The sequence below is a fragment of the Coregonus lavaretus genome (assembly GCF_964263955.1).
Source record: "Coregonus lavaretus genome assembly, chromosome: 24".
NCBI lineage: Eukaryota > Metazoa > Chordata > Actinopteri > Salmoniformes > Salmonidae > Coregonus > Coregonus lavaretus.
The window spans coordinates 11,385,340-11,457,428 of record NC_140011.1 but is presented as its reverse complement, the minus strand read 5'-3'; the positions used below and the strand labels follow the sequence as shown (position 1 = coordinate 11,457,428).

At 42.0% G+C, this 72,089-nt stretch overlaps 1 protein-coding gene across 1 annotated transcript; it reads right to left on the bottom strand.

The window, feature by feature from the left end:
* Window positions 1-42,096: 42,096 nt before the first annotated feature.
* On the bottom strand, window positions 42,097-70,893 carry LOC311099784 (protein CutA homolog). Its single transcript, XM_084140531.1, has 7 exons — window positions 70,839-70,893; window positions 70,518-70,688; window positions 68,300-68,448; window positions 47,620-47,679; window positions 43,955-44,000; window positions 43,797-43,846; window positions 42,097-43,625 (listed from the first exon to the last, which is right to left on the bottom strand). The coding sequence occupies exons 2-7, from the start codon at window positions 70,620-70,622 to the stop codon at window positions 43,523-43,525; spliced, it is 513 nt and encodes a 170-aa protein (XP_083996657.1). The 5' UTR covers window positions 70,623-70,688; window positions 70,839-70,893; the 3' UTR covers window positions 42,097-43,522.
* Window positions 70,894-72,089: the final 1,196 nt, after the last annotated feature.

Here is a 72,089-nt window from a genome sequence, read left to right as displayed (position 1 = left end):
AGAGATGATAGGATGGAAGAGGAGAGAGTAGCGAGAGAGAGAGAGCAAAGGTTGCGATGGCACATTACCATCTGAGTAGGGGCAGAGTGAGTAGTGTTGGAGGAGAGCGAGAGAGAAAAGGATACAAAGTAGTGGTCGGAGACTTGGAGGGGAGTTGCAGTGAGATTAGTAGAAGAACAGCATCTAGTAAAGATGAGGTCAAGTGTATTGCCTGCCTTGTGAGTAGGGGGGACGGTGAGAGGGTGAGGTCAAAAGAGGAAAGGAGTGGAAAGAAGGAGGCAGAGAGAAATGAGTCAAAGGCAGACGTAGGGAGGTTAATGTCACCCAGAACTGTGAGGGGTGAGCCAGCCTCAGGAAAGGAACTTATCAAGGCGTCAAGCTCATTGATGAACTCTCCAAGGGAACCTGGAGGGCGATAAATGACAAGGATGTTAAGCTTGAATGGGCTAGTGACTGTGACAGCATGGAATTCAAATGAGGAGATCAGGGTCAGGGTCAGGGGAAAAAGAGAGAATGTCCACTTGGGAGAGATGAGGATTCCTGTGCCACCGCCGCGCTGACCAGATGCTCTCGGGGTATGCGAGAACACATGGTTAGACGAGGAAAGAGCAGTAGGAGTAGCAGTGTTTTCTGTGGTTATCCATGTTTCCGTCAGCGCCAAGAAGTCGAGGGCCTGGAGGGTAGCATAGGCTGAGATGAACTCTGCCTTGTTGGCCGCAGAACGGCAGTTCCAGAGGCTGCCAGAGACCTGGAACTCCACGTGGGTTGTGCGCGCAGGGACCACCAGATTAGAGTGGCAACAGCCACGTGGTGTGAAGCGTTTGTATGGCCTGTGCAGAGAGGAGAAAACAGGGATAGACAGACACATAGTTGACAGCTATCTAGCTAGTTAAATCAAACAACAAGCAACATCACTATTTATCTAAGAAGTCAGCTGTCAGCTTTAACAATGATTGATGACTAACTAGAAAACGGGAAGACTGTGTGCATATGCATGCACCGCTTCTCGCATGTGCACTCGCTCACACACCCTCAAAGATTAAAAGTAGTGATTGGTGTAACTTTATTGGTAGACAATTCATCTACACCTATCCAATACTTTTACCTCTTTGAGGGGAGGCAGGTGGCCACTGGCCAGGGCTAGCAACAAGAAATGGGATGCAGCTCAAAATGACATAGATACACAAATTGCTGTAAATTTATATCAAAACTTTAACAGTTAGCTACTGGAATTCTATATTAGAGTACAGTACTGTAAAGAGCAATGCATTACTGTAATTTTACAGCAGTGTAGCGGAATGGCATTGAGCCCCCATAATTGAGCCCCCAATAAAAATTGCATTGAGCCCCCAATAACATTTTACAGTAAAGTACTGTATTACCTGTTTTGCTGTATATTTACAGCAGCATACACTGAATGATGGTGTATTGGGGGAAAATGTTGTGGGCGGCTAAATAATCACTGGCTCATTAACATATTTTTAGGTGTGCCTTGTAAGATAATATATTTGTTGCACCCATTAGTGAGATTTTTTTATATTTTTCCTTTATTTAACTAGGCAAGTCAGTTAAGAACAAATTCTTATTTACAATGACGGCCTACACCTGCCAAACCCGGACGACGCTGGGCCAATTGCGCACCGCCCTATGGGACTCCCAATCACAGCCAGTTGTGATACAGCCTGGATTCGAACCAGGGGGTCTGTAGTGACGCCTCAAGCACTGAGATGCAGTGCCTTAGACCACTGCGCCACTCGGGAGAATGCTGTACCCCACAGAATACAGTACCATACCGTATTTATTTTTGAAATCTGTAAATCTACCTTAAATTACTGGCTAATGTGCTGCCAGTAATTTAATATAATTCTGTACCACCCCAGAGAATACAGTACCATACTGCATTTTTGGAATCTAAAAACCTTTTCCTGTAAATCTACAGTAATTTACTGGCTACTGTGCTCCCAGTACTTTACAGTAACTCAGTACCACCCCCACAGAATACAGTACCATACTGTAATTTTGGAGCGCATGGTATTGTTGAAGACATCCCACACCCTGTACCTAGTGATGTTCCGTTTGATACCAAAGGTCCGAGTCATGCGTCGAAATCACTAAGCAGTGTACTTCGAAGTAGTGTGCCGATGCCTGAATCACTTTATCAGAAGCACATGATGAGCTTCAGGAAGCTTAGTTTCCCTATCACTAGTAGTCACTGCCCGTTTAAAGCCTTTGTTTAGGCCTCTACAAGTGCAAGTGATATAAAATACAGAGTATTCATTGGTATGCTGTAATATATAATTAAATATTCACTGTTAGCAAGGGCTGTTATTTTATTGCAATACAAGTTACTGTGAATATTACAGTAATGTACTTTGAAACTAAGCAGAGATGGGCAAATGTATCTTGTTACAAATACAGGATATTTTCAACACCAATGTATCTTTAACTACAACACATTCCCAGTAACGGTGACATATACTTTTTACTTGCTATGACTGTGATGTGTGGTTTTTATCAATCTTAGATGAATGGACAAGAGCGTCTGCTAAATGACCAAAACGTAAATACCAGAAATGTACATTTGCCAAGCACACTGCTGGGTATTATTCTAATGACTTCATAAAGACAGTCCATCATTACTTTAAGACATGAAGGTCAGTCAATCCGGAACATTTCCAGAACTTTGAAAGTTTCTTCAAGTGCGGTCGCAAAAACCATCAAGCGCTATAATGAAACTGGCTCTCATGAGGACCGCCACTGGAAAGGAAGACCCAGAGTTACCTGTGCTGCAGAGGATGAGTTCATTAGAGTTACCAGTCTCAGAAATTGCAGCCCAAATAAATGCTTCACAGAGTTCAAGTCACAGACACATCTCAACATTAACTGTTCAGAAGAGACTGTGTGAATCAGGCATTCATGGTCGAATTACTGCAAGGAAACCACTACTAAAGGACACCAATGAGAAGAAGAGATGAGCAATGGACATTAGACTGGTGGAAATCCGTCCGTGGTCTGATGAGTCCAAATTTGAAATTTTTGGGACACAGAGTCGGTGAATGGATAATCTCTGCATGTGTGGTTCCCACCGTGAAGCATGGAGGAGGAGGTGTGATGGTGTGGGGGTGCTTTGCTGGTGACACTGTCTGTGATTTATTTAGCATTCAAGGCACACTTAACCAGCATGGCTACCACAACATTCTGCAGCGATACTCAATCCCATCTGGTTTGCGTTTAGTGGGACTATAATTTGTTTTTCAACAGGACAATGACCAAACACACCTCCAGGCTGTGTAAGGGCTATTTGAACAAGAAGGAGAGTGATGGAGTGCTGCATCAGATTAGCTGGCCTCCACAATCACCCGACCTCAACCCAATTGAGATGGTTTGGGATGAGTTGGACCGCAGAGTGAAGGAAAAGCAGTCAACAAGTGCTCAGCATATGTAGGAACTCCTTCAAGACTCTTGGAAAAGCATTCCAGGTGAAGCTGGTTGAGAGAATGCCAAGAGTGTGCAAAGCTGTCATCAAGGCAAAGGGTGGCTACTTTGAAGAATCTAAAATGTATTTTGATTTGTTTAACACTTTTTTGTTACTACATGATTTTTATATCTTCACTATTTTTTAAAAACCTTTATTTAACTAGGCAAGTCAGTTAAGAACAAATTCTTATTTACAATGACGGCCTACACTGGCCAAACCCGGGCCAATTGCGCGCCGCCCAATCACGGCCGGTTGTGATAGAGCCTGGAATCGAACCAGTGGTCTGTAGTGACGCCTCAAGTACTGAGATGCAGTGCCTTAGACCGCTGCGCCACTCGGGAGCCCATCATTATTCTACAATTTAGGAAATAGTAATAAATAAAGAAAAACCCTTGAATGAGTAGGTGTGTCCAAACTTTTTACTGGCACTGTATACCAAATACATGTAACAGAAATACTGGCTGTTATTGGCACTAGCTACCTGCAAAGTAAATTTGCAACAGTTTCCTAACCACTATGCTTGCAATAATGCACTGTAAATTCTAGAAAAACAGCATGTTACTGTAGTCAGGTGTTCCAGTAATATGCTGTAAATTTGTGTTACAGCAAAGGTCCTGTAAATGTACAGTAATTTACTGGCTTCTGTGCTGCCATTAATTTACTGTACATTTACAGTAATCTACTGGCTACTGTGCTGCCAGTAATTTACTATAAAAATTACAGGAAATGTTTTACAGTGTAACAAATGTTTAGGATAGGCTATTGATAGCTACCTACAATCTAAATAATTCTAAAATTCTGAAATTACTGCAATACTATTAATATATTTTGATCCCTTTTCATGTCATTTTGGCCAGCTAATAGGCCTACCACCGATCAAGCAACATCGGAAGAAAGTGTGAACCTCTTATGAACGTTACTCGTTAGCTCCGGCATACGACTACTTGTAGACAAAATGAAAATCCAACCCACTTGTATACATAACTACACTGTTGATTGTAAATGACAACTTTATACTACTACATTATGATGATGCTACAAGCTTCGTACACCTGTATTTGGGGAGTTTCTCCCATTCTTCTCTGCAGATCCTCTCAAGCTCTGTCAGGTTGGATGGGGAGTGTCGCTGCACAGCTATTTTCAGGTCTCTCCAGAAATGTTTAATCGGGTTCATGTCCGGGCTATGGCTGGGCCATTCACGGTTATTCAGAAACTTGTCCCGAAGCCACTCTTGCGTTGTCTTGGCTGTGTGCTTAGGGTCGTTGTCCTGTTGGAAGGTGAACCTTCGCCCCAGTCTGAGGTCGGGAGCACTCTGGAGCAGGTTTTCATCAAGGATCTCTCTGTACTTTGCTCTGTTAATCTTTCCCTCAATCCTGACTAGTCTCCCAGTCCCTGCCGCTGAAAAACATCCCCACAGCATGATGCTGCCACCACCATGCTTCACCGTAGGGATGGTGCCAGGTTTCCTCCAGGTGTGACACTTGGCGTTCAGGCCAAAGAGTTCAATCTTGGTTTCATCAGACCAGAACATCTTGTTTCTCACGGTCTGAGAGTCTTAAGGTGCCTTTTGGCAAACTCCAAGATCAGTGCTTTCTGTGGTGTTGGGGCAGCCAGTGGAAAATACGGAGCGTAGGGGTTGGTAATGTTCTCTAGTTGCGCCGTGATTGTCTCAGTGTTCTGTCAATCATGGGGACACTACGTCACCGCAAAATCTAAGGGGAGAGCTCGAAAATTCAAGCCCATTGGGTGCTGCCATAGAGTTACATTAGAAGTGCCCATCCACGAAGGCTCAAGGTCATTGGCCACAGATAAAATGAAGTCAAATCACATTATATCTACCGTAGCTTTGATTGGACTGATCATGTTAACGTCATATTTTCAAAATCTTAGCTAGCAAGCTAGCAAGTCATCATCATGAATCACGTCGACAATCTACTGGCAAATCCTTTTCAATCCTTGTCATATGAAGAGAAATTATAGATAAAACGTATCGGTGCTCATCAGCCATTGGACATAAACATTACACAACAAGTTGGAAATCGCAAATTCAACAATGAGTGGTTTGGAAGGAATCAGTGGCTAACTGCAAGCATTGCAAAGCAATCACCAGCCTGTTATTCAGTGGAGTGGGTGTGTGGTCCAAGTCTGGGTTTCAGGGTCTCTTTTAAACATTCAACATCATGGCCCAGAAAAGGTTGAATACATTGGCCACGCTGTCAATCCAGCATGACTTCTGCCTAGTTCAAAACAACTGGAAACGCGGAACTGGGAAATCTCAGACTTCAGTGAGTTCAAAACAACTGGGAACTCGGAAAAAAACTAGCTCCAACTGGGAAAAAACATTTTGAACAGTCATCCATCTCGGAATTCCAAGTCGGGAAGTCGGGCCTCTTTCTAGAGCTCCGACCTGAAAATCACTGACGTCATGATTCTAGCTCGTTTTTTTTTTCAGAATTCCCAGTTGTCTTGAAAGCACCATAAATCTAGAGAATGCCAGACTTTGATGTCAAAGTTTGATGAAAACACGGGAACCGTCTCTCAGCAGGGTACAGATTTCACCGTTCATCCAGGGTTTTTGGTTGGGGTATGTCCGGATTGTTTTTCTGGGTACATCATCAACACATTTCATAATGAAGCCTGTGACTGACAATGTATATTCCTCAATGTTGATGGATGAGTCCTGGGTGGATGAATCTTTGAACATATTCCAATCAGTATTCTCAAAACAGTTCTTCAGCATTGAGTCTGCCTCAACTGTCCAGTGCTCTATGTTCGCTACATACTTCAGTCTGACTACCATCTTTGAAGTCGTTTTGGGGTGGCTTCAAAATGAGGAGTGTTGTACAAAACAAAGTAATCAGTGATTGGATCATCTCTAACCAATCAGAGTATCAAAGAACTATGACGAATTTTCAAAACGGCACTTTACCCATGTGTGTTCTGGTATGAGTTTCTGGTACCATTCAGAACGGTTAGAATGTATTTGAATTCTAGAAATCGTTGGGAAGGTACTCAGATCCAGACTCATTGCTGAGAAGAAACTAAAGTCCGTGGGCGTGGCATAGCGTTTGGCCGGAGCAAGGAGTTTGAGTAGCCAGGCAACAGAGAGAGCAATGGTTTCCACAGCAACACTGACTCTGGAGTTGAAAGACGGCCTTACTAGCCCATTAAGGCTGATAATCACATGGTCCATATGTACGCTGCTGTACGGTCCCTGGGATGGCAGCCTATAGCTGGCTGAGCCTCACTGATGTGTTTGTCTCATCTTCAATGTAAATACTGAGATTATTCTGGCTGGTATTCAGGTGTTTTATCTGTAGAGTGCAGGACTGGTTATAGACTATGGTGTGAATGTGTGTGTCTGTCTGTGTGTGTATGTTTGATGGATGAGAGAATGATGGGAGATTGATGGGAGCTCTGGAGTTCTGCCACTCATTACAGAGAGAGAGATAGAGAGAGAGAGAGACCATGTTAACATACGTTTCCCATGCCAATAAAGCCCTTAAATTGAAATTGAATTGAATTTAATTTAATTTAATTGAGAGAGAGAGAGAGAGAGAGAGAGAGAGAGAGAGAGAGAGAGAGAGAGAGAGAGAGAGAGAGAGAGAGAGAGAGCATGGGCTCCTGAGTTCTTCTGCAAAAAAATTGAATTAGATTTGGATACATGTAGATAGACTTGGATTTTTGTACAAGGACTTATACATGATGGCAAATACATTCAAGAGAATACACTTTTTCCCAAACACAAAGTGTCTAAACTCTGATGCCCAAACACTAGGCATGCCCTGGAGCTGTTGTCAGTGGACAGACTAGGGTCCCCCAGCTACATCAATAATTCCCTCGGGCACAAACAACCTGAGGGCCCAGCAGGAAAGGGTGGCCACAGCACTCAAGGGAGTGATTGAAAAAGCTTCTTCCACTTTCCCCAACGTACAAGTGGTTATCTCCACCCTGCTACCACGAAAAGACATTCACCTTGCCACCATACAGCGGGTGAATTTCCCAGGACCTCAAAACCTAATGTCTACATAGTCCACCACTCCACCCTGGACTTGAATAGCCTTTACGACCAGGTCCACCTCTACAAGGCAGCAATCCCAACTTTTGCCAGGACCCTTAAGGACGTCACCCTCAATTGCAGCCCCAGCACCTCACACAGGAGCAACAGAGCAACGGACGCCCCGCCCCGATCAGCGAGACACCCTCCCAGAGCTGCGAGACCCCCTCCCAAAGGACCTGCACCGAGAGAACCCATGCCAAGAGGACCTACACCCAGACCACAGCTTCACCAGTCACACCCCAACCAGCTGAGACCACCACAAAAAAAACCTGCCCACACCCTATATAGGCCCCCACAGATCAGAGCTATGATCCATCTGCTATGGAAAAAAAACCTGCCCACACCCTATATAGGCCCCCACAGATCAGAGCTATGCTCTGTGTGTAATTGGTGTGTGTAATTGACAAGACAAGACAAATGGAATGATGAGATATGGAGCGGCAGTGGCTAGTAGGCCGGTGACGACGAACGCCGAAGCCTGCCCAAACAAGGAGGGGATGCAGCTTCGGAGGAAGTCGTGACACCCAATCCACAAAAGTGGAGAAAATCTGACCCCAATAACTACCGTGGGATATGCGTCAACAGCAACCTTGGGAATATTCTCTGCATTATCATTAACAGCAGACTCGTACATTTCCTCAGTGAAAACAACGTACTGAGCAAATGTCAAATTGGCTTTTTACCAAATTATCGTACGACAGACCACGTATTCACCCTGCACACCCTAATTGACAAATAAACAAACCAAAACAAAGGCAAAGTCTTCTCATGCTTTGTTGACTTAAAAAAAGCTTTTGACTCAATTTGGCATGAGGGTCTGCTATACAAATTGATGGAAAGTGGTGTTGGGGAAAAACATACGACATTATAAAATCCATGTAGACAAACAACAAGTGTGCGGTTAAAATTGGCAAAAAACACACACATTTCTTTCCACAGGGCTGTGGGGTGAGACAGGGATGCAGCTTAAGCCCCATTCTCTTCAACATATATATCAACGAATTGGCGAGGGCACTAGAACAGACTGCAGCACCCGGCCTCACCCTACTAGAATCTGAAGTCAAATGTCTACTGTTTGCTGATGATCTGGTGCTTCTGTCCCCAACCAAGGAGGGCTACAGCAGCACCTAGATCTTCTGCACAGATTCTGTCAGACCTGGGCCCTGACAGTAAATCTCAGTAAGACAAAAATAATGGTTTTCCAAAAAAGGTCCAGTTGCCAGGACCACAAATACAAATTCCATCTAGACACCGTTGCTCTAGAGCACACACAAAAAACTATACATCCTCGGCCTAAACATCAGCGCCACAGGTAACTTTCACAAAGCTGTGAACGATCTGAGAGACAAGGCAAGAAGGGCCTTCTATGCCATCAAAAGGAACATAAAATTCGACATAACAATTAGGATCTGGCTAAAAGTACTTGAATCAGTTATAGAACCCATTGCCCTTTATGGTTGTGAGGTATTGGGTCTGCTCACCAACCAAGAATTAACGAAATGGGACAAACACCCAATTGAGACTCTGCATGCAGAATGCTGCAAAAATCTCCTCTGTGTACAATGTAAAACACCAAATAATGCATGCAGAGCAGAATTAGGCCGATACCCTCTAATAATCAAAATCCAGAAAAGAGCCGTTCAATTCTACAACCACTTAAAATAACAAAGCCATCACCTACAAAGATATGAACCTGGAGAAGAGTCCCCTAAACAATCTGGTCCTGGGGCTCTGTTCACAAACACAAACAGACCCCACAGAGCCCCAGGACAGCAACACAATTAGACACAACCAAATCATGAGAAAACAAAAATATAATTACTTGACATATTGGAAAGAATTAACCAAAAAAAACAGAGCCAACTAGAATGCTATTTGGCCCTAAACAGAGAGTACACAGTGGCAGAATACCTGACCACTGTGACTGACCCAAAATTAAGGAAAGCTTTGACTATGTACAGACTCAGTGAACATAGTCTTGCTATTGATAAACTACCATATCTAAATACCACAGTGTGCAATCACTGCAGCAATATTTGCGACCTGTTGCCACAAGAAAAGGGCAACCAGTGAAGATCAAACACCATTGTAAATACAACCCATATTTATGTTTATTTATTTTCCCTTTTTTACTTTAAGTATTTGCACATTGTTACAACAATGTATATATACATAATATGACATTTGAAATGTCTTAATTATTTTGGAACTTTTGTGAGCGTAATGTTTACTGTTCATTTTTTATTGTTTATTTCACTTTTGTTTATTATCTATTTCACTTGCTTTGGCAATGTAAACATGTTTCCCATGCCCCTTGAATTGAATTGAGAGAGAGAGAGAGAGAGAAAGGGGGGGGGGGGGGGGGTTTGCTACAGTTCTCTTTCACACCTGTTGTGAAGTGGAGCAGCAGACTGACTTATGATGCAACGTGAAACAACTGTCAATAATGAATGGATTAAGGCTCACTATGGAATGTGGAACATGTTATTAAGTTTTTGTTTGTGTATGAGGACGTGTGTATGTGTTAGCCTGTAAATGTACAGTATGTGCAGAGTGAGAGAGAGAGCGAGTGAGAGGGAGGGAGGGAGGGGAAAAAAAGAGAAGAGGCGGAGCGTGTTTGTGTGTGTGTGTGTGCGCACGTGCATTATGTGTGCGGGTGTGTGTGTCAGTGACATGTGCCCTGGTCACGTGTACAGTCGAGACAGTCAGTTGACAGTGGGGCTGACAGCTCTCCCATAGGCCCTGATTAAACACCACCTCTGTCATCCTCCCATCCCTCCCTCCTTCTGTGCGTCTCTTTCCCACCCTCCCTCGCTCCCTCCATCCCTCCCTGCCTCCCTCCTTTCCTCCATCCACCCACCTATCCTCCCTCCCTCACTCCCTCCTCTGTCATCCTTCTTCCCTCGCTCCTCGTCTGTCACCTGAGCCAGATCAAGGCTGGAGATCATTACAAACAGAACAGAACACACCTCTGGTGACCTCACTACTGTATGAGTCCACAGAAGCAGTGAGACTAATATGGTTTCAGTCTTTCTAGGGCTGGGGTACACACAGAAGTGTGTGTGTGTGTATGTATGTGTGTGCGAGTGTGCATGTGCGCATGCGTGCGTGCATCAGTGGAGGCTCCTCAGAGGAGGAAGGGGAGGAGCATCCTCAATGAAGTTCATAAATAAATATATTTTTAAACAATTAAAAAGTTATCCTTTTTAGATAAAACTATACTGAATATAATCACGTCACCAAATAATTGAATAAAACACATTATTTTGCAAATAAGGTCTACAGTAGCCTCAACAGCACTCTGTAGGGTAGCGCCATAGTGTAGCCGAAGGACAGCTAGCTTCAACCCTCATCTGGTTACATTGACTTCAGTACAAAACCTAGGAGGCTCATGGTTCTCACCCCCTTCCATAGACTTACACAGTAATGATGACAACTTCCGGAGGACGTCCTCCAACCTATCAGAGCTCTTGCAGCATGAACTGACATGTTGTCCACCCAATCAAAGGATCAGAGAATTAATCTAGTACTGAAAGCATACACTACAGCTAGTTAGCACTGCAGTGCATAACATGTGGTGAGTAGTTGACACAAGAGAGAGAAAGACAATAGTTGAACAGTTTTGAACAAATTGATTTCTTCCAAAATGAAGGAGAAGCAAGCGAGAAACAGAGAAAGAGAGATTGTCATTTTTTTCCACTTTCAGTTTCACTTACTTAGCTAGCAAATGCAGCTAGCTAGTTTAGCCTACTGAAACACCCTTCTCAAACAGAGGGATGCTATGTTAGCTAGCAGTCTATCACTATCCAACACAACACTGGAACTCTTCAAAGTCAAGGTAAGCTTTTGGTTTTACTAATTTATTGCCACAGGGGCCCGTAAGTGCTTACTGACTGTAAACTGTAACGTTACTGCATTATTGTAGTGGGTTTACTAACGTGTTAGTTCTATTAGCTATGCTCACTATGACGATACTTTAGCTAATATGGTGACAACGATGTAGGCTGTGTGTAGCGGTTTGGCTTGGAAAGTTTTTTTCGCCAGGCACATACAGTTGATGTGTTGTGCATTAAAGTCCACAAGTGAAGGGAAGAGGTGAGAGGAGGAGAGCGCACAGATGCGAGAAGGAATACAACGTGGCTGCTATGAAAGTGAACTGTGTTATACGTGATCAGGGGTGTATTAATTCCGCCTATTCTGTTGAAAACGTTTCTTAAACGGAAGCAAACGGAACAAAACGGGGATAAACATACCTGAATTTGTCCAATAGAAACTATTGTTTGTAACTGTTGGACTAATGATTACACCCTATATCAGCTAGATGAAGGCAAGAGTGTGCAAGGCGGTATTGAATGTCACTGTCTGTCCATGTGTCACTATCTGTCACCTCAAAGTTGTCTCTCGACCTGTGTACACCTTTTGTGTGTGTCAAGGCTAGGTTGTAGCATAGGCTAGGTTGTAGCAACCTCATGATGGGTATAGGGAAAATGTGAGTATCATGTAGCCTAAACCTATCACTGTTACATTGACTGGGTGAATGAATATGAATGACAGTCATCCAATATGCTGTATTAGAAATAAGGCCATGCTCATGAAAGAAAACATGTCCCTCATCTTAAACGGCAGTGACCGCCACTTGCGTGTATGGGTGTAATCTGCCTAGTGTCAAGGCTCAGACCATAGGGGGTACATTTCTCTGAGTTTGCCGTTTGAAGCAATTTTGCTGCTGGGTCATCCCATTTGATTTCAACACTTTTTGACCAGACCCCTTTTAATTTGAAAGAAACTTTCTATACATATTTGCCCATGGGAGAAGTGGTCAGAAATATACTTTTGGGACCTAAATACCCCAAAAGTTAATACCTTGTATTCATGAGCATGCTGTGTCTCAACCAATGGTGGGTACAACACAAACACTTCAGATAATTTTTTTTAAAATACGGTCTAAGCTACAACATATATGAATTTGAAAAAAATATGAGTTTATGCGTTTTTAGATCATTTACGTTAAAGGTTAAAAAATGACTTAGTTTTTATTAAAAAACATGTTTTTCAAGAACTTATAAAATAGTTTGACAACCCTTTTTGTAAGCTTTTAAAATACTGCCTATCAAAATCAACCATTTCATATCTTCCAGTGAGGAAGACATGGATGTCTCATGGTGTGGTGGGGTATGTCAAATGGGTCAACTTTCGGCACCTCTATCTCGTGATTGTTTTGACACACTTTCTGACCACACCTTTTCCCCCTCAGGAGACTGAAAAGATTTGGCATGGGTCCCCCAGATCCTCAAAACGTTATACAGCTGCACAATCGAGAGCATCCTGACCGGTTGCATCATCGTCTGGTATGGCAACTGCTCTGCATCCAACCATAAGACGCTACAGAGGGTACTGGGGCCAAGCTTCCTGCCATCCAGGACCTCTATACCAGGCGGTGTCAGAGGAAGGTATAAAACATTTCCAAAGACTCCAGTCACCCAAGTCATAGACTGTTTTCTCTGTTACCGCACGGCAAGCAGTACCGGAGCACCGAAGTCCAAAAGGTTCCTTAACAGATTTTGTTATTTTAATTTTTTATATATAATTTATTTTTTTATGGGGTAGATCAGCTTTAATATTTCAGATAGATTGTAACTTCCATCAAAGTAATTGTCTGCTTCACTTCCAATCCCCCATATGTTTTTTTTCTTGCAAGTATATATACATACATACACATATACAGTGGGGAGAACAAGTATTTGATACACTGCCGATTTTGCAGGTTTTCCTACTTACAAAGCATGTAGAGGTCTGTAACTTTTATCATAGGTACACTTCAACTGTGAGAGATCCAGAAAATCACATTGTATGATTTTTAAGTAATTAATTTGCATTTTATTGCATGACATAAGTATTTGATCACCTACCAACCATTAAGAATTCCGGCTCTCACAGACCTGTTAGTTTTTCTTTAAGAAGCCCTCCTGTTCTCCACTCATTACCTGTATTAACTGCACCTGTTTGAACTCGTTACCTGTATAAAAGACACCTGTCCACACACTCAACCAAACAGACTCCAACCTCTCCACAATGGCCAATACCAGAGAGTTGTGTAAGGACATCAGGGATACAATTGTAGACCTGCACAAGGCTGGGATGGGCTACAGTACAATAGGCAAGCAGCTTGGTGAGAAGGCAACAACTGTTGGCGCAATTATTAGAAAATGGAAGAAGTTCAAGATGACGGTCAATCACCCTCGGTCTGGGGCTCCATACAAGATCTCACCTTGTGGGGCATCAATGATCATGAGAAGGTGAGGGATCAGCCCAGAACTACACGGCAGGACCTGGTCAATGACCTGAAGAGAGCTGTGACCACAGTCTCAATGAAAACCATTAGTAACACGCTACTCCGTCATGGATTAAAATCCTGCAGCGCACGCAAGGTCCCCCTGCTCAAGCCAGCACATGTCCAGGCCCGTCTGAAGTTTGCCAATGACCACCTGGATGATCCAGAGGAGGAATGGGAGAAGGTCATGTGTTCTGATGAGACAAAACTAGAGCTTTTTGGTCTAAACTCCACTCGCCGTGTTTGGAGGAAGAAGAAGGATGAGTACAACCACAAGAACACCATCCCAACCGTGAAGCATGGAGGTGGAAACATCATTCTTTGGGGATGCTTTTCTGCAAAGGGGACAGGACGACTGCACTGTATTGAGGGGAGGATGGATGGGGCCATGTATCGCGAGATCTTGGCCAACAACCTCCTTCCCTCAGTAAGAGCATTGAAGATGGGTCGTGGCTGGGTCTTCCAGCATGACAACGACCCGAAACACACAGCCAGGGCAACTAAGGAGTGGCTCCGTAAGAAGCATCTCAAGGTCCTGGAGTGGCCTAGCCAGTCTCCAGACCTGAACCCAATAGAAAATCTTTGGAGGGAGCTGAAAGTCCGTATTGCCCAGCGACAGCCCCGAAACCTGAAGAATCTGGAGAAGGTCTGTATGGAGGAGTGGGCCAAAATCCCTGCTCCAGTGTGTGCAAAACTGGTCAAGACCTACAGGAAACGTATGATCTCTGTAATTGCAAACAAAGGTTTCTGTACCAAATATTAAGTTCTGCTTTTCTGATGTATCAAATACTTATGTCATGCAACAAAATGCACATTAATTACTTAAAAATCATACAATGTGATTTTCTGGATTTTTACCCATGATAAAAAATTGGCAGTGTATCAAATACTTGTTCTCCCCACTGTACATATCCTTTTATAAAATATATTTCCCTTCATTACTTTCCAACCCCACCACCCCTTCCCCAATTGAAGTAAACTAGTGAACAATAACGCTTAGGCCTCTACTTCCAGCCCATACATACTATATACATTTTATGGATACAGTCAAATTCTACAATAATTATATTTTGTTTGTTTTTTTCTCCTGAACTTCCTCCGATCATTTTCATGATGTCCATCTGGTTTGCTTCTATATGCCATATTTTTCTAACTGTGCTCTTTCACAAAAGCTCTCAACCTATAACCTATATACTTATTATGACACAGTATGCTTTACATTAGTTATCTTGTTGTTCTTAGTTGTTGTTATTAGTCCCATCCTTCAGCTCCATTCAACACCTCCCATCTATCTCTTAACACCATCCATATTGGATTTCTATTTGCCATATATTTTTCAACTGTACTGTGATGTTTTACAAAAGTTCTGAACCTTTCTATTCTCATTGTTTCTACAGATCGTAAATTGAAAATAAACATTTTTGCTAAAAGTATTACCATATTATTGATCAATTGACTATGACTTTTCAGATCACCCAGTTGTGCTATCTGCAGCGTTAGCTCCAGGTAAATATTGCAATCCTTTAGCCATTCCTGGACCTGTGTCCAAAAACAAGCCACAAATGGACAGTACCAAAACAAATGATCTAATGATTCTGTCTCTTCGCAGCAAAATCTGCAGAGCTGGGAAGATTGTATCCCCCATATAAATAACATTCTATTGGTAGCAAGAACTTTATATAATAATTTAAATTGAAAAATTCTAAGTTTTGAATCCGGCGTCGTTTTTAGTCATAGGTCTAATGCTTTAATATTTAATAATTTCTGTCCTCCGAATTCATATTCATTATATAAATAGGCCTGTTTAATTTTGTCTTGCTTGCCGTTCCAAATAAAATGGAATACTTTTTCTCATATCATTTAAAAAACCCTTCGCTAGGCGTAGGCAAGACCATAAGCAAATAGGTAAACTGGGATAATACTAAAGAGTTAATCAGGGTGATTTTCCCACAAATGTACAGGTATTTACCTTTCCATGGTAGCAAGATCTTATTTATTTTTGCTAACTTTCTATTAAAATGTATTGGAGTGAGATCATTTATTTCATTTGGGATATGTATTCCGAGTATGTCCACATCACCATTAGACCATTTTATTGGGAAACTACATGGTAAAGTAAAAATTGAATTTCTTAGTGATCCAATATGTAATATAGTACATTTATCAAAATTTGGTTGTAATCCAGAGAGGTTAGAAAATGTATCTAGATCCTCTATGAGGCTGTGGAGAGATTCAAGGTGTGGATTTAAAAGAAAACATTAATCATCAGCGTACAATGACACCTTTGTTTTTAAGCCCTGGATTTCTAATCCCTTGATATTATTGTTGGATCTGATTTTAATAGCTAACATCTCAATGGCCATAATAAATAGATATGCCGATAGTGGACAATCTTGTTTCACTCCTCTTGACAGTTTAAAACTTTCGGAGAAATAGCCATTATTTACTATTTTACACCTAGGGTTACTATACATGATTTTAACCCATTTTATAAGAGATTCTCCAAAATTGAAATGCTCCAGGCATTTATATATAAACCCCAGTCGTACTTTATCAAATGCCTTTTCGAAGTCTGCTATGAATAGCAGGCCTGGTTTCCCAGATTTTTCATAGTGTTCTATTGTTTCCAGTACTTGCCTTATATTATCTCCAATGTATCTTCCATGTAAAAAAACCTGAACAGATTCTACCCCCAAGCCATAAAACTGTTGAACAATTAATCAAATGGCCACCCGTACTATTTGCATTGACCCCCCCCCCCCCCCCCCCTTTGTTTTTTCACTGCTGCTACTCATTGTTTATTATCTTTGCATAGTCACTTTACCTCAACCTACATGTACAAATTACCTCGACTAACCTGTACCCCCCGCACACTTACTCGGTACCCCTTGTATATAGCCTCGTTATTGTTATGTTATTGTGTTATTTATTTAAATGTTTTTACTTTCGTTTATTTAGTAATTATTTTCTTAACTCTATTTTCTTAAAAATGCATTGTTGGTTAAGGGCTTGTAAGTAAGCATTTCACGGTATTCGGCACATGTGACAAATAATATTTGATTAGATTTTTGATTTGACTTCTACCATGGGCAAATATAAAGGGGTGAGATCAAAAAGTGATTGAAATCCAATGGAACGACCCTGCTGAGAAGGTGGGAGAGAAGGTAGGAGACCATCTGATACACACTATCAGATGAAAAAAATCTGAGAAAAAATTATGGTTCCTCAAGGGTTCTTTGGAAAGGGTGATGGTTCTATGTGGAACCATAATGACTCAAATAACCTTTTGAGCTCTTCAGTGGCTCTTTACAGTTCACAAAAGGGTTATTTTCTCTTTTGGTAATAATTCAAATGTAGGGGAGGTGTGGGACAAAAATAATGTATTTACCTGATTTGTTTAATATTAATAGTTAAAAAATAATATGCTTAACAAAAGTGAAGACATTTATTTAGTGCCAAAGGATGGTTCATCTCTTCCACTCTCTCTCCCCAGCTGGTCTAGGCCTGTGGTCAAGGACATGGGATAGAGATAAACTTGAGGAACAGATAGACCTGTATTGTTTCAATTTCTCTTTGCTTCTGAGTAACCTGGTCACACGGCATAAGACAAAGAGCCTCTGAGAAGTGACCACAGTTCTTCAGCCCATCCTGTTCTTTTACTATCTTCCAAGGGCACAGCTGTGGGGAGATAGAAGAGAACGGAGGCTAGCTTGGTAGAGAGCGGAGTAATGGAACTGCCGTTATCACTTGTTTGTGTGCTATTACATCACACACCCAATACACCTGGCCACAAGAAGAAAACAAGACTGCTTATGATGCCCTGATCTGCCATGTAGGGGTGGAACCAACCATGACTAAGCAGTTTTGTGTTTCTATATAAACCCCTTGAGTTTCTGCATAATTTGGCCTCTCACTCCATTCACTGTGTGTTGTGTGACCAGCTCCCTTATTGCAATACGTTTTTTATAAAAGTAATACCTTCATTGATTATTGACTTTGCCTCTAGTCATTATTGATTAAAGGTAGAATTTCCACCACAGAGGCGGCTCATTCAAATATTTTTGTCCAACTGTGAGTGAGAGTGTCATTCCAGTTCATCTAATGTTATAGACTCATAGCCTTATGTCAATTGAGAATGGTTGACTAAATCACTCAGTGGTTCTCAATTCTCTCCTCAGGGACCCTCAGCTGTTCCAGAGGTAGTTCACGTGATTCAACTTGACAATGAACACAATAATAACACCTGAGGATTTTTCACAATCTAATATGGGTGACCAGAATAAAAAACCCTGTGCTTCTTAAAAGCATCTACAGATTGAGAAAGGTTCTTTATAAAACCATTCTCCATACAGGTGCTATAAAGAACCATAAAACATTATTCTATATAGCCCCCAAAAGGGTTGTAACCATAGCGGAACCCTTTTTGGGTGCTTTTTAGAACCTTTATTGAACCTTCAAAAATGGGTTCTATATAGCACCAAAAAGGGTTCCGCTATGGTTACAAGCCAAAGAACCCCTATCTGGTACTATTTACAAAACAAAACGTGTGTGTGTGTGTGTGCGTACAGCGCAGCAAAACCAGGGTGATGTTAGCACTTTCAGTGGGCGTTAGGTAACCATGATTGTCATGTGTCCTATTATAACTCTTCAACTCATCAGTATGGTCTCCTGTGACACTTTATATGTATGTGTATGTGTATCTTCTCTATGCTCCTCTGTGACTACAACCTTACAAAATAACATGTGAACCCGGGTTCTAATCCTGCACACGTGAAACTTAGAATATCACATGTGAAATGTTGGGAAGCCACGTGTGTTTGAGTAATGTGAAATACTCGTGAAAAATCCATGCAAAACTTCATGATTTGTTCACGTGAAAAATCCATTTGAAACTTCACACGTGTCTGAAAATCATGTCTGACTCATATTTTTTTTTTCATAATAATGTCCGAAAACCACTTAAAAAAAATATGAAAGCTGAAATGTATTGAGTCAATAAGTATTCAACCCATTTTTTATGGCAAGCCTAAATAAGCTCAGGAGTAAAACTGTGCTTAACAAGTCACATAAGTTGCATGGACGCACGCAGTGTGCATAATAGTATTTAACATAATTTTTGAATGACTACTTCATCTATGTACCCAACACATTCAATTATCTGTAAGGCCCCTCGATCGAGCAGTGAATTTCAAACACAGATTCAACCACAAAGGCCAAGGAGGTTTTCCAATGCTTCACAAAGAAGGACACCTATTGGTAGATTGAATATCCTTTTGAGCATAGTGAAGTTATTAAATACACTTTGGATGGTTTATCAAAGCACCCAGTGACTACAAAATACACACTGGAGTTGCTTACCATGATGACATTGAATGTTCCTGAGTGGCCTAGTTACAGCTTTGACTTAAATCGGCTTGAAAAAGGCAAGACTGGATATCTAGCAGTGGCGGTCACTGCCGTTTAAGATGAGAGAGGACCATTTTTTTTTTCATCAGCATGGCCTTATTTTTATTACAGAATATTGGATGACTATCATTCAAATTCCATTCACCCAGTTCAACGTAACAGCGATAGGTTTAGGCTATTACATGATACTCACATTTTCCCTATACCCATCATGAGGTTGCTACAACCGAGCCTATGAATGAAAGTTTACAATGTAGGTGCACACAGGACGAGAGTCAAATTTTAGGTGACAGACAGTGACACATGGACAGACAGTGACATTCAATATCGCCTTGCACACTATTTCCTGCATCTAGCTGATATAGGGTGTAATCATTAGTCCAACAGTTGCAAACAAGAGTTTCTATTGGACAGATTTAACTGACATCAACTGACACTTGGTCCCATCACACTGGTAGAGACCTGAAGATGCGCTTTAGCTCCCTGAGAAAAATACCATTGAATTTTGGATGGGAAACTGTATTGCACTCATCCAAAGTTGACTACTCAGATCTTTTTAAAGAAAACTAAAGTACAAGAAACCCCCTGTAAGAGATACCCAATTTCATACTTATTTCCCCAACTAGACAGTGAGTATTTGGAGACACAGAGAGTGTGTGTGTGTGTGTCTATTAGCGTGTGTGTGTCAGTGGAGGCTGGTGGGAGGAGCTATAGCAGGATTGGCTCATTGGAATGGTTGGAATGGAATAAATGGAACGGAGTCGAACATGTGGTTTCCATATGTTTGATGTGTTTGATACCATTCCATTAATTCCATTCCAGCCATTACAATGAGCCCGTCCTCCTATAGCTTCTCCCACCAGCCTCCACTGGTGTGTGTGTGCATGTGTGGTGTGTGTGTCCTAGAAGGTGGTCCTGGCTGCATGGCAGTACTTAGAGTGTAATAGAGATATGAGATAATAGCTAAGGCTATTACACACACACACACACACACACATACATAAGAGTCAATCTCAAAACCTCCACTTGGGCCTGACACCTCTTTGCTGGAGGAGAGCCTGGATCAATACACAGCCGTGATAGAGTAGTACTATGGACAGCTCAATGTCCCTGATTGTGTGTGTGTGTGTGTGTGTGTTTGTCAGAGAGAGAGGGGGAGGTTTCTGTAACTTTATCGTTATTTCTGCCCACTTATTTTTACAATTGACCTCACTTGTCCTTACTGTAAATAAGACATTAGTATTTAATTTTATCATATTCCTCTGTACAGGAGAGAAAGACAGACAGATATAGGGGGTGGTGTGGGGCACGGAGGAATGCAGATATGATCATGTGAATTCAAGCTAATCACCTGACAACACGCCTGATCCCTAAATTGACAGTCAACATACTGAGGGGGACATTTTGGACAGAGAGAGACAACAGTCGTAAACTACCTGATGTGATGTCATCAGCCAAATATAACCAACCAGAGAGCACCAGATCAAACACAGCAGCTGACTCGACTTCATTAGAAAATGTACTGCGTATGTAAGGAAGGCAAGGCGCTAATTCCTGAATACCGCAACACAGTGAAACAATCACATTTGTGACTCGTTTCAGGAAACTAGGCGTATGTCGCGCCTCACTACTTCACAGGAGAGCCATTTGAACGTAAGCGTTTTATTTTTACCAAAATAATTTTTCTTGGCAGAAATGCCTTCTGGAACATGTAAACTTTCATGTGCCTTAATAACAAAATTTGAAGCAGGATTCTAGGTGTAATTTAGATGTTGTCCACAAGATGGAATGAGTGTATGTGCAAAGTTTCAGACTGATCCAGTGAAGAACTACATCACTACACAATATTTTGTATCAAGTCTGCCAGTAGTTTTCCCAAATGTTCCGAATTGGTAAATGTATACATTTTCATGTACATAACTATAGAGAACATACAAAAATGCTATGGTAATAAAAAAATTAGGTTTACACACTCACAGGAATGTCATACATGATGGATCATTAACTTCGCTACAGAAAATACACTAACCTTCACACCGCTAGATGGGTGGGTGTGGAGCCAGAGACAGCTGTGGGGTCAAACTGTAGAACCCAGTTCGTACATTTGAATATAAAAGGGATTTTTCAAACAAAACGACACTACATTTGATCTCTGGGATGCTCTGGATGACAAATCAGAGCAAGAGTACTGAATGTAAGTAACCACTTGCCATGATATAAGTGTTTTGTTGTTGTGCACTATCCTCAAACAATAGCATGGTATTTATTTGCTGTAATAGCTACTGTAAATTAGACACTGCAGTTAGATTAACAAGAATTTAAACTTTCTGCCCATATAAAACATGTGTATGTCCCGGAAAGTTGGCTGTTGTTTACAATGCCATTCTTGTCACATGTCACATATTGAGCATGTAGGGACACCAATCCCGTAGAGGTTAATGACAAATAATACTTTAAAGTACTACTTAAGTCATTTTTTGGGGTATCTGTACTTTACTTTACTATTAATTTTTTTGACTACTTTTACTTTTACTTCACTACATTCCTAAAGACAATAATGTAATTTTCACTCCATTCATTTTCCCTGACACCCAAATGTACTCATTACCTTTTGAATGCTTAGCAGGACAGGAAAATTGTTCAATTCACACACATCAAGAGAACATCCCTGGTCATCCCTACTGCCTCTGATCTGGCGGACTCACTAAACACAAATGCTTCGTTTGTAAATTATGTCTGAGTGTTGGAGTGTGCCCCTTTCTAGATAATGAGTGGGCTGGACATGCCGAGAGATGAGTTCAGATTGGCCTACCATGTATCACGCTTCTGTTCATAACATGAGCTGGTCAGTATGTGTAGTTAATCCTTTCTAACGCAGCTTATTTGAAAGATATCACGTAGTAGAACTACATAAGTGTTGCTTTCCACTTTCTGGAGGACCGAGTTTTGAAATCAGTGGAATTAGAGTATGATAGCTAAGAAGATGGAGAAAATGTGGGCGTTTTGATTGCAAATATGCAGATGGAGTCGAAAAGACAACACACAGAAGGCTGTTGTATAAAACACGTCTCTGGATTACATCTTCAAACTAAGGGCAACCATGGCATCTGTGACAGAGAGGGAGAAGCACCCATCTATGTATACGTGTAAGATAGTCTAGCTAGCTACATTTTCAGATATTACATGTTTCTAATTTGCTTTGCTAGTTATAGCCTAATGTTAACTAGCTAACATTGAACCTGGTTGGTTAGCTACCTTTAGGACAAATTCATTGGGGGGTAATGGTCCAGCAGCAGCACATAATGAGCTCAGTGATCTGAAGTTTATGGGATTTCTCTCCACAAAGCAAGAAAGAAAAAGCTTAGATCTCTAGCCAGTTACCAAATAAAATAAAATGTTATTTGTCACTTGCGCCAAATACAATATGTGTAGACCTAACAGTGAAATGCTTACTTACAAGCCCTTAACCAACAATGCAGTATTAACAAAAATAAGTGTTAAGTTAAAAATAGATAAGTAAAAATAAAAAAAGAAGAAAAATAGAAGATAATAAATAATTAAAGAGTAGCAGTAGAATAACAGTAACGAGGCTATATACAGGGGGTACCAGTACAGAGTCAATGTGCGGGGGCACAGGTTAGTCTAGGTAATTGAGGTAATATGTACATGTAGGTAGAGGTAAAGTGACTGTGCATACATAATAAACAGAGAGTAGCAGCAGCGTAAAAAGGGGTGGGCGGGGATAAATAGTCCGGGTAGCCATTTGATTAGATGTTCAGGAGTCTTATGGCTTTGGGGTAGAAGCTGTTAAGAAGACTTTTGGACCTAGACTTGGCACTCTGGTACCGCTTGCCATGCAGTAGCAGAGAGAACAGTCTATGACTAGGGTGGCTGGAGTCATTGGCAATTTTTAGGGCCTTCCTCTGACACCGCCTGGTACAGAGGTCCTGGATGGCAGGAAGCTTGACCCCAATGATGTACTGGGCCGTACTCACATCCCTCTGTAGTGCCTTGCGGTCGGAGGCTGAGCAGTTGCTATACCAGGCGGTGATGCAACCAGTCAGGATGCTCTCGATGGTGCAGCTGTAGAAATTTTTGAGGATCTGAGGACCCATGCCAAATCTTTTCAGTCTCCTGAGGGGGAATAGGCTTTGTCGTGCCCTCTTCACGACTGTCTTGGTGTGTTTGGACCATGATAGTTTGTTGGTGATGTGGACACCAAGGAACTTGAAGCTCTCAACCTGCTCCACTGCAGCCCCGTCAATGAGAATGGGGGCATGCTCAGTCCTCCTTTTCCTGTAGTCCACAGTCATCTCCTTTGACTTGATCACATTGAGGGAGAGGTTGTTATCCTGGCACCACACGGCCAGGTCTCTGACCTCCTCCCTATAGGTGTCTCATCGTTGTTGGTGATCAGGCCTACCGCTGTTGCGTCGTCGGCAAACTTGATGATGATGTTGGAGTCGTGCTTGGCAGGGAGTACTGGAGGGGACTGAGCACACACCCCTGAGGGGCCCCGGTGTTGAGGATCAGCGTGGCAGATGTGTTGTTACCTACCCTTACCACCTGGGGTCGGCCCGTCAGGAAGTCCAAGATCCAGTTGCAGAGGGAGGTGTTTAGTCCCAGAATCCTTACCTTAGTGATGAGCTTTGAGGGCACTATGGTGTTGAATGCTGAACTGTAGTCAATGAATAGCATTCTCACGTAGGTGTTCCTTTTGTCCAGGTGGAAAAAGGCAGTGTGGAGTGCAATAGAGATTGCATCATCTGTGGATCTGTTGGGGCGGTATGCAAATTGGAGTGGGTCTAGGGTTTCTGGGACAATGGTGTTGATGTGAGCCATGACCAGCCTTTCAAAGCACTTCATGGCTACAGACGTGAGTGCTATATGTCGGTAGTCATTTAGGCAGGTTACCTTAGTGTTCTTGGGCAGAGGGACTATGGTGTTCTGCTTGAAACATGTTGGTATTACAGACAGTCAGGGACAGGTTGAAAATGTCAGTGAAGACACTTGCCAGTTGGTCAGCGCATGCTCGGAGTACACGTCCTGATAATCCGTCTGGCCCTGCGGCCTTGTGAATGTTGACCTGTTTAAAGGTCTTACTCACATCAGCTACGGAGAGCGTGATTACACAGTCGTCCGGAACAGCTGATGCTCTCATGCATGCTTCAGTGTTGCTTGCCTCGATGCGAGCATAGAAGTAATTTAGCTCGTCTGGTAGGCACACTGTGTGTGTGTGCGTGTGTGTCAGTGTGTGTGTGTTTCACACTTCTACCACTGAGCATTCAGCCACAGCAGTTCTGCTGTCGAACAGAAGAAAAAGCAACCCTCTGACAGATATCAAGGTCAAAAGAACTCCACACAGGCAGCCAAGTCACAGATTGACGATCCTAAATCAGTCAATTGTCTAAAAATGCACTTGTGGTGGTGGTGACATAACCACTATCACCATTCATTACTAGGGGAGCTGTCGAAGCGTTGAGGCGTGGTGAGAGGGAGTTAGTCACAGAATGTCTCTCTGTCAGGTCTGCTGTCAGACATCAATGGCATCACATCAGACCAGAGAGAGTGAGGTGATTGGCTGTAAAGCACTACCGCTGGCTATTCAGTTCAGCCTCAGGAGGGCATCAGTCACACAGGCTTGTAGAAAGGTAGGCCTGTCTGTGTAGCTCATTTTGTAGAGCAATTTGCTTTGGATATCATACACATGAACTGAGGCATATACCAATAAAACAGCTACTGATTGCCTCAAATGAAAAATGAGGAATCGGAAACATATAATTAGAATGAATCATTCTAATTCTATGATTGGAACATCCACTGCATGGTGAACATCTCTAGTGGAGTGTAGAGTCTGGCAGAGCCTGTAAGACAGAGACAGTCCCATGAGTAAGCAGAGAACTATTCACACACACACAGAGAGAGACTGGCAGAGCATTAGAGAGGGATATGTCCCTAAGAGAGTGGTATTTAAAATGTAATGTGCTAGCTTCTGGAGACAAATGAAACTGAATTGAGAATTGGAAAAACTAAATGAAAGAAAGGAAAAGGAAATCAAATAGTGAGATAGAGAGAAAGAAAAAAAAGAAAGAAATGGGTGAGATACAAAATGAGAGATAAAGGAAATAAAAACAGAGAGAGAGAGAAGGCAGGAAGAGTGGGGATGAGAGGACTATAATCAAAGTGGGTGTTATTCGCAGATGTGCAGACTACACGGCTTGCTCTTCACCTCATAAAGACACCCACACATAGCGTGGGCACTAGGCAGAGCCTGTTCTGAAGTCCGACTCTCTGACTTCTCTACCAGCTAGATCTCTCTCTCTCTCGCTCTGTGTTTGTGTCTTTGTGTTATGACCTGGACAGTGTGGTGGTGGGTGGTAGGATTCAGTAAGCTTTACTAAAATAACAAAACCTAGACATCATGTGACACAGTGTGTCTGTCCTCTGATCATTAGGTCATCACAAATATTAAAACATGAACTGATGCGTTCTAAGGCTCTCATTCTCTCTAAAATCATAAACTCATAGACAAAAGCAATCTCCTCAAACAGTGCCCAGTCTAATGGAACAAGTGGGAAGCAGATGGGCATTTCCATCTAAAAGGACCCATGAGCACCAACATGTGAAGTTCATAGGAGCATGTCAAATTGGGTGTCAAATGAAAGATAAGTCTATATTTTTGAGAAATTAAGCCATAAATCCATTTTTCAACCATTTTCCATCCAAAAAATTAGGAAGAAGCAAAGACTTGGATTTCTGGTCAAAACAGATGGAAAATGGGACTTAGAGAACATCTACCAGACAATGTCTTAAAATATATTAGAAATAGATTGGCGCATGCGTGTACCTATAGGATGAATGGGGTGTGAGTAGCTCAGTGTTTTACAGACAAAACTGTATTTATATGTAGAAACCAGACAACAAAGTTTAAATCAAGCCTCTAAACCTAATAAATCAACATATCCCCAAGCAACTGGGATTGTGTGAGCGATCAGTTTTGTACAACAGTGAAGGAATCAGTAGGTAAAACAGCACAGCGACACGATTTCAACAGACCATGGCCTCCTTCAAAGGAAAAGGAAAGGACAAAAGGGCAACTTGGAGATGCAAACGAGAGTAATGCAAACGAGTTAAATGCTATCCAGGAAAATATAGCTAAAATACTGTCAATGCACACAAAAACCAACAAACTGCTACAATCTTTTGTAAAAAAAAGTAGATTTTCTTGAAAAGACAGTAGAGGCACATGAACGAACAAGACAAAAAAATGAGTATTTTGGAGACAAAGTTACAAACTTTAGAAGATGAATTGGACCAAGAAAACGAGACGTAACAACATGAGAATATTGTCCTTACCAGAAGACGAGGAAAAAGTAGACCTTTCCAGTTACGTGGTCAAACTGATATCAGAGGAACTTGACATTGGTATATCCCTAGAGGATCTGGAATGATGCCATAAGATAGGCGGTATGGAACTATCAGACCAAAGTCAACATTCTGAAGGCACAAGGTGGAAAGGAGATCAAAATCCAAGCCCAGACCATTCAATTCATCCAAGACCCATCCAAGACCTGTCTGAAATGCAAGGAACACCTGTCAATCAGACAGTCACTGGAGGAAAATGGGATCAAATCTCAACTCCGCTTCCCGGCAGTGCTGTGGGTATGGAAGGGAATGCAAAGGATGGAATTCACAAGCACCAATGAAGCCTTAATTAAGCTGCAAGAAACCTTTCCACTTGAAGGCTTACAGACATTATGCATAATGGAGATCTCCGCAGACAGAATGGAACCCCCTGCACTGAGAAGAAGATGGAGTGGGAAAAAGCGATGAACACACTGTGTACTAGACACTTTAGGCTACATACAGTGATACCTAAAGACTCGCTTATCGTAAGTTGTAACAATATTATTTTCCCTTACCCTCAGTACAATTCTATACTTTACTTTCCCCAAGTAACTGTTCTTCTCTATGAAGTAATGATAGAAGTAGTCGATGCCAACGGGCTACATGGACACTGATAAGACAATTCAAAGGGGAAAATATAAACTGAACAAAAATATAAACACAACATGTAAAGTGTTGGTCCCATGTTTCATGAGCTGAAATAACAGATCCCAGAAATGTTCCATACGCACAAAAAGCGTATTTCTTCTTTACATCCCTGTTAGTGAACATTTCTCCTTTGCCAAGATAATCCATCCACCTGATAGGTGTGGCATATCAAATCAAATCAAATTTTATTTTTCACATGCGCCAAATAGAACAGGTGTAGACCTTACCATGAAATGCTTACTTACAAGCCCTTAACCAACAATGCAGTTCAAGACAGAGTTAAGAAAATATTTACTAAATAAACTACACAATTTCAATAAAATAAAAAGTAACACAATAATATAACAATAACGAGGCTATACAGTACCGGTACCGAGTCAATGTTCGGGGTTACAGGTTAGTCGAGGTAATTTGTACATGTAGGTAGGGGTAAAGTGACTATGCATAGATAATAAACAGTGAGTAGCAGCAGGGGGGTCAATAAGATGATTAAATAGCATGATCATTACACACGTTCACCTTTTGCTGGGGACAAAAAAGGCCACCCTTCCCCACACAACACAATACCACAGATGTCTCAAGTTTTGAGGGAGCGTGCAGTTGGCATGCTGACAGCAGGAATGTCCACCCGAGCTGTTGCCAGAGTATTTAATGTTAATTTCTCTACCATAAGCCACCTTTCTGCACAAACTGTCAGAAACCGTCTCAGGGAAGCTCATCTCCGTGCTCGTCGACCTCACCAGGACTCGTCTTGACCTGACTTCAGTTCGGCGTCATAACCGACTTCAGTGAGCAAATGCTCACCTTCGATGGCCACTGGCACACTGGAAAAGTGTGTTCTTCACGGATGAATACCGGTTTCAACTGTACCGGGCAGATGGCAGACAGCGTGTATGATGTCAACGTTGTGAACAGAGTGCCCCATGGTGGCGGTGGGGTTATGCTATGGGCAAGCATAAGCTACGGACAATGAACACAGTTGCATTTTTATTGTTAAATGTGGAACAATGGGTGCATATTAAAGATACGCATGCTCATCCCCTGTATCCTTTCATGTGTGACTTCATAGTTAAGAACACTTTATACCACAGTGTTGTTGAATACTCGTTTCTGATTGGCTAGAAGGGCATTCTAGAACGGACATTAAAACCAGATCCCGGGAAAAGATATTGGAACAGCTGGAAAAGATATCGGGACACCTTGCAATCATGATGCAATATGTGCTTACACATGCAGACCGTACTTGCTACAAAGTTGCAGAAAGCTAAACCAACAACTACACAAACTGAAATTGGATACATTGTAAACGTATGTCCAACGAGGAAAAAATGTAGCTAACTAGCTAGCTAGCATTGATTTATTTTTGCAGATAATCTTTTGGGGAGCATCTGATGACCTAACGTGTTAAGTGGTGAACATGAATTTCTCCGGTCCCCTCCGCCGCTAATGCTGTGAAATCCTCCCACGTTTCTAGTTTGACCAGCTGTTTCCAGCAACTGATATATTTTTATTATGTTGTCATATTGACAGGTTTGCTAGCAACAAACTATTTAGCTAGTCCTAGCCTAGTGTTTGATATGCAATGCAATCTCCTCATAATTAACAGTCAGTGTTGACATGTGTCCTGACGAGAAGGCAATCTTTTATAGCTATGCCAGGCATTGTTATGGATGTATCCAAATGAACGTCAATAGAAAACAGCTACTTTGCTGTTATTCTGGCGGCGGAGGTCGTGACTGTGTTAGCCGTAGACAGTTGGCTAGCTAACAGCAAGCAAGGAATATGAATGTTGCCAGCGAGCATGGCAATGGAACTAATCGAACGAACGACTCTATCAACCAAAAGATGAGAAAGTATAAATTTGCTTAAATGAAAATATCAACTAAAATGTTTTATTTCTGCCGGTAAATGTGCGCTTCATATTGTTTTCTTTGGCAACTGTGGTATAAGTGGGATAAACAGCGTAAACAAACGCAACGGAATAAACTTTGCTGTTATTCTGGCTGCAGATGTCGTGACTGTGTAGCCGTAGCTGGTTGGCTAACTAGCAGCAAGCAAGGGATAAGAACGTTGCCACTGAGCATGGCAACGGAACATAAAGAAAAACTACTGGAAATATTAACTACTGGGTCGCTTCCGTAAATATCAAACTAATCGAACGAACGACTGGGTCGCGTCTGTAGAAACCAAAAGATGAGAAATTATAAATTTGCTTATAAAAAGGAAAATATCAACAACAACAAAAAAGTATTTATACCGGTAAATTTGTGGTTTCATATTGTTTTCTTAGGCATTTGTGGTATAAGCGGGATAAATGCCTCCATTCTGTACATTACCTTGAAAAAATTAACTCGGTCGTCCATTATTTCCAAGGTAATGTACAGAACGTCAGAGTTTATCCCTTACATAACAGTATGAAAGAAAATGAAACGGATTCTACAATAACTAATATAACTCCCTAAAAACACAGCCTTAAGGAACAATCCTTGCATAGCTTTTCAGAATTCACTAATAAATTGGCCCAAAACTAAAGGCATAGAAACCGTAAATGACTTGTTAATATGAAATACAAATATTTCCATGACAGAATTATAAAGCAATTTTGGACTGATCAATGTAGACATTTTCAAATATATGCAACATTAAAGTTTTATATAAAAATAATTCGACCTGAAAGCTTTTGGACATCAGAGCAATGTTGAGGGAATCCTATTTGAGTCAGAAAAATATATTCATATGATAGGTAAGATATACAAAACCTTGCAGAGATCCTTTCCAACTGGCAATCTCTTAGAAAAGAATATAAACTATTGGAACCAAGACTTAAAATGAATATGGGCACAAGATGGAGGGAGTGTTGGAACATAAGGAATTAAAAAACTGTTAACGAAAATGTACTCTTAATCCAGTATAAACTAATGTATATAATTTATTATACAAGAGACAGAATTTACAAATTCTACAGCACAACGGCAAAGTACATGTCTTCAGTGTAAAACTAACAATGACTCAATAATTCATGCATTTTGGGAGTGCTATAAAGTCCAAAAGTTATGGGCAGAGTTAGAAATCTGGCTGTCAGTGTAAATTTACTTTTAATCCAGCTATCTGCATATTTAAGACATGGCATTTGAGGGTGTGGTGAGAGACCCAATGGGTAGGACAATATTATTTGTGTCACTTATATTGAAGAAGCTATTACTTAAATACTGGAAGTCAAATGATACTCCAATGTTAAGAGAATGGAAGAATCAAATGCTTTATTACTTAAATATGGAGAAAAAAATCTGGCTACAGAAAGAAACAACATAACACAATCTGAAGTCATATAGGGCAGAGTCTTACAAGCATAGGAAACAACACTGAGTGTGGATAAGGTGGGAACCTGTGGGTCTGAGCAAGTGTGATGTCATTAACCTTTTACTGCAGTGGGCTAAATAAGGGTCACACAGAGTGTTTCTTGGTAGTCTTAAACAAATCTACTTTGAAACACACATGGTTATGGGCTTTAAAAAAAGAAGACACCTGTACCATGTCAGAAATAGAGTTGAAATGTATCCAGTTTTGAGATTGCATCCCAATATTACACTTTATATACAGTGCATTCTGAAAGTATTCAGACATCTTGACTTTTTCCACATTTTGTTACGTTGCAGCATTATCCAAAAATTTATTAAATAGTTTTTTCATCAATCTACACACAATATTAATAAAAAAACGGAAATATCACATTTAGATAAGTATTCAGAGCCTTTACTCAGTACTTTGTTGAAGCACCTTTGGAAGCGATTACAGCCTAGAGTCTTCTTGGGTATGACACAAGCTTGGCACACCTGTATTTGGGGAGTTTCTCCTATTCTTCTCTGCAGATCCTCTCAAGCTCTATAAGGTTGGATGTGGAAAGTCGCTGCACAGCTATTTTCAGGTCTCTCCAGAGATGCTCAATCGGGTTCAAGTCCGGGCTCTGGCTGGGCCACTCAAGGACATTCAGAGACTTGTCCCAAAGCCTGATTAGTGGAGTTCTGCAGACATGGTTGTCCTTCTGGAAGGTCCTCCCATCTCCACAGAGGAACTCTGGAGCTCTGTCAGAGTGACCATCAGGTTCTTGGTCACCTCCCTGACCAAGGCTCTTCTCTCCCGATTGCTCAGTTTGGCCAGGCGGCCAGCTCTAGGAAGAGTCTTGGTGGTTCCAAACTTCTACTATTTAAGAATGATGGAGGCCACTGTGTTCTTGGGGACCTTCAATACTGCAGACATTTTTTGGTACCCTTCCCCAATTCTGTGCCTCGACACAATCCTGTCTCAGAGCTCTACGGACAGTTCCTTCGACCTCATAGCTTGGTTTTTGCTCTGACATGCACTGTCAACTGTGGGACCTTATATAGACAGATGTGTGCCTTTCCAAATCATGTCCAATCAATTGAATTTACCACAGGTGGACTCCAATCAAGGTGTAGAAACATCTCAAAGATGATCAATGGAAACAGGATGCACCTGAGCTCAGTTTCGAGTCTCATAGCAAAGGATCTGAATAATTATGTAAATAAAGTATTTATGTTTGTTATTTTTTATACATTTGCAAAAAATTCTACAAACCTGTTTTCACTTTGTCATTATGGGGTATTGTGTGTAGATTGATGAGGAGAAAATGTATTTAATCCATTTTAGAATAAGGCTGTAACGTAACAAAATGTGGAAAAAGTCAAAGGACCTGAATACTTTTCAAGTGGCACAGTGGTCTAAGTCACTGCATCTCAGTGCTTGAGGCATCACTACAGACTCCCTGGTTCAATTCCAGGCTGTATCACAACCGGCTGTGATTGGGCGGCGCACAATTGGCAGAGCGTCGCCCGGGTTTGGCCGGTGTAGGCCGTTATTGTAAATAAGAATTTGTTCTTAACTGACTTGCCTAGTAAAATTAAATAAAATATGCATTTATGTGCCAGATCAAGCCCATGTGAATGTTTATTGGTCAATAGTGGCCATATTGTTTTAGGCAGTTTTCTGGACAATATTGCATTGAGAGACCTTTGTCCATAGATGCCACATATCAAGATCGTGCAGATCAGTCATTCGGGGCCAGAAGAGTAGCATTTTAAGTGTTTTTCACAAAATTCAAAATGACAGAAAAACAATCATGGTTGACGCTATGGGTCCCTAGGCAAATTTGTTCATTGTGAAGAGAGGGACCTATGTACCACATTTGCTGACTTTAGGTCAAAAAGGGTGAGCGGCGTGACCTTTCAAAGTTTGCATTTTCAATCTGTTGTTATAGCGCCACCATCTAGCCAATCAGTGTAATTTTGTAAATGCTGGATCTCTATTGCAAGACGCATCATTCACACAAGTTTCCCGTACGAACGGACGGAGACAGATCCACAGTCCCCTCCCCAATTTCATCAAGGGGGAAAATTTGCCTGTGTCCTCCTCAGCGAAATCTGATAGGTAAATTGAACACTGTGGGTGTTAAACTTCACACTTTTGGAGTGTTAATATGAGAACGACCAGCAAGTTTTGAATTTACACTTTTCAAAGTGTTGTCCTTTTAATATCGATACTTTACAACACCAGTGGCATTAAAATGTTACACTAACTCAGTGTAATGTTACACTAACTGTTATGGTGTTCACTAATACCTTCAAAGCAAATTCTCCAGTGTTAAATCAACACTGAGAGTGTTAAATTTAACACTGGTCCAGAGTCTATACGGGTCCACACTTTTCAGTGTTGAATGAACACACTGCTTAGGGTAATATTTCACAGAGTGCCTTGCCTTTCGAGTGAATTGTAGATTTACCACCCATGACAGAGACATGGTTGTTGCATTCATCCATTTTCAGTCTTGTGTGGCCTTCACCAAGTGAGATCTTAAGCGAACATGTTATCATTAAAATGTAATTCTTTAACACAATACAAAACATAATTCATAAGGCCTTATTTTGAGGGCCTAGTTTTACCCTAATACAGTGGGCTGAAACTCATGCTTTGGTATTATGGCGGGCCGCAAACAAATGTTACAGGTGCATGCCACCACCTACTGTATTGGCAGTGCATCAGCCTACTATTCTGTAGTATGAATTCATTATACTTTCCTGCACCCATTAAAACCTCATCAATATTCCACTACTTTGGCCCTATCTGATCCTACTCCAGGACAGCAGCCTGGGAGGACGGAACCTATCTTTCAAAACATCTTGTAACTGTTCTGCAGGAAATCCCGTAGACCCAAATAATTATCTGCAGCTGCCACCACAACAGTGCCGTTTAAGTTGAGGGAGGACAATTATTTTTTTCATGAGCATGGCCTTATTTCTATTACAGCATATTGGATGACTCTCATTCATATTCCATTCACCCAGTTCAATGTAACAGCGATAGGTTTAGGCTACTACATGATACTAAAAATTTCCCTATACCCATCATGAGGTTGCTACAACCTAGCCTATGAATGAAAGTTTACAACGTAGGTGCACACAGGTCAAGAGACAAATTTGAGGTGACAGACAGTGACACATGGACAGACAGTTACGTTCAATACCGCCTTGCACACTCTTTCCTGCATCTAGCTGATATAGAATGTAATCATTAGTCCAACAGTTGCAAACAAGAGTTTCTATTGGACAAATTCAGGTATGTTTAACCCCGTTTTGTTCCGTTTGCTTCCGTTTAAGAATTGTTTTTCAAATGAATCGGCAGAATGAATACACCCCTGATCACACGTAAACACAGTTAACTTTCATAGCAGCCACGTTGTATTCCTCCTCTCACCTCTTCCCTTTGCTTGTGGACTTCAATGCACAGCACATCAGCTGTATGTGACCAAGCAATACAAACTTTCCAAGCCAAGCCACTACACACAGCCTACATTGTTGTCACCATATTAGCTAAAGTATCATCATAGTCAGCATAGCTAATAGAACTAACACGTTAGTAAACCCGCTACAATCATGCAGTAACGTTAGTGTACAGTCAGTAAGCAGTTACACCGGAGGGCCACAGTGGCAATAAATTAGTAATACCAAAAAGCTTACCTTGACTTGGAAGAGTTCCGGTGTTGTATTGGAAAGTCATAGCCAGCTAGCTAACATAGCATCCCTCTGTTTGAGCAGGGTGTTTCAGTAGGCTAAACTAGCTAGTTGCATTTGATAGCTAAGTAAGTGAAACTGAAAGTGAAAAAAAATGACAATCTCTCTCTCTCTCTCTCTATTTCTCACTTGCTTCTCCTTCATTTTGGAAGAAATTAATTTGTTAAAAACTGTTCAACTATTGTCTTTCTCTCTCTTTGAGTCAACTACTCACCATATTTTATACACTGCAGTGCTAGCTAGCTGTAGTTTATGCTTTCAGTACGATATTAATTATCTGATCCTTTGATTGGGTGGACAACATGTCAGTTCATGCTGCAAGAGCTCTGATAGGCTGGAGGACGTCCTCCGGAAGTTGTCATAATTACTGTGTAAGTCTATGGAAGGGGGTGAGAACCATGAGCCTCCTAGGTTTTGTATTGAAGTCAATGTACCCAGAGGAAGATGGAAGCTAGCTGTCCTCCAGCTACACCATGGTGTTACCCTACTGAGTGCTGTTGAGGCTACTACAGACCGTCTTTGCAAAATACTGTGTTTTAATCAGTTATTTGGTGATGTGATTATATTTCGTATAGTTTAATCTAAAATTGATAACTTTTTTAATGTTTTACAATTTAAATGTTTATGACATTCACTGAGGAGGATGGTCCTCCACTTCCTCCTCTGAAGAGCCTCCACTTATCCTCTGTGATTTACGTTCCATTCCTGTGGTACAATTGACAACTATGGCCATGAATGCCAGAAAAAACAACCTTACTGAAGCACATGTTATTCCTATCACTCTCTATTGGTCTTGGCCTACTCACCCTGGAACTTTGAACATCCCACAGAGCACCATTAAATCCATTATTAAAAAAATTTAAAGAATATGGCACTACAACAAACCTGCCAAGAGAGGGCCGCCCACCAAAACTCACGGACCAGGCAAGGAGGGCATTAATCAGAGAGGCAACAAAGAGACCAAAGATAACCCTGAAGGAGCTGCAAAGCTCTACAGCAGAGATTGGAGTATCTGTCCATCGGACCACTTTAAGCCGTACACTCCACAGAGCTGGGCTTTACGGAAGAGTGGCCAGAAAAAAGCCATTGCTTAAAGAAAAAAATATGCAAGCACGTTTGGTGTTCGCCAAAAGGCATGTGGGAGACTCCCCAAACATATGGAAGAAGGTACTCTGGTCAGGTAAGACTAAAATTGAGCTTTTTGGCCATCAAGGAAAATACTATGTCTGGCGCAAACCCAACACCTCTCAACACCCTGAGAACACCATCCCCACAGTGAAGCATGGTGGTGGCAGCATCATGCTGTGGGGATGTTTTTCATCGGCAGGGACTGGGAAACTGGTCAGAATTGAAGGAATGATGAATGACGCTAAATACAGGGAAATTCTTGAGGGAAACCTGTTTCAGTCTTCCAGAGATCTGAGACTGGGACGGAGGTTCACCTTCCAGCAGGACAATGACCCTAAGCATACTGCTAAAGCAACACTCAAGTGGTTTAAGGGGAAACATTTAAATGTCTTGGAATGGGCTAGTCAAAGCCCAGATCTCAATCCAATTGAGAATCTGTGGTATGACTTAAAGATTGCTGTACACCAGTGGAACCCATCCAACTTGAAGGAGCTGAAGCAGTTTTGCCTTGAAGAATGGGAAAAAATCCCAGTGGCTAGATGTGCCAAGCTTATAAAGACATACCCCAAGAGACTTGCAGCTGTAATTGCTTCAAAAGTTGGCTCTACAAAGTATTGACTTTGAGGGGTTGAATAGTTATGCACGCTCAAGTTCTGTTTTTTGTCTTATTTCTTGTTTGTTTCACAAAAAAAAAGGCATGTTGTGTAAATCAAATGATACAACCCCCCAAAAAATCCATTTTAATTCCAGGTTGTAAGCAACAAAATAGGAAAAATACAAGGGGAGGGTGAATACTTTCGCAAGCCACTGTAGCTCCTCCCACCAGCCTACACTGCTCAGTAGTGATGAATTTGGCCTCAGCTGAGCTCCTTTAAACTCATACATTTTCCTTTGTACTTGCTCGTTTTTGCCATTTGTTTGCAATGCGTCCTTGATAAAAAATATCCTTTATTCCAATGCATTAGATTTATCCTTTGATTTATCATTGTTTGTTTTTGTCAGTCAGCTGTTTAAAGCGCTCATTGCTTTGTTTTTCATGTGCGTGTGGGTATTGGTGTTCTCTGTGCCGTCCGTGGCCAGAAGAAGTATACCATTTATTTAAGATTATTATTTTCTATCAATATTTGTTTTCTTTCCTGGATCAGCTGATGATGGTCGCCAATATCATCAGACAACTAGCCTACAGCTTGACATTAATGCACATCCAATCCATCCAACATTAATGACAGTAGGCCTATAGTTGACACTTTCTGTTAGAAGCATTCCATTTTGCAATGGCACAGACCTACATTATTTTGGATTTCTGTGCCCCTGAGAACTGTTTTCATGACGAAACATAATGAAATGTTACATTGGAATAGTATGAAAATGTATGCACTCACTAACTGTAAGTCGCTCTGGATAAGAGCGTCTGCTAAATGACTCAAAATGTAAAAATGTAAGTTACGCATTTTCCGAGATCTCCAAGATCCAGGAATCGTACAGGGTTTAAGTTCAATGTTCTAATTCAATTGTTAAATGCTTAATAATTATAAATAACACTGTCATAAATGTCATTAATGTAAGGAAAGAACGGTAGTGTTTTATGTCACACGATCTGTGAAGACTCCAAGTATTCATTGAATTATGGACAACTCATGAACTAGGGTGTAAACATGTTTTGATTCAACTCATGTATTATATTGAATGCAGGCTACCTGTTCTGCGTGTTTTCATGGGTGTAAAATTGCCTTGGCTGAGAGGGTACGCTACTGGCAGTGGTGTAGGCCTAGTGGAGGGTAAACTCAACTAAACTCAGTTTACCCACCTTTTTCAGAAAAATGCATTGAAAGAATAGGGATTGTTACTTTTATCGCCGTGACGGCAAACTTTATTTTTTTTTAAATGTAGGCCTAATCGACGGCAATCGCTGTAAACAGATGTCTATTTCCATTCATCAAATTGTGCGAGTGTATGTACAGATTTGAAGAATGGCTCCGGAGGGGATGGTTGCTTTTTTACGGGCTCCTAACCAGTTGTGCTATTTTGTGTGTTTTTTCTCATTGTTTGTAACTTATTTTGTACATAATGTTGATGCTACCGTCTCTTATGACCAAAAAGAGCTTCTGGATATCAGAACAGCAATTACTCACCTCAAACTGGACAAAGATTTTTCCTTTAATGAGTCTGACGCAAAGGATATAATGTTGCTCCCAGACAAGGCCCAAATCCCCATCATTCGCATGAAGAAAATAAGGAAATAAAGAGGGCGGAGATCAGGGTGACTTGTGAGAATTAGTCGGCGAGTGAGTAACCCGCCTCTACCATCCGTTCTATTGGGCAATTTGCAATCACTTAAAAAAAATGCATGAGCTCCTGTCGAGACTATCCTATCAACGGGACATTAAGAACTGTAATAGCTTATGTTTCACTGAGTCGTGGCTGAACGACGACACGGATAATATACAGTTGGCTGGGTTTTCCATGCATTGGCAGGACAGAACTGCTACGTCCGGTAAGACGAGGGGTGGGGGTGTGTGTCTATTTGTCACTAACAGCTGGTGCGATGTCTAATATTAAGGTAGTCTTGAGGTATTGCTCACCTGAGGTAGAGTAGCTCATGATAAACTGTAGACCACACTATCTACCATCTATATTTTTTGTAGCCATCTATTTCCCTCCACAAACCGACGCTGGCACTAAGACCGCACTCAACAATCCATAAGCAAACAAGAAAATGCTCATCCAGAAGCGGCGCTCCTAGTGGCCGGGGACTTTTACGCATGCAAACTTAAATCTGTTTTAATTTCAACCAGCATGTCACATGTGCAACCAGAAGATAAAAAGCTCTAGACCACCTTTACTCCACACACAGAGACGCGTACAAAGCTCTCCCTCACCCTCCATTTGGCAAATCTGACCATAATTATATCCTCCTGATTCCTGCTTACAAGAAAAAACTAGAGCAGGAAGTACCAGTGACTCGCTCAATACGGATGTGGTCAGATAACGCAGATGCTAAGCTACAGGACTGTTTTGCTAGCACAGACTGGAATATGTTCCGGGATTTATCCAATGGCTTTGAGGAGTATACCACCTCAGTCACCGGCTTCATCAATAAAGTATTGACGACAACGTCCCCTCAGTGACCGTACATACATATCCCAACCAGAAGCCATGGATTACAGGCAACATCTGCACTGAGCTAAAGGCTAGAGCTTCCGCTTTCAAGGAGCTGGACACTAATCCGGGCACGTATAAGAAATCTCAGACGAACCATCAAACAGGCAAATCGTCAATACAGGACTAAGATTGAATCCTACTACACCGGCTCTGATGCGGCAGGGCTTGCAAACTATTACGGACTACAAAGGGAAACCCTGCCACGAGCTGCCCAGTGACGTGAGCCTACCAGGCGGGCTAAATACCTTTTATGCTGTTCATTGACTACAGCTCAGCGTTCAACACCATAGTGCCAACAAAGCTCATCACTAAGCTAAGGACCCTGGGACTAAACACCTCCCTCTGCAACTGGACTTCCTGACAGGCTGCCCCTAGGTGGTAAGGGTAGGCAACAACACATCTGCCATGTTCCTTGGTGTCCACATCACCAACAAACTATCATGGTCCAAGCACACCAAGAAAGTCGTGAAGAGGGCACGACAACGCCTTTTCCCCCTCAGGAGACTGAAAAGATTTGGCATGGGTCCCCAGATCCTCAAAAAGTTCTACAGCTGCACCATCGAGAGCATCCTGACCGGTTGCATCACCGTCTGGTATAGCAACTGCTCGGCATCCGACCATAAGGCGCTACAGAGTGTAGTGCGTACGGCCCAGTACATCACTGGGGCCAAGCTTTCTGCCATTCAGGACCTATATACTAGGTGGTGTCAGAGGAAGGCCCCAAAAATTGTCAAAGACTCCAGTCACCCAAGTCATAGACTGTTCTCTCTGCTACCGCACGGCGCGCCAAGTCTAGGTCCAATAGGCTCCTTAACAGCTTCTACCCACAAGCCACAAGACGGCTGAACAATTAATCAAATGGCCACATGGACTATTTGCATTGACACCCACCCCCCCAACCCCCCCTTACCAACATGTTGTTTATTATCTATGCTGTTTATTATCTATAGGTAGTCACTTTACCCCTACCAACATGTACAACTTACCTCGACTAACCTGTACCCCCCGCACCTTGACTCGATACCGGTACCCCTTGTATATAGCCTCATTATTGTTATTTTATTGTTTTACTTTTTATTATTATTATTTTATTAATTTTTTACTTTAGTTTATTTAGTAAATATTTTCTTAACTCTATTTTCTTAAAACTGCATTGTTAGTTAAGGGCTTGTAAGCGTTTCACGGTAAGGTTGTATTCGGCGCGTGTGACAAATAAAATTCGATTTGATTTGCACTGTTTGGATTATTTTGGAGTGGACGAACATGCACAGGTAGCCTACGTTTTTAAGTGATTTGTTTGACAACCAGATGGAAGAATCATTACTTTTTGTGTTCATGCCCCATTAAATGGTAATTCATTTTTACCATTAAATTACGTCTTAATTATTAGGCCCATAAAAAAAAATCAGGCACACGCAAGCGTGTGCATCCAATAGAAAGCCACCAGAATGTCACAGTGTAATTCGCACTCTGTGCACAGGCTTCCTTCTTTTCACTCTGTCAATTAGGTTAGTATTGTGGAGTAATTACAATGTTATTGATCCATCCTCAGTTTTCTTCTATCACAGCCATTAAACTCTGTAACTGTTTTAAAGTCACCTTTGGCATGTTGAAATCCCTGAGTGCTTTCCTTCCTCTCTGGAAACTAAGTTAGGAAGGAAGGAAGCATCTGTGTGGGTAATGATGTTGACAGCCGCTCCAGACATTGACAGTTTTCTCTGTAAAGCTGAAGAGATACTGTATGTACCCTGTTGTTCGTTGTCATGTGATTGACATTCACTAGTCTCCAGTAGTTGAGTAATAGCTTATTCTACTAAAAACACTGTAACGTTTCTGACTGTCATTTTGATAACAACATAGAGAGTTGGAGACAGCTTCAGATAAATACTAAAGGTCGTCGGGCCTCCTGTGATTCCCCTCTCTGTCGGTTCATTTTATCCTATTTTTATTAACGTACTCAGCTAAAGGTGGCGGGTTGTAGCATTCTTCTAGATCTTAATTACTGAGTTCTCTAGTTTTGCTCATAGAAGATAATTTTATCACACACGAAGACAAATAACATTGAGCCATATGTCATATGGTTTTATCATTGACAACTGGGTGTTAAAGATAACTCCAGGATTTGAGCATGACAGGGCAAGTGCAAGTATCTTATAATTTCAAGTAAATTATAATAAAGTATAGTTGCTAGTAACCGAATGAAGAGATCCTATATTGAATGTAGCTTGCCAAAATGGAAAGTAGGCCTGTCTATCCATCACCATACAATAGTGGTGAACACAGAATCTTTGATCCCACTCAATATAAAGGTCTTAATCAATGTAAATGGTCATCAGTATGCAGTCCACTCACTGATAACCTCCAGTGGGCATGATCAGTCAGCAACATGTCACTACATTACGCTGACATAATATTATGTGATTTAGTCTCATAGGAACTCAGTCCACTATTCATGAGGCTGATAGTGATATCAAAAAAATAGTGGTGACATATAAAGCATAGCTGTGCATTAATCAGGTCATTCATCAATCCAACGGTGAAAAGGAAAAGTTTGAGTCCCAAATGGCACCCTATTTCCTATATAGTATTAGTGCACTACTTTTGACCAGAGCCCTATGGGCCCTGGTCAAAAGTAGTGCACTGTATAAGGGATTGGCTACTCGCTACTGCCCTTTCCGCTGACCTTGGGGGTAAGGTGGATTATGGGTAAATCCACGGGAACAAAACCTTCCTTAACCATGTCTGCATTTCCTTTGTGAGGTTCTGATGCTGGAAACCGTTTTGCCGATGGGGGACTAACCCCCATTCTAATTTCAGCGAGATAAGTGAAACTATGCTGCATCAATGGTTTAACCAGCATTCTTCTATTTAAGACTATGAGGAAGCAAACTAAACTGGCTCTGAAAATTGTACCATGATAAATCACTTCACTCAGACTGTAGCTGTTTGACATCTTGTCTATCATTTATTACAGAAAAATTTTCAGTTAGTCCCTCAGGTATACTATGTTCACCGTGTGTGTGTGTGTGTGTGTGTGTGTGTGTGTGAGCGAGAAAGAGAGACGACCCTCAGAGGATGCAGGGTGCCGAGGTGTGAATGTAACTGTGAGTATGTGTGTGTGTGTGTGTGTGTGTGTGTATGTGTCTATAAAACAGAGCTCAGTAATCTACAGTATGCAATGTAAACGGTGACTTGACCTTGTGGCTGTTTTAATGTATATACCCCCATCAGCTTTCACCAGGCCCAGATCCATCTGGGCCCTGAACAGGTGGACCTTTCTTCTCTGTGCTCCGTGTACCCAGGGGAACGGGTTTAATGTGGACACACAGCTTCCTCTCTGGATCTAACAGCCAGGGATCACTGGCTAAAGATTCATAAACACAACACGGTACAGTATACACAGAATGCTAGTGCTCCTTTATTATCAGCGTGCTGGAGAGGTTCCAACCAACTCAATGCACCATAGTACACATGTCAATCAGGAGCTCTGCTGGGGCAGTCCCAGCAGTTGTCTTATATACGGCTATACACAGACAAGTTATATTTGCATGATTTAGCATAATGAATTCATGTTTCTTTCAGGTGACCAACCAATACTGGTTCATAATATGTGACAGACCAATACCTCACGAGGCTTCTTCTCTCTAAGCTGTGACCTTGAAACTGATATATCTTTCGTTCTCAAAACAAAGGTCTGGGCATACTGCCAAATTGCAGCTACTGATAATGAGGATTCGTTCAGTCAGTCACTTGCATGAACACAGAAAAGCACATGAACAGAACACAGAAATGAGTTATTAGAAAAGCACAAACATAAAAAAATTCCAGCACATGCGCAATCTGTAACGCTTCAGCGCTACAGATTGAATAGAGCCCGAACTGGCACAAAGTATAATGTATCACCTCAAGGAAGAAGGAAAGTATTTTTGACCGATAATATATTACAAAAAGCTTTCCTTAGAACAAGAATTTCAAACTGAGCTCAAGAATCCATACCCAAAATGCAGTACAATCAACTTTCACTTCACAGTGAAATGATAAACAGGGGTGCTGGGTCAGCTTTACGGTAACTAGATAAGAAAAGACGAATGTGATTTAATCATTCATCTGATGTTTTAAGAAGACAATGCAATAGAAATAACTTAGAAATAAATATAATCTTATGTAGTAAACTATAATACCTTGAATCGACACATAACAACATTGTTATTTCAAGCCTAATGCTGTTTCGAGGCCATTATCTTCAGATCTGGAGCTACCAACTCTTTCAGGTCTGACAAACTGACAACAAACATTACAGAGGACATGTCAAACACAGCATTATCATGGCAAAACACAGACCTGTATAACACATAGCTCTAACAACAAGAGCTCAACAAGAGTCTAACAACTGAGTCTGACTTAATCTCAATATAGGGGTATACTCCAAAGGAGGATCAATGAGTTAGCAAGCTAAATATTCTGACATAACGTTTTATTTTTTTGAACGATAAGCTTGAAATTGACATTATTTAGTTGACTCAACAACGAAAAACACATATGTAAGTTTAGCTTTCTTAATGAACCATAAATGTGGTTATTTCTGCTGGCTAACTCATTGATCCTGCTTTGTAGTATACCCCTCTGGTGGGAGCTAAACAGTTATCATCTGTGGATTGAGAGTTCAAAAGCAAGAGTTTAAACTTTGAACCCCTCGATCCAATCCAACGTTTCCTGGTTCCCAGCCAACCCTGTGGCCTAACTCTCCCGTTAATCAACCGGTTGGAGATTCACATCCAATAAGATCACAGACCATTGGGGATATGCTCCCTGATTCGTCAGTCGTCAGGAACGGCCTCGTCCATCCACTTCATATATGGCAGGCTCCCGTCCTCAACTGGAAAACTCAGCACCTCTGGAGTCTCATAGGGATGGACAGACCTGGGGTGGAGGGAAGGAACAACACAGACATTTTATAGCAGGTGGCTAAACTAGCATCCCTACTGCCTTCCTGAGACCTGAAGTACTTACGCCCTGGACCCAGAAATGCTTTGGCTTTACCTGACATGTAACTGCTTGGGATGATTTCAAAAGGAACCAAATGTAACTTACTTGACAAAGTCTGTGACCCTCTGGATCTTCGAGGTCCTCGTCTTCACAAACTACAATGCAGAAAAGTCCCTGTTATCACTCTGGAAAGTTGGTTTCAACTCACAGCGTAAGTCTGAATGACTGGACAGACACTTAAAAGCTCTGCCAAATAACCTTACCATCAGAATTTCCGTTGCATCTTGAATCTCCCCTTTCCAGTAATACCTATGGGACAAAAATAAAAAAGCTTTGGGACATGCAGTAGGAAACTGTGCTGTACACACACTGTACACACACAGTAAACAGTATACTTCTATGTAGTGTGATACACACTAAAATATAATGGTTCTTAACAGCACCAGATAGGGGTTCAGATAGGGGCCTAAAATTAACACCCACCACCTGCTAAATGCAGGTAGATTTTGGCATTGGCAGGTAAGAGCCAATTCATAATTGATCCGAAAATGTGGTTGGAGGCACCATATGGATTGTGTGATGCAAATACAGAGCCTTCGGAGGCACCAAGAGGCCAAATTGAGCTCTGTACCGCATCGCTGTGCGCCTCTCAAATTTTCTAACAATGCGGAGTGCTCTGTATAGCTCCACATTGACATAATTGGTTGACGGTAGGTGAGGGCAGGAGTTCCTGTATAAATACAAACTCACTTCCTTGACAACTTCCTTCACAACAGCTCTGTGCTGCTTGGAGAAGCGGAAGAAGTATGCATTACCTGACTTCTGCAGAGGATATATCACCGTAAAAGCTGCACGGCCAATCCAGACATCGGAATGACTATACAGCGCCTCTATGATGTTAATTTCCCCAGCCACGTTGGCGGGTGGTCAGGGCTCACCATTGTGAGCATTTCACTCGCATTTGTGAATAAAAATTGTGAAGTATTATCACAAATAGTAAAATAAATGCTGCAGTAGCTGTTTTCAAAGTATTTCCACTGTTTTGTATCATAGCTGGTAAATTAATCGCACAATGCCAAAGAACTACAAATCATAGATAGCCTATTCCATCTCGCGCTGCAACACTGCCTGGCTGGGGGCTGTGTGCACGTGAAGAGCTGAGTGAAAGATTCATTCAAGTTGGTCTAATTTACTTCAAGAGAAACTCTACCGAAGTGAGACTTTGTCCTTGTGTTTCTTGGCTATTTAAATTTTTTTGTTCACATACTAGTTTTTTTTCCTTCTATGTTTGAGTTTCAACTGCTAGGGAAGAGAAGACAACGTTTCTACAAGTCAGACTCAATCTCACAGGCACAAACATGGCTCAATATTTTGGCTGGTAAAAATTCTGAGAGGCTGGTAGATTTTTTTATCTTTCTGCCAGAGTGGCTGGTGGACTAAAAAGTAAATTTTATGCCCTGCCTGTAACCATAGGGTAACCCTTTTTGGTGCTATTAAGAACCCTTTCCTAAGGTTCTATAAAGAACCATGCAAAAAGGTTCTATATAGCACCAAAAATGGGTTCCACTATGGTTACCTTTTGTGGGGCTATATAGAACCCTTTTTTATGGTTCTTTATAGAACCTTTATGGATAATGGTTCTATAAAGAACCTTTCTCAATCTGAAAGGTTATTTTTAGATCCTTTTGAAGAAACATACATGCTTTCTTATTCTGTCAGCTATATTATATTGTTAAAATTCCATACTTGATATTATTGTGTTCATTGACAAGTTGAATGAAGTGAGCTACTTCTGGAACAGCTGGGAGTCCCTGAGGAGAGAATTGAGAACCACTGACTGATTTAGTCAACTGTTCTCAATTGACACAAGTCCATACGTGTGTCTTTCACAAGACACCGTCTTTGCCCATAGTCATAGATAATATGTAATTTCATAACACAACACATTAGATAAACTGGAATGACACTCTCACTCATGGTTGCACAAAAAGTTAGTCTCAAGTCATGCAGGCCTTTCAGTAACAGACACAGCCACTTTGATTGACAGCTGCCCAATATCCACAGTTTCTCTACAGTGACACAAGTCACACAAAGGCCTGCTAACGTGAGGGTTTGGCACCTGTTTCTGGCCTGGTGGCTGTTGCTGTATCTTACTCCATCTATCTTACTCTTATCTTAGGCCATGCATAAGAATGAATGTTCTGTTCTCATAGAGGCTTGTCAATGTTTAACCAGCTACTCAACGAGGTACTGCTGAATTTACACTTTCAGGAAATAGAACAGCAACGACCTGCTACTTAAATAGTTACCTATCAATCAGTTGAATGATGAGTTAACTTAAGGATCGGACCCTTTTTTTCAATTTCCGCCTAAAATGACATACCCAAATCTAACTGCCTGTAGCTCAGGACCTGAAGCAAGGATATGCATATTCTTATCATTTGAAAGGAAACACTTTGAAGTTTGTGGAAATGTGAAATTAATGTAGGAGAATATAACACATTAGATCTGGTAAAAGATAATACAAACAAAAAAACATGTTATTTTTATTATAATTTTTTTTGCATTATGTTTGAAATGCAAGAGAAAGGCCAGACAGTGATGTAGGATTTATAGATGTAATGTAGATGTTGTCCACCAGATGGCAGTAGTGTGTGCGCAAAGTTTCAGACTGATCCAGGGAAGAATGACATTTTTATTTTTTTTTACATTTTTAGTCATTTAGCAGACGCTCTTATCCAGAGCGACTTACATGAGCAATTAGGGTTAAGTGCCTTGCTTAAGGGCACATCGACAGATTTTTCACCTAGTCGACTCGGGGATTAGAACCAGCAACCTTTCGGTTACTGGCACAACGCTCTTACCCACTAAGCTACCTGCCGACATCACTACACAATATTTTATATAAAGTCTGCCAGGAGTTTTCCCAAATGTGCCGAATTGGTTTTTAAGTACATAACTATAGAGAACATACAAAAATGCTATGGTAATACAACATTTAAGTTAGCACACTCCCAGGAATGTCATAAATGATGGATCATTAGCTTCCCTACAGAAAAGACACTAACCTTCACACATCCAGATGGCCGGGCGGGGTGGGTGTAGAGTCAGAGGTCAAACTGTAGAACCCAGTTCCTACATTTGAATATAAAAATAGATTTTTCAAACAAAACTACACTACATTCTATCTCTGGGACCCTCAGGATGACCAATCAGAGCAAGATTACTGAATGTAAGTACATTATTTACCTTCAGAGGTGAATGTACCAAACTAGTTGCTGTGAGAATAGTGTTTTGTTGTTGTGCACTATCCTCAAACAATAGCATGGTATTTTTAGCTGTAATAGCTACTGTAAATTGGACACTGCAGTTAGCTTAACAAGAATTTAAGCTTTCTGCCCATATAAGACATGTCTGTGTCCCGGAAAGTTGGCTGTTGTTTACAACACCATTCTAGTCACATATCGCATATTGAGCAACAACCATCCTGTACAAGGGACACCGATCCCGTAGAGGTTAAAGGAGATACCCAAAGACTTCCAGTCATTGTGCTAATGTGTTTTCGCACCAACTGTCCTTATCTGACTCTGACCTGCTTTTGATGACTCAATGACATTGTACATTCAACTTATTGATAAGTAACTATATTAGTAGCAGTTTCCTGAAGGTGTAAATTCAGTAGCACCTCACTGAGTAGCTGGTGAAACACTGACAAGCCTATATGAGAACGGAACACACTTTCTTATTCATGGCCAATGCATTTACAGGCTTACAAACTTTAGATTGAAACTTTCTCACTCTCCTCCTCACATCACGTGAGTCATTTACAGTCAGGCAAGTAACCACAATAGTGATTTCCTTAGCAACGGGTCTCCACACACAGGAAGTGCGTGCATGCGTGCCAGCTAGCCAGACAGACAGGACTTACATGGTGTAGGTCCTGGGCAGAATATTGATGCATGCTGCCATCCTCCTCTCCATAAGGGCTCTGTGGGAGAGAGGGGGAAGGAAGAGCGACACAGCAATTGAACACTTATGGATTTATGGTTATTTTGCGGATGTGTGTTTTTTTTTATTAAGCTAACTTGACCTACATACTTAGCCTAGTTAGGATATGGGAAGCAAACTCACAACCCTGGTGTTACCAGACCCATCACCATGCTCTAAGTAATCCACTAAGTAATTGGAAAAACTTATGTCACCAGCTATACACCAATTCAGAGAATAACTGGGTTATTATGTTGCTATCCAATACATGAACATGTAAGCATATAATTGAGAATGTGCATTGATAAAGACACACGTTTTTTGGCCTGAGGGAACTGAGAACATTTCCTCAATATCCTCATTTTGAAAATAATTGAGAACATTTCCTCAATACTACTGGGAAACTGAAATCTGTCTTGCCTAATTTTGTTTACCAGCATGTCACCTGTGCAACTAGAGGCGATAAAACTCTAGATCATCTTTACTCCACACACAGAAACGTATACAAAGTTCTCCCTCGTGCTCTAACAGGAAGTACTGTTTCTCTAGCACAGACTGGAATATGTTCTGGGATTCATCCGATAACATTGAGGAGTTTACCACATCAGTCATCGAACACATTAATAAGTGCATCGATGATGTCGTCCCCACAGTGACCGTACATACATATCTCAACCAGAAGCCATGGACATCCGCACAGCAACATCCCAAGAATGCCAAGGTAACCTCACTAAATGACTATCACCTCATAGCACTCACATCTGCATCCATGAAATGCTTTGAAAGGCTGGTCATGGCTCACATCAACACCATCATCCCAGACACCCTGGACCCACTCCAATTCGCATACCTCACCAACAGATCCACAGATGATGCAATCTCTATTGCACTCCACACCAGAACTGGGCAAAATAGTTGTATTTTGTTTTTTTTAAATGTATACCAACTTTTCAAATACTTGAGGTATTCGAATATGGAAAGATCAACTAAAGGCAACTATTGCCTACTATTTCCTATGATATTCAAATACAGGTCTCAGAAAAACAAATAATATTTTTAAGTATTTTGAATACCTCTCAGAAAAAAATATAACATTTGAAGGTATTTGAATATATGTAAGTCATTTGAAAACAAAACAAATATGTATTTGATGGCTGCCAAATATCTGATGAAGAACCAAAAACTAGAACAGTTAAATTAGTCTAAATATATTATAATTAGCACATGGTTTGGAGGGCTTTCAGATATAAATCTTAACGCTGGCAGTGCAAGCCTACAGGTGTTTTTATCCACGACTGGGCTAAAATGCATCAGGATTGAGATGTTTTCCACACAATTTCAAGATGAAGATAAGGTGGAACTGGATAATGGACAGGGATTTGTCTGCCCTAAATGCACCACCATCAAGCAGCTTAGGGAAGAAATCCTCCGGCTGTTAGCTCGGCTGCGAGAAAAGGATAATCTGCTTTCTAAGTACACCGACCTTGCTGTAACCCAGGCAAACCGAATATCAGTTTTAAATGCCTCCTATAGCAAAGCTGTCGATGAGTTGGTTGGCATTGATCTGTCCCAATCCAACGAACAGATGTTGAGCTCAACTCCGTGGCCATGGGAGACTGGACACTCACAAGGCGTAAGAGATCGGGGAGGCAGTCTGGCCACCCTTCATCTGTCCAAGAAGATCCGATCCAGTTATCAAACAGCTTTGCCCTGCTTGAGACGGACCTACCAGCCCCGGGAGTCAGCACGGATCCTGGGTGCATACCAATAGCCGGCGGTCGCCCAGTGGCACCCTCCCCCACGGCCACGGCCATGGCCACGGCCACTGCAGTTCAGCAGGTTGCTTCCCCATCAGATTCCATCACGACCACCATCATGTTGGGCAGCTTGATGGTGAGAGATTTTGGCCTGCCTACGATCTGTGGACCGACCAAGGTCCACTGTCACCCAGGAGTCCGTGTCCATGACATCATCTCCCTCCTGCCCACGGTTCTGGCCAACTACTCCAACATTGACACCATCGTCACTCACGTAGGTTTTAACAACCTTTGTTTTAGGCAATCTGAGGAACTGAGGGAGGACTACAAAAATGTTTTAAACATGCTCGCTAGCACAGGGAAGATAATAATTATCTCTGGCCCCCTCCTGTGCTACCGAAGGGGTTTGGAACATTTCAGCCGACTCTTTGCCCTGAACGAGTACCTGAAGAAACTTTGCAATGACAGGAATATCTCTTTTTGTGACAACTTTGATTTGCTGTGGGAGCAACCAGCACTTTTTTAAAAGAGACATGATTCACCCTACACGCAGGGGTTCCAGGATTATTTCCAGCTGTTGTATTCTAGCTTGAAATATACTTATTCATGTTACCATAATATAACTTATTGATTCCTTTACATGTCTAAGGAATGTACACTACCAGTCAAAAGTTTGGACACACCTACTCATTCAAGGGTTTTTCTTTATTTGTACTATGTTCTACATTGTAGAATAATAGTGAAGACATCAAAACTATGAAATAACACATATGGAATCATGTAGTAACCAAAACAGTGTCAAACAAATCAAACTATATTTTAGATTTTAGATTCTTCAAAGTAGCCACACCTTGCCTTAATGACAGCTTTGCACACTCTTGGCATTCTCTCAACCAGCTTCATGAGGTAGTCACCTGGAATGCAATTCATTAACAGGTGTGCCTTTTTAAAAGTTAATTTATGGAATTTCTTTCCTTCTTAATGCGTTTGAGCCAATCAGTTGTGTTGTGACAAGGAAGGGGGGTATACAGAAGATAGCCCTATTTGGTAAAAGACCAAGTCCATATTATGGCAAGAACAGCTCAAATAAGCAAAGAGAAACGACAGCATCAATACTTTAAGACATGAAGGTCAGTCAATACGGAACATTTCAAGAACTTTGAAAGTTTCTTCAAGTGCAGTCGCAAAAACCATCAAGCGCTATGATGAAACTGGCTCTCATGTGGACCACCACAGGAATGGAAGACCCAGAGTTACCTCTGCTGCAGAGGATAAGTTCATTAGTTACCAGCTTTGGAAATTGCAACCCAAATAAATGCTTCACAGAGTTCAAGTCACAGACACATCTCAACATCAACTGTTCAGAGGGGACTGTGTGAATCAGGCCTTGGATGGTCGAATTGCTGCAAATAAACCACTACTAAAGGACACCAATAATAAGAAGAGACCTGCTTGGGCCAAGAAACACAAGCAATGGACATTAGACCGGTGGAAATTTGTCCTTTGGTCTGGAGTCAAAATTTGAGGTTTTTGGTTCCAACCGCCATGTCTTTGTGAGACTTTGTGTGGATGAGCGGATGATCTCCGCATGTGTAGTTCCCACCGTAAAGCATGGAGGAGGAGGTGTTATGGTGTGGGGGTGCTTTGCTGGTGACACTGTCTGTGATTTATTTAGAATTCAAGGCACACTTAACCAGCATGGCTACCACAGCATTCTGCAGCGATACGCCATCCCATTTGGTTTGGGCTTAGCGGGACTATCATTTGTTTTTCAACAGGACAATGACCCAACACACCTCCAGGCTGTGTAAGGGCTATTTTACCAAGAAGGAGAGTGATGGAGTGCTACATCAGAAGACCTGGCCTCCACAATTCTCCAACCTCAACCAAATTGAGATGGTTTGGGATGAGTCGGACGGCATAATTAAGGAAAAGCAGCCAACAAGTTCTCAGCATATGTTGGAACTCCTTCAATACTGTTGGAAAAGCATTCCAGGTGAAGCTGGTTGAGAGAATGCCAATAGTGTGCAAAGCTGTCATTAAGGGAAAGGGTGGCTTTTTGAAGAATCTCAAATATAAAACATATTTTGATATGTTTAACACTTTTTTGGTTACTACATGATTCCATATGTGTTATTTCATAGTTTTGATGTATTCACTATTATTCTACAATGTAGAAAATAGTAAAACATTAAGAAAAACCCTTGAATGAGTAGGTGTGTCCAAACTCTTGACTGGTACTGTATATGATGGGGTGTGACGAGGTGTGAATGAAGGAGTCAGGCGCAGGAGGTAAAACACCGAAGTCCAGAGTTTATTCCGTTTACATAAATGAAATGCACCCAGCGTCAAAACAAAACTATCACAAGGGAAATATTCCACCTTGGCAATAACAACAAGAAGAGTAGCTCAACCGAGCTACTCGCTCTCACAATGAACCAATCACTCACAAAGACAAGGGGAACAGAGGGAACACTTATACACATACTAATTAGGGGAATGAGCACCAGGTGTGTGTGATTGACAAGACAAGACATGACAAGTGGAGTGATGAGAATGGGATCGGCAGTAGCTAGTAAGCTGGTGATGACGAACACCAAAACCTGCCCGAACAAGGAGGGGAGGCTGCTTTGGCGGAAGTCGTGACATGGGATCAATAAAGGGTAGATAGGAACTTGGTGTATGGAAAGTTACTGAGTGAAACAAGGGGGAAGTGCAGAAAGTTCATATTCTGTTCAAATATGTTATTGTTGAATATCAATGTTTCCAAGGAGGTCTAGTTTCAGTTCCTGATAAGGCAGGCCAGCTGCGGAACTAGGGAGGAGCGAGGAATTCGGCTCAAGGTCAAGTCAACAGATGAAGTTAGAAGAATCCTTTGGGAGTGGGGCCACCCCAATGACCTTCCTACTACAGTCCTATCTCACCCGCATACAGTTCCATGGCCACAAAGGTTCTAGCATCAGGCAGGGCCATGACTACACCGGTGAGAGGAAACAATTAAGTTCCTGACTAGCAACAGAGATGTATTGGCTGTCTACATATGTATGGAGTTGACCCCGCCTAGTAGGAGGTTCGAAATATATGTGCTTGTGTAATCATACCTTGTGTTTGCAGCTGAAGCACCCAGTGGGTTGAATAAACTTGGTTTGAGCTTTTCCTAGTCGTCCGTTTGAGTTTTTACTCTGTTTGTTCAGAACCTAACACAGCAGCATCACAAACTGTTTTAGAGACTGACAGACAGGGTCTGGTAGTGTTCCAGTTCTCCCTGTCAGAATAAGCAACAGAGGACTTGGAAAGCATTTCAACTCCAATAGAAATGGCACTATGGTTATTGTGAGTAACCTGGTATGTTCCTTTAACTCTGCCTTCTAGTGAGTTTATACAAACTGTTATCTCCCATTTTGATAGATTGGAGACTGTCAGAAAACACGGTTGTAACAATAATATTTTGGTTGTTATTCCATTGGTTACCTCGAGGCAGATGCCACAGGGGCAGAGTGGCCCACACTCAATGAATATGGCACTTTTAAATGTTTGGGCAATCACAAGTAAAACCTTTCTCATGAATGACCTCATTACTGAGCGCAAAGTTGATTGCATGTTTCTCACTGAAACATGGCTGTCATCAGACTGTAGTGCCGCTCTTATTAAAGCCTCCCCCCTGGACTACAGCTTTTCATACTCTATCAGAAAAGGGAAAAAGGCTGGGGGGACAGCCTCTATTTTTACTAATGTTCTCAGCTGCAAGGACATTTCGTTTGGCGACTTTGGGTCTTTTGAGCATCATGCTATACTGTTTAAATGTCAGCCAACAGTGCTGGTCATAACCCTGTGTAGGCCACCAAATCACTGTGTCTTTACTGATTTATCTGAACTATTGTCTATTGTCCTTGAGAACTATGATAAAAATCATTGTGTTGGGTGATTTTAATACTCATGTTGACAAAGAGACTGAATCCAAGGCCATTGAATTTATGATAATTTTTTGCTCTATTGACTTTATCCAACATGTTACTGGGCCCACCCATAATCGCGGCCATACTCTGGACCTGGTTATTACCAAGGGGCTTTCTATTGACATATCCTCTATTGTTGATGTTACTTTATCTGATCACCACTGTGTATTTTTTACTACCTTGTGGCCCATAGCACAGGGTAATACTGACCGCATTATTAAGAAACGCTATCTTACCTCTGAAATTGCTACAGATGTTATTGTGTATGAAAAAACTCCACCACGTATTCTGCCTTCCTCTTGTGATGATTTAGTTGATAACTTTAATAGCAAATTAAGGGCAACCATTGATGCCATAGCTCCAGTAAAGTTGAAAAAGGCCACATCTAAGTGGAGAGCCCCTTGCTTGAGTGAGGAAACTAATCAATTAAAGAGAAATTGCAGAAAGGCAGAGCGGAAGAGGAGAAAGTAAAAGTTGCAGGTCCATTGTGATATTCTGAGAGAGCAACTTAGCATATATAACAAGGCAATTAGAAATGCCAGATGGGCTCATTTTGGCAGCGTTATTATGAAAGCACAGCATTGATTTTCACTGCTACACTGACGATACACAACTTTACATTTCTGTGTCACCAGAGGATTGTAGCTCCACGGATAAATTATTAGACTGTATTGGCGATTTAAATACTTGGATGGCTCACAACTTCTTCCAGCTAAATTAAGACAAGAACAAGGTACTTATTGTTGGAACCAAAGCACAGAGAGAGAATCTAGCCGCACATTTTGATTCACGGGCAATACAAATAAAATACCAGGTAAAAAACCTAGGTGTTATTTTAGATTCTGAACTAAATTTAGAAGATTTTGGAATGTGAACAAAATAGCTTTTTACCAGCTGAGGAACATTGCCAAGGTGCGGATGTTTCTCTCTCAGGCTGATACAGAGAGACTCATCCATGCTTTTATTACAAGCAGGCTTGACTACTGTAATGCTCTCCTGTCTGGTCTACCCATGAAAGCCATTGGTCAACTGCAAAACTTACAGAATGCTGCAGCACGGGTACTGACCAAGACCAGACGAAGAGCACACATTACACTGGTTTTAAGATCTCTGCACTGCCTACCTGTGAGTTTTAGAACTAATTTTAAGATTATTCTATTGGTTTTTAAATCAATCTACAATTGTGCACCCCAATACATGTCAGACATGCTTTTAAGTTATGTACCCAGTAGGTCCCTAGGTCCTTTGGCACTGGCCTTTTAACTATCCTAAAGTTATTATGCCTCTAGCCTCTGGAATAGCCTGCCAGATAACCGGAGGGGGGCCGAAACTCTGGACATACATGTATGAAAATATATTTTAAAAGACATCTTTTTAGCTTTGCATTTACTTTGGGTGCTTTTAGTTGTTCAGTTTCTGTCATTCTTTTTTTCTTTTCTTACGGTGCATTTGGAAAGTATTCAGACCCCTTCTCTCTTTCAACATTTAGTTACGTTACAGCTTTATTCAAAAATTGATTAAATAAAACATGTTCCTCATCGATCAACACACAATACCCCATAATGAGAAAGTGAAAACAGGTTTTTAGAATTTTTTGCAAATGTATTAAATATAAAAAACAGAAATACCTTATTTACATAAGTATTCAGACCCTTTGCTATGAGACTCGCAATTTAGCTCAGGTGCTTCCTGTTTTCCATTGATCATCCTTGAGATGTTTCTACAACTTGATTGGAGTCTACCTGTGGTAAATTCAATTGATTGAAAAAAAAAAGGCACACATCTGGAAAGGCACACATCTGTCTATACAAGGTCCCACAGTTGACAGTGCATGTCAGAGCAAAAACCAAGCCATGAGGTCTAAAGAATTGTCCGTAGAGCTTCGAGACAGGATTGTGTCGAGGAACAGATCTGGGGAAGGATACCAAAAAATGTCTGCAGCATTGAAGGTCCCCAAGAACACAGTGGCCTCCATCATTCTTAAATGGAAGAAGTTTGGAACCACCAAGACTCTTCCTAGAGCTGGCCGCCAGGCCAAACTGAGCAACCGGGGGAGAAGGACTTTGGTCAGGGAGTTGACCAAGAACCCGATGGCTACTCTGACAGAACTCCAGAGTTCTTCTGTGGAGATGGGAGAAACTTCCAGAAGGACAACCATCTCTGCAGCACTCCCCCAATCAGGCCTTTAAGGTAGAGTGGCCAGACAGAAGCCACTCCTCAGTAGAAAGCACATGACAGCCTGCTTGGAGTTTGCCAAAAGGCACCTAATGGACTCTCAGACCATGAGAAACAAGATTCTCTGGTCTGATGAAACCAAGATTGTACTCTTTGGCCTGAATGCCAAGCGTCACGTCTGGAGGAAACCTGGCACCATCCCTACTGTGAAGCATGGTGGTGGCAGCAACATGCTGTGGGGATGTTTTTCAGCGGCAGGGACTGGGAGACTAGTCAGGATTGAGGGAAAGATGAACGGAGCAAAGTACAGAGAGATCCTTGATGAAAACCTGCTCCAGAGAGCTCAGGAACTTAGACTGGGGCAAAGGTTCACCTTCCAACAGGACAATGACACTAAGTACACAGTCAAGACAATGCAGGAGTGGTTTCGGGACAAGTCTCTGAATGTCCTTGAGTGGCCCAGCAAGAGCACGGATTTGAACCCGATCGAACATCTCTGGAGAGACCTGAAAATAGCTGTGCAGCAATGTAATCGCTGCCAATGGGTCTGAATACTTGTGATAAATCCAGCGTTTTTTTTAAATATAAATTTGCAAACTTTTCTAAAATCCTGTTTATTGCTTTGTCATTATGGGTTATTGTGTATAAATTTGATGAGGAAATATAACAGTTGAATCAATTTTACAATAAGGCTGTAACGTAACATAATGTGGAAAAAGTCAAAGGGTCTGAATACTTTCCGAATGCACTGTATGTACACTACAGGACCAAAAGTATGTGGACACCTGCTCTTCGGACATCTCATTCTAAAATTATTAGCATTAAAATGGAGTTGGTCCCCCCCCTTTGCTGCTATAACAGCCTCCACTCTTCTGGGAAGGCTTTCCACTAGATGTTTGAACATTGCTGCAGGGACTTGCTTCCATTCAGCCACAAGAGCATTTGTGAAGTCGGGCACTGATGTTGGGTGATTAGGCCTGGCTCGCAGTCTGCGTTCCAATTCATCCCAAAGGTGTTCGATGGGATTGAGTTCAGGGATCTGTGCAGGCCAGTCAAATTCTTCCACACCGATCTCAACAAACCATTTCTGTATGGACCTCGCTTTGTGTACGGGGGCATTGTGATGATGAAACAGGAAAGGGCCTTCCCCAAACTGTTGCCCCAAAGTTGGAAGCACAGAATCGTGTTGAATGTCATTGTATGCTGTGGCGTTAAGATTTCCCTTCACTGGAACTAAGGGGCCTTGCCCGAACCATGAAAAACAGCCCCAGCCCATTATTCCTCCTCAAGCAAACTTTACAGTTGGCACTATGCATTGGTGCTGGTAGCAGTTTCCTGGCATAAAATCCAAGATGGCATAGCAGTGCGGTCGTGTTTTCTGTAGTGTCCTTTATGTAAATAGCCAGTTTTTTGTTTTTTTTAAATCTTTTTCGTATATATTTCTCAATCTCACTTTCCATCCTTTAACTAAATATACTTTCCTGCAACCCGCCTCACCCAACGTGGAACGGATTCTGTTGTTTCTTCATACATTTTTATCCAGAACCTCTGGCTGAATCTAGCCAGCTAGCCAGCTAACTAGCTACTTGCTATTAGCCACCGTTAGCGGTCTTCACCATTGTCCGTGGCCGTGGCCTGCACTTCCTACCAGCCAGCTCTAGCCTGGACAATTGTCGGTCAGTCTGCACATCGCGCTATCGAGCCAGAGCATATCGGATTTTCTGCCGGAACCACTGGACCTTAACACTGGATCATCGCTAGCCAGCTAACTAGCTACTTGCTATTAGCCACCATTAGCGGTCTTCACCATTGTCCGTGGCCGTGGCCTGCACTATCTACCAGCCAGCCAGCTCTAGCCTGGACTATTATTTGGCCAGTCTGCACTGTCTGCACAGCGCGTTATCGACCCTGAACCTTTAACACCGGATTCATCGCTACTAGCTAGCTGCAACCAAATGGACGTTTTGTGGTTGTCTAATCAGCCCTGATTTAGCCTTGAGCCAGGCCCATCTCCCGGCTATCTACCTCTCTGTCAACCGGACGGGACCTCCTAGTGTTGACACGGAGCCCCGCCGATCCAACACGACTGGTCTGCCGACGAAATGGTCTGATGTGGTTACAACAGGCTTCCCGTTACGACGTCGACCACGAAGATCCATCTGCTAGCCCCGGCCCGCTAGCACACGCTAGCCGTGGCCTCTTGCTCGTTAGCGCTATAGCAGCCCCCGAACTACCTCCGAACTATCCTATTGCTGTTCACCGGACCTAATGATAACTCAGCTATACAGCTGATGCCTGCTGGACTGTTCCTTTTTTACGGTACAGCATCCTGTTTATGTTTAGCCTCAGCCCAAACTTTGTCGCCATTACCAGCTGTTGTCTTAGCTTTCTCGAATTACACCTGTGATTGCTTTATGCCTCTCTCCCATGTCAATATGCCTTGCTTATTGCTGTTTCGGTTATTTCTTATTGTACTATTTCACTGTAGACCCGCCAGCCCAGCTAAACCTGCCTTAGATAGCTCCTTTGTCCCACCCCCCATACACGCAGAGAGCGACTCAATCGGTGCCTCCAGTGATGCTATCTCCTTCATCGTTACCCAACGCTTAGGTTTACCTCCACTGTACTCATATCCTTCCATATTCTTTTCTGTACATAATGCCCTGAATCTATTCTACAACGCCCGGAAACCTGCCCCTTTTTTTCTCTGTACCCAACGCACTAGAAGACCAGTACTTAAAGCCTTTAGCCATATCCTTATTCTACTCCTCCTCTGTTCCTCTGGTAATGTAGAGGTTAACCCAGGCCCTGTAGCCCCCAGTATCACTCCTACTCCCCAGGCGTTATAATTTGTTGACTTCTGAAATCGTAAAAGCCTTGGTTTCTTGCACGTTAATATCCGAAGCCTCCTCCATAAGTTTGAGTTATTCACTGCATTAGCACACTCCACCAACCCTGATGTTCTAGCAGTGTCTGAATCCTGGCTTAGGAAGGCCACCAAAAATTCAGAATTTTCCATCCCCAACTAGAACATTTTCCGTCTCGATAGAACTGCCGAAGGGGGTGGGGTTGCAATCTACTGTAGAGATAGCCTGCAGAGCTCTATCGTACTATCCAGGTCTGTGCCCAAACAGTTTGAGCTTCTACTTCTAAAAATCCACCTTTCCAGAAATAAGTCTCTCACTGTTGACGCTTGCTACAGACACCCCTCAGCCCCGAGCTGTGCCCTGGACACCATATGTGAACTGATTGCCCCCCATCTATCCTCAGAGTTCGTACTGCTTGGTGACCTAAACTGGGATATGCTTAACACCCCGGCCAACCTACAATCTAAACTAAATGCCCTCAATCTCAAAAGAATTATCAACGAACCTACTAGGTACAACCCTAAATCTGTAAACATGGGCACCCTCATAGATATCATCCTGACAAATGTACCCTCTAAATACACCTCCACTGTCTTCAACCAGGATCTCAGCGATCACTGCCTTATTGCCTGCGTCCGTAATGGGTCCGCGATCAAACGACCACCCCTCATCACTGTCTAACGCTCCCTAAAACACTTTAGCGAGCAGGCCTTTCTAATTGACCTGGCCCGGGTATCCTGGATGGTTATTGACCTCATTCCGTCAGTAGAGGATGCCTGGTTATTCTTTAAAAGTGCTTTCCTCTCAATCTTAAATAAGCATGCACCATTCAAAAGATTCAGAACTAAGAACAGATATAGCCCCTGGTTCTCCTCAGACTTGACTGCCCTTGAACAGCACAAAAACATCCTGTGGCGTACTGCATTAGCATCGAACAGCCCCCGCGATATGCAACTTTTTAGGGAAGTCAGGAACCAATATACACAATCAGTTAGGAAAGCAAAGGCTTTCAAACAGAAATGTGTATCCTGTAGCACTAACTCCAAAAAGTTTTTGGACAAGTCCATGGAAAATAAGAGCACCTCCTCCCAACTGTCCACTGCACCGAGGCTAGGAAACACTGTCACCACCAATAAATCTACAATAATCGAGAATTTCAACAAGCATTTTGCTATGGCTGGCCAAGCTTTCCACCTAACTACCACTAACCCGGCCACCAGCTCTGCACCCTCCGCTGCAACTTGCCCATGCCCCCCCCGCTTCTCCTTCACACAAATTCAGACAGCTGATGTTCTGAAAAATCTGGACCCCTACAAATCAGCTGGGCTAGACAATCTGGACCCTTTCTAAAATTCGCAGCCGAAATTGTCGCAACCCCTATTACTAGCCTGTTCAACCTCTCTTTCGTAATGTCTGAGATCCCCAGAGATTGGAAAGCTGCCGCGGTCATCCCCCTCTTCAAAGGGGATGACACTCTAGATCCAAACTGTTATAGACCGATATCCATCCTGCCCTGCCTTTAGAAAGTATTTGAAAGCCAAGTTAACAAACAGATCACCGACCATTTTGAATCCCACCGTACCTTCTCCGCTATGCAATCCGGTTTCCGAGCTGGTCATGGGTGCACCTCAGCCACGCTCAAGGTCCTAAACGATATTATAAATGCGATCGATAAAAGACAGTACTGCGCAGCCGTCTTCATCGACGTGGCCAAGGCTTTTGACTCTGTCAACCACCGCATTCTTATTGGCAGACTAAATAGCCTTGGTTTCTCTAATGACTGCCTCGCCTGGTTCACCAACTACTTCTCAGATAGAGTTCAATGTGTCACATCGGAGGGCCTGTTGTCTGGACCTCTGGCCGTCTCTATGGGGGTGCCACAGGGTTCAATTCTCGGGCCGACTCTATTCTCTGTGTATATCAATGATGTCGCTCTTGCTGCTGGTGACGCTCGGATCCACCTCTATGCGGACGACACCATTTTGTATACATCTGGCCCTTCATTGGACACTGTATTAACAAACCTCCAAACGAGCTTCAACGCCATACAACACTCCTTCCGTAGCCTCCAACTGCTCTTAAACACTAGTAAAACTAAATGCATGCTCTTCAACCGAACGCTGCTTGCACCCGCCCACCCAACTAGAATCACTACTCTCGGCGGGTCTGACCTAGAGTATGTGGACAACTACAAATACCTAGGTGTCTGGTTAGACTGTAAACTCTCCTTCCAGACTCACATTAAGCATCACCAATCAAAAGTTAGATCTAGAATCGGCTTCCTATTTCGCAACAAAGCCTCCTTCACTCATGCTGCCAAACATGCCCTCGTAAAACTGACTATCCTACTGATCCTTGACTTCGGCGATGTCATTTACAAAATGTCTATCACATTGCCATCCGTTTTGTCACCAAAGCCCCATATACTACCCACCATTGTGACCTGTACGCTCTTGTTGGCTGGCCCTCACTACATATTTGACGCCAAACCCACTGGCTCCAGGTCATCTATAAATCAATGCTAGGCAAATCCCCGTCTTATCTTAGCTCACTGGTCACCATAGCAACACCCACCCGTAGTCTGCGCTCCAGCAGGTATGTCTCACTGGTCATCCCCAAAGCCAACACCTCCTTTGGCCGCCATTCCTTCCAGTTCTCTGCTGCCAATGACTGGAACAAACTGCAAAAATCTCTGAAGCTGGAGACTCTTATCTCCCTCACTAACTTTAAGCGTCAGTTGTCAGAGCAGCTTACCGATCACCACACCTGTACACAGCCTTTCTGAAATTAGCACACCCAACTACCTCATCCCCATATTGTTATTTATTTTGCTAATTTGCACCCCAGAATCTCTTTTTGCACATCATCTTTTGCACATCTATCATTCCAGTGTTATACGAAATTGTAACTATTTTGCACTATGGCCTATTTATTGCCTAACCTCCATAACTTACTACATTCGCACACACTGTATATATATTTTCTGTTGTATTTTTGACTTTATGTTTTGTTTACCCCATATGTAACTCTGTGTTGTTGTTTTTTTATCGCACTGCTTTGCTTTATCTTGGCCAGGTCGCAGTTGTAAATGTGAACTTGTTCTCAACTGGCTTACCTGGTTAAATAAAGGTTAAATAAAAACGTAAAAGAAAATCTGCCAAACCCAGATTAGTCCGTCGGACTGCCAGATGGTGAAGCATGATTCATCACTCCAGAGAATGCGTTTCCACTGCTCCAGAGTCCAGCTGACGCTTGGCATTACGCATGGTGATCTTAGGCTTGTGTGTGGCTGCTCATCCATGGAAACCCATTTCATGAAGCTCCCGACGAACAGTTCTTCAGCACTTGGCGGTCCCGTTCTGTGAGCTTGTGTGGCCTACCACTTCGCGGCTAAGCCGTTGTTGCCCCTAGATGTTTCCACTTCACAATAACAGCACTTACAGTTGACCGGGGCAGCTCTAGAAGGGCAGAAATTTGATGAACTGACTTGTTGGAAAGGTGGCATCCTATGACGGTGCCACGTTGAAAGTCACTGAGCTCTTCAGTAAGGCCATTCTACTGCCAATGTTTGTCTATGGATATTGCATGACTGTGCGCTCGATTTCATACACCTGTCAGCAACGGGTGTGGCTGAAATAGTCAAATCGACTAATTTAAAGGGGTGTCCACATACCGTTGTATGTATAGTGTATGCTGTGTAGTAAATATTTCAGCTTTATTTTCCTGTAAAGTACATTGCGTTGCATTCCATGTCTGAAATATGCTCTATAAATAAAGCTTGATTTGGTTTAGATAAAAGATGAACTACTGTCCAACAGATTGAAATATTACAGTATAGGACATTGTGTGTGAAACATGCCATTTCAGATGCAGCTCTGCCATTAGTTGAAGGCGGCAAATCCAATAGTTTCTGAAAAGTAGTCACTTTCTAAGATCTGTATTTAAATAATTTAAAAAGATTTACATTTTTCAGACCTGTATTTAAATAGTTGTAGTCACCTCCAACGTAACTATTTGTTCTGCCAAAATAAATGTTACTTTACACAAAGCATATTTAAAACTATAGTTATCCCAGGTCTGCTCCACACTGCCCTCTCCCACCTGGACAAGCTGAACACCGATGTGAGAAGGCTGTTCATTGACCATAGCTCAGCGTTCAACTCCATAGTTCCCTCAAAGCTCATCACTAAACTCAGGACCCTGGGACTGAACACTTCCCTCTGCAACTGGATCCTGGACTTCCTGACGGGCCACCCCCAGGTGGTGAGGGTAGGCAACAACTCATCCGCCACACTGACCCTCAACACGGGGACCGTCAGGTGTGTGTGTTTAGTCCCATTCTGTACTCCCTGTTCACCCATGACTGCGTGGCCACGCCAAACTCCATCATCGTTTGCTGACGACAAGACAGTGGTTGGCCTGATCACCGACTACAAAGAGACAGCCTATAGGGCAGAGGTCAGTGACCTGGCAGTGTGGTGCCAGGACAATAACCTCTCCCTCAATGTCAGTAATACAAAGGAGCTGATCTTGGACTACAGGAAACGGAGGGCTGAGCACACCTCCATCCACATCGACAGGGCTGTAGTGGAGCAGGTCGAGAGCTTCAAGTTCCTCGGCATCCACTATGGAATTATCATGGACCACACACACCAACACAGTCATGAAGAAGGCACGACAACACCTCATCCCCCTCAGGAGGCTGAAAAGGTTCAGCATGGGCTCTCAGATTTTCAAAAAGTTATACAGATGCACCATTGAGAGCATCTTGACTGGTTGCATCAGCACTTGGTATGGCAACTGCTTGGCATCCGACCGCAATGCGCTACAAAGGGTTGTGCGTACGGCCCAGTACATCACTGGGGCCAAGCTCCCTGCCATCCAGAACCTCTATACCAGGCGGTGTCAGAGGAAGGCCCTAAAAATGGTCAAAGACTCCAGCCACCCAAGTCATAAACTATTCTCTCTACCGCACGGCAGGCAGTACTGTTGCACCAAGTCTGGAACCAACAGGACCCTGAACAGCTTCTACCCCCAAGTCATAAGACTGCTAAATAGTTAGTTACATAGTTCACCAAATAGCTACCCGGACTATCTGCATAAACCCTTTTTGCACTAACACTTTTGACTCATCACATACGCTGCTGCTACTGTTTATTACAGTGAGGGAAAAAGGTATTTGATCCCCTGCTGATTTCGTACGTTTGCCCACTGACGAAGACATGATCAGTCTATAATTTTAATGGTAGGTTTATTTGAACAGTGAGAGACAGATTAACAACAAAAAAATCCAAAAAAACGCATGTCAAAAATGTTATGAATTGATTTGCATTTTAATTAGGGAAATAAGTATTTGACCCCTCTGCAAAACATGACTTAGTACTTGGTGGCAAAACCCTGGTTGGCAATCACAGAGGTCAGACGTTTCTTGTAGTTGGCCACCAGGTTTGCACACATCTCAGGAGGGATTTTGTTCCACTCCTCTTTGTATATCTTCTCCAAGTCATTAAGGTTTCGAGGCTGACGTTTGGCAACTGGACCTTCAGCTCCCTACACAGATTTTCTATGTGATTAAGGTCTGGAGACAGGCTAGGCCACTCCAGGACCTTAATGTGCTTCTTCTTGAGCCACTCCTTTGTTGCCTTGGCTGTGTGTTTTGGGTCATTGTCATGCTGGAATACCCATCCACGACCCATTTTCAATGCCCTGGCTGAGGGAAGGAGGTTCTCACCCAAGATTTGACAGTACATGGCCCCGTCCATCGTCCCTTTGATGCGGTGAAGTTGTCCTGTCCCCTTAGCAGAAAAACACCCCCAAAGCATAATGTTTCCACCTCCACGTTTGACGGTGGGGATGGTGTTCTTGGGGTCATAGGCAGCATTCCTCCTCCTCCAAACACGGCGAGTTGAGTTGATGCCAAAGAGCTCGATTTTGGTCTCATCTGACCACAACACTTTCACCCAGTTCTCCTCTGAATCATTCAGATGTTCATTGGCAAACTTCAGACGGCCCTGTATATGTGCTTTCTTGAGCAGGGGAACCTTGCGGGCGCTGCAGGATTTCAGTCCTTCACGGCGTAGTGTGTTACCAATTGTTTTCTTGGTGACTATGGTCCCAGCTGCCTTGAGATCATTGACAAGACCCTCCCGTGTAGTTCTGGGCTGATTCCTCACCGTTCTCATGATCATTGCAACTCCACGAGGTGAGATCTTGCATGGAGCCCCAGGCCGAGAGAGATTGACAGGTCTTTTGTGTTTCTTCTATTTTCGAATAATCGCACCAACTGTTGTCACCTTCTCACCAAGCTGCTTGGTGATGGTCTTGTAGCCCATTCCAGCCTTGTGTAGGTCTACAATCTTGTCCCTGACATCCTTGGAGAGGTCTTTGGTCTTGGCCATGGTGGAAAGTTTGGAATCTGATTGATTGATTGCTTCTGTGGACAGGTGTCTTTTATACAGGTAACAAGCTGAGATTAGGAGCACTTCCTTTAAGAGTGTGCTCCTAATCTCAGCTCGTTACCTGTATAAAAGACACCTGGGAGCCAGAAATCTTTCTGATTGAGAGGGGGTCAAATACTTATTTCCCTCATTAAAATGCAAATCAATTTATAAAATGTTTGACATGCGTTGTTCTGGATTTTGTTGTTGTTATTCTGTCGCTCACTGTTCAAATAAACCTACCATTAAAGTTATAGACTGATCATATCTTTGCCAGTGGGCAAACGTACAAAATCAGCAGGGGATCAAATACTTTTTTCCCTCACTGTATGTATGATGTTGCCTAGTCACTTTATCCCTACCTCTACACTACCGGTCAAAAGTTTTAGAACACCTAATCATTCAAGGGTTTTTCTTTATTTTTACTATTTTCTACATTGTAGAAGGGTGGCTATTTGAAGAATCTCAAATATAAAATATATTTTCATTTGTTTAACACTTTTGGGGTTACTACATGATTCCATATGTTTTTATTTCATAGTTTTGATGTCTTCACTATTATTCTACAATGTAAAAATAGTAAAAATAAAGAAAAACCATTGAATGAGTAGGTGTTCTAAAACTTTTGACCGGTAGTGTATGTACATACAGTGGGGAGAACAAGTATTTGATACTGCAGATTTTGCAGGTTTTCCTACTTACAAAGCATGTAGAGGTCTGTAATTTGTATCATAGGTACACTTCAACTGTGAGAGATGGAATCTAAAAAAAAAAATCCTGAAAATTAAATTGTATGATTTTTAAGTAATTAATTTGCATTTTATTGCATGACATAAGTATTTGATACATCAGAAAAGCAGAACTTAATATTTGGTACAGAAACCTTTGTTTGCAATTACAGAGATCATACGTTTCCTGTAGGTCTTGACCAGGTTTGCACACACTGTAGCAGGGATTTTGGCCCACTCCTCCATACAGACCTCCAGATTCTTCAGGTTTCGGGGCTGTCGCTGGGCAATACGAACTTTCAGCTCCCTCCAAAGATTTTCTATTGGGTTCAGGTCTGGAGACTGGCTAGGCCACTCCAGGACCTTGAGATGCTTCTTATGGAGCCACTCCTTAGTTGCCCTGGCTGTGTGTTTCGGGTCGTTTTCATGCTGGAAGACCCAGCCACGACCCATCTTCAATGCTCTTACTGAGGGAAGGAGGTTGTTGGCCAAGATCTCGCGATACATGGCCCCATCCATCCTCCCCTCAATATGGTGCAGTCGACCTGTCCCCTTTGCAGAAAAGCATCCCCAAAGAATGATGTTTCCACTTCCATGCTTCACGGTTGGGATGGTGTTCTTGGGGTTGTACTCATCCTTCTTCTTCCTCCAAACACGGCGAGTGGAGTTTAGACCAAAAAGCTCTATTTTTGTCTCATCAGACCACATGACCTTCTCCCATTCCTCCTCTGGATCATCCAGATGGTCATTGGCAAACTTCAGACGGGCCTGGACATGCGCTGGCTTGAGCAGGGGGACCTTGCGTGCACTGCAGGATTTTAATCCATGATGGCGTAGTGTGTTACTAATGGTTTTCTTTGAGACTGTGGTCCCAGCTCTCTTCAGGTCATTGACCAGGTCCTGTCGTGTAGTTCTGGGCTGATCCCTAACCTTCCTCATGATCATTGATGCCCCACGAGGTGAGATCTTGCATGGAGCCCCAGACCGAGGCTGATTGACCGTCATCTTAAACTTCTTCCATTTTCTAATAATTGCGCAAACAGTTGTTGCCTTCTTACCAAGCTGCTTGCCTATTGTCCTGTAGCCCATCCCAGCCTTGTGCAGGTCTACAATTTTATCCCTGATGTCCTTACACAGCTCTTTGGTCTTGGCCATTGTGGAGAGGTTGGAGTCTGTTTGATTGAGTGTGTGGACAGGTGTCTTTTATACAGGTAACGAGTTCAAACAGGTGAAGTTAATACAGGTAATGAGTGGAGAACAGGAGGGCTTCTTAAAGAAAAACTAACAGGTCTGTGAGAGCCGGAATTCTTACTGGTTGGTAGGTGATCAAATACTTATGTCATGCAATAAAATGCAAATTAATTACTTAAAAATCATACAATGTGATTTTCTGGATTTTTGTTTTAGATTCCGTCTCTCACAGTTGAAGTGTACCTATGATAAAAATGACAGACCTCTACATGCTTTGTAAGTAGGAAAACCTGCAAAATCGGCAGTGTATCAAATACTTGTTCTCCCCACTGTATCTACCTCAATTACCTCATTCCCCTGTAAATCGACTCGGTACTGGTACCCGTGTATATAGCCAAGTTATCGTTACTCATTGTGTATTTATTCCTTGTGTTATTATTTTTCTATTATTTCCCTTTTTTTCTCTCTGCATTGTTAGAAGCACTTGTAAGAAAGCATTTCACTGTTAGTCTATACCTGTTATTTACGAACCATGTGACCAATAAAATTTGATTTTTTTACTTGATTTGACTGCTCTAACCTGTGAAGACAGGAGGGAGGATGGACATTTACATTTTGGCTTGTTTGAAAGCTACTCAGTGTTCTCTCCAGGCAGGCACACAGTAAACAGAGAACAGCTCATTTACATGCACCACAGACACAGGGAAAGAGGAAGCTGCACTCACAGTAGTACTCCACTGGCTTATGGCTTTCACATCTTACTCACTTATTTCCTATAAATCCTGAAAGAGAAAGAAATAATAAGAGCTTATGTCTGAAGTGAATGTAACATCACTCAGTATTCCGGAATGCTCTAAATAAGCATTTATTTATTCATTTATTCTTTATTCTATTTTTTTGTGAGTCATCTACATATGGGAGCGAGCTGACGCATTGTTGAAATACTAATTACCTAGCATATATTCTAGTTAGCGGTTAGACATATCACATGGGTGATATTAATAGGGCCAGGAGTTTTTCCTGACCAAGGGACCTCACCAGGTAAAAACTCTGGGCTCTATACCGAGACCGGTCTCGAGTACTACAACACCGCAGTGTAGTATTGTGTTGTTACAGTGTAATAATGGTTTGCTGTCCCAACCTGGTCTCAGAGCATTTTGTATTATTCTGTATGTAAATCTGAGAAACTCAGTTTAGTATGATAACTTAGGTTTCGTATGGTATGCATTAATTTGTGGTTATCCATCACCCATTTCGTATGATATGTTACAAATTACAATTCGTATTATATGTTACGAATTAGAAAACGTACAATATGTAACGAATTTGCAAAATGTAGGATATGTTACGAATTCTAGCTAGGTGGCTAACGTTAGCTAGCTTGATAACGTTATTTAGGCTTATGTAACCATACCAAACATAACATATCATACTAATTTGAGTACCCTGGTTTTACAGTTACTATATTATGTCTAGTCTATGAGACCAGGCTGGCTGTCCTGTAGCTTACCTGCCTATGTCCTTGGCTGCCTGTTCGTTGGGGCAGTTGATGAGGAGGACAGAGTGGTGTCCAGGTACGTAGCTCCCCATGAAGGCAGAATGGAGCTGGACACCGAGGGCTCTCAGCATGGGATACATGGACATGGTCAACACCATTCCCTGGAGAAGAGGACGGAAAGAAGAACAGCAACACAAGTCACTTTAATACAATCATAGGTGTCACCCTCACGGTAACAAATTGCTGTAAATGTACAGCAAAACTTTCACAGTTAGCTAATGTAATTCTAAATTACAGTACCGTACTGTTCCGCTACCCTGCTTTAGAATTACAGCAGCATACTGTGAATTATGGTGCATTGGCTCATTAACATATTTTAAGTGGCTATTTTTGTTGCACCCGTTAGTGAGAATGCTGTACCAATTGAACTGATTTAAAGTACAGTATATAGGGTACAGATCAGAATGACAGTGTGTCGTAAACCGCTAATTGTTGAATATTTAGCAGTGTCCTTTTGATTTGTTTTGCCCTGTAATCACAGCCAGTTTGGAAGCCTTTGTTTAGGCCTCTAGAAGTTATTAAACATAAAATATTCATAAATATACTGTAATATACAAATACCTAGCAGCCAACCTGCTTGTACTAATCCCATGTAATTACCGTAAAATACCAACATGATTACAGTAGCATATATTTTCTTACAGTATAGTATGCTAATTTCACAGTTTTGTACTATGTCATTGCTCTGCATTTTACAGTAACTTACAGGAAGCTGGTGGCAAGTTACTGTGAATATTACAGTAATGTACTTTGCATTAGCCAGAGATGGGCAAAGATACATCCAAAAGGTATCTTGTTACAAATACAGGATATTTTGAAGACCAATGTATCCTTAACTAAAACAACATTCCCAGTAAAGGATATAGAAATGTTTTACTTGCTATGACTGTGATATGTGTTTTTTTTTTATCAACCTTAGATGAATGCACTGACTGGAAGTCGCTCTGGACAAGAGCGTCTGCTAAATGACCAAAATGTAGTTCAGCCAGTGAAATACAAATTACAAAATAGGTATTGGAAGTATTGAAATACCTATATCAAATACATGTAACAGAAATACTGCCCGTCGTTGGCACTACCTGCACTGTAAATCTGCAACAGTTTACTAACCACTCTGCTTCCAGAATTGCACTATAAATTCTAGAAATACAGCATGTTACTGTAGTCAGATGTTCCAGTAATAGGCTGTACATTTGTGTTACAGTAAAAGTCCTGTAAATCTACAGTAATTTACTGGCTTCTGTGCTGTCAGTAAAATACTATAATTTTACAGTAACCTTCTGGCTACTGTGCTGCCTGTAATTTCCTTTAAAAATTACAGGAAATGTTTTACAGTGCACCTTGAGATGGTAGTAATGATGATGACATAACAAAGTAATGCTTTTACATATATTTTTATTTAACCTTTATTTACTCAGAATACCTGTTTCCCCAAGGGAGAAGCATGTTGCCCTTAATCACAGATATAGTATTAGATACAGTACCCTACCACAAATCCTAACCTTAACCATTAGTGAGCTGAACAAATATCTGAACCTGCATCAGTGTTTATAGGGACATCTTCCCACTATATGCCTACATCACGTCTCTGAGTTGAGGTCACTTCAGGACATGTTGTGAAAGGAGTCAGCACCCTGATGGAAAGGAGTCCCGACCCTGGTGGTCATTCATTGGTCAGTGAACAAAGCCAGGTATTATCCCTATAACTGTCCTCTCAGAATGCTGGAATGCTGTGTATGGGATACAGCTTGGTGACTCTCTCTGTCCTCTATCCTCGTATTATTGCACTGCCACAGCTGAATGGTTAGTTGGAACAGACAGTGGCCAATTTATAATCCGCTCTCTGTCTCTGCAGCCTCTATCTCTGCTTCATTGCAAGCGACATGGCATGAGATGGAATGATTAGCGTTTCACTCCATATTAAAGTGACCCCACTTCCCCGTCCAAAACATCCGTCAATATTGTTTATTATAAAATAGACACATTTCACGTAGGCCAATTAAATACATATGTGACTAGGCCAATTTGGTGAGGGTTGCCCTATATAATTTAACTGATCTTATATAGCTAATTTGTTAATTATTGCAACAAAACTGCATTCCAACGCGTTAATAATTTGCCACCTGCTGGATACATTATATAATTTTATTCAACAAAATAATTAACTTACCATACAGATCACGAACAATCCCAAACGACAGAGAGTTTGAGCTAGGAACTCCCTGTGACATCTTGGGTACAGCCAGTCCATTTTACTGCCAGCAACAAATGTCATTCTGACCGAGTTATTCAAACTGTCAGGTCCGGGAGAGAGTGAGGTCGAGAACAGAGGCACCTTGTCCTGGAGAAGGGGAGAGTAGGCAGCTAACTTCTAGGCAGCTATGTGCTTACCCTCACCAATAAAGTTCTCACTTCATAGTCTGCGAGTCATTTCTTGTGAATAATAGTCTATTTTTAATGTGCAAAATCTGCAAAAGTAAACTTTACTCACTTTTCTGCTGGTGAAGCCACATTTCTGTGGATCAGCGCAGTGACAGGTAGGTAGGATAGGACGGTCAAAGGCAACAAGAATCCGCTTGTCATTGGATGTTTGACACTTTCTGATACACCAGCGTCCAATCAAACACCGGTTTTGCCCAGGTCGCTACCCGAACTCCTGGCATAAGCAGCTTTTGCTCTGTAATAAACAAGTGCTTTTCGCTGGATTCGTGATAGAGAATAGAGAGAGGGAGGTATGTTGTTTGCAGATTAGGAATATAAACGGTTTAATTTTTGTGGGCTATACTGTAGGCCCGCTTGTTTGACAGGAACAATTTAGTAGATCTGCCAAAAATATGCACGATAAAACAGCTCCGTTGACCTGCAAACCAACATCAGGGCCAAGGCATCAACAACACAATAATGGTTGAGTTTATTGAACAGGCAATTCGTAATTGTAAAATACATCAATATGTTATGATAAAAACAATGACATAATGACATGCCCTAAAAGTATTGCCACCACTTGTTTAATCGTTTTAACACAGCTAATCGCTCACTGTGAATAAATAGATAATTTGAGGAACTTGGTTTTCTTTATCATTGGCATCAGACATCTTCTTCCATTATTCAAGACACTGGCTGCTTTCAGATTCTCTACCCTGGCTTCACCCAGTTAGGGAGAAGGGTAGAGAATTGGAATATAGCCACTGACTTCCAATAAGGGCACATCCACAGAGGGCATGGTGGAGGACTTTGACAGGGCACACCCTTTAAATAAAATAAAATGTATTTATAAAGGCCTTTTTACATCAGTAGATGTCACAAAGTGCTATACAGAAACCCAGCCTAAAACCCCAAACAGCAAGCAATGCAGATGGAGAAACACGGTGAGTAGGAAATACTCCCTAGAAAGGCAGAAACCTAGGAAGAAACCTAGCGAAGAACCAAGCTCTGAGGGGTGTCCAGTCCTCTTCTGGCTGTGCCGGGTGGAGATTATAAGAGTACATGGCCATTAAGGACAGATTGTTCTTCAAGATGTTCAAACGTTCATAGATGACCAGCAGGGTCAAATAATAATTACAGTGGTTGTAGAGGGTGCAACAGGTCACCACCTCAGGAGTAAATGTCAGTTGGCTTTTCATAGCCAAGCATTCAGAGGTCAAGACAGCAGGTGCAGTAGAGAGAGAGAGAGAGAGAGAGAGAGAGAGAGAGAGAGAGAGAGAGAGAGAGAGCGCGCAGTGAGAGAGAGGAGGGATGGTTA

What these genes read in the sequence shown, in the direction of transcription:
- LOC311099784 (XM_084140531.1), bottom strand. Translation starts at nt 70,622, where the DNA reads ATGACATTTGTTGCTGGCAGTAAAATGGACTGGCTGTACCCAAGATGT. An exon ending in GATTGTTCGTGATCTGTATG is followed by an intron (nt 68,449 to 70,517) that starts GTAAGTTAATTA and finishes CCTCTTCTCCAG; the next exon opens with GGAATGGTGTTGACCATGTC. An exon ending in CTGCCCAGGACCTACACCAT is followed by an intron (nt 44,001 to 47,619) that starts GTAAGTCCTGTC and finishes TTTGTCCCATAG; the next exon opens with GTATTACTGGAAAGGGGAGA.